Source organism: Cibotium barometz, chromosome 14 (assembly GCF_041138505.1).
Source record: "Cibotium barometz isolate CiBa-2024 chromosome 14, ASM4113850v1, whole genome shotgun sequence".
In the NCBI taxonomy this organism is placed as follows: Eukaryota; Viridiplantae; Streptophyta; class Polypodiopsida; order Cyatheales; family Cibotiaceae; genus Cibotium; species Cibotium barometz.
In genome coordinates this window covers 20,752,542-20,824,630 of record NC_141059.1, presented here as the reverse complement: position 1 = coordinate 20,824,630, position 72,089 = coordinate 20,752,542, and the positions used below count along the sequence as shown (strand labels likewise).

Below are 72,089 nucleotides of genomic sequence, written 5' to 3'. Positions count from 1 at the left end.
AGGTGTATAAGATGTGATAAGAGGTGATAAGATGCTTATGAAATAAGTTAGGAGGTGATAAGATGAATTAAGATGTGTATGGGATGAGGTAAGAAGTGTATGTGATAGGATAAGATGTATATGGGTTGTGATAGGGCGAGAATGGATGTGATGTAAAAGATTAGATGTGAAGGCATATGGGATTATATGAATGGGAATGTGGAAATGGATGTATGCATGTAGATGTAGATGTATGAATGTGGATGTGGATGTATGCATGTAGATGTGAATGTACGCATATAGATGTGGATGTATGGATGTGAATGTGCATGTAGATGTGGATGTATGGATGAGGATGCATGAATGTGCATGTAGATGTGGATGTGAAAATAGATGCATGGATGTAGATGTGGATATATGGATGTAGATGTGAAAATAGATGCATGGATGTAGATGTGGATGTGAAAATAGATGCATGGATGTAGATGTGGATGTATGGATGTGGATGTGGCTATATGTATGGATGTGAATATGAAGTGATGAGATGGAAAATGATGTGAATATGAAGTGATGAGATGGAAAATGATGTGATGGGATGAGTACACATATAAATGGAATGTGGAATAAGTAATGTGGATTGATAAGGGATAATGTGGAAAAATGAGAGTTAATATAGAAACTGTATTTGTAAACTGTTTGTAAATGACTGTTTTATGTCAAGAATGCTGGGGAAGCATTTTGACCGTCTTGTGATTAGAGTCCTGGAGACCTAACTGATAAAGTTGCACAACTGCTAAGACGGAGAGTCAATGGAGGAGGACGTCTCGCGTAGCAAAGTTGGCCGAGGTCTTGACCAGCCTCGGTTTGATTAAAATGGTGAGCTTCCGGTACGGTGAATGAGGGACCAAGGAAGCGGCCTATCAGTGAAGCGGTAGGTCACCTGTGAGGATCCTAGAGGGTGCTGACCATACGGTGCTCGGGCTCTGGGTCGCCTAGGATACCCACGCGTGCGTCGAGGAAGATATTGGAACAAGGAGTAAGAGTTGTTTTTCTGAAATCGGGTGCTGACCATACGGTGCTCGGGCTCTGTCGCCTAGGATACCCACGCGTGCGTCGAGGAAGATATTGGAACAAGGAGTAAGAGTTGTTTTTTTGAAATCGGGCATGGATCTGGTTGATTGACCTTGTTGGTCTTCAATGGATGAGTCCATGGCTCTTTTTATGGATCTGTTGGTTGATCTTGCTGATCTTCAACGAGAGTCCATCTTGATTTTTATAAGTGATTATATTGCCGAGTATTATGGGCTAGGAACTATTGAAAAGGCCCCTGAGTGGACAGGTGGTGAGCGTTCTAGTTGCCAATGATGCCATAGATACTCTGATGAAGGAATGATGGGAAATTTGAGAATCAACCGGATAATTTAGAAGACTGTGATCAGTGGTACTATGGGTTCATTAAAAGATTGTTTTAAAGTTAGCTGATGTTAAGAAAAAGGCAATTTCATTAAAAGATTGTTTTAAAGTTAGCTGATGTTAAGAAAAAGGCAATTTCATATTGGGTGTGTAAGTGGTGTGCCTAATTTTATGTTTGCATGAACTTCCGGCTAGGGGGCCTTGGAACTCTTTTCCTTGGTACCCGGGACAAAACCTAACCAAATTCCAAATTGGATCCCATCACTACAGTGGTTGGGCGGCTGGCTAACCCATGGGATCGCGGATGGGGTTAGGCTGGACTGATGGATCCGTAAATTGAGACTCAATTTTTGTTATTACGATAGATAAAGTAAATCCCGGACAGTAATTGTTATATGGATAGGAATCAACGGCTCTGCCTCTTGAATGGGAAAAAAGCGTTGATCCCAATGATCCAAGTGCAAGTTTCTTCCTCGATCTGACTGAATATCTTTATAGATGCAGTCGGATTAGTTTGATCAGTAAGTAAGGGTCTTGACTACGTTAGAGTAAAAAGTTATCCTAGTGGAATCGCCCATGCTTTCCAGATAAAGGAAGTTTTTTGGGATTCGATTTTGAAAAAATCGATGGATTAGTCTCTTGTCTGGATATCCGTGGTGGACGAGGCCCCGAATGTGGGACCCCTGTCCCGCGCGAGAAGTGCTACTTCCGCTGCTAGCACCCGAATCCGTTGCGCTCGGTGGGAACAGGGATCTTACAGTTGGTATCAGAGCAAATTTGGTTAATAAAGATCAACTGAGAAGACAAATATGTCAAAAATTTATCAAGAAACACATAAAGGTTATAATTGTGTGATATAATTCATACAATTTGATATTCAAACTGAAATTCGTAATTTGGTAATTGGGTCTTCAGATGGAAGTACCGCAATTATATAGAATCCTTGACTTGCTTGAGGCCTAGACATGATGGTATTTACCTTATAATTCCAAGGGCTGTGACTACCGTATATACCGAGAGTATAACTGCAGCTCTTTACTGATAGTATATACAAGTAAATCTAAGACTTGAAATTATAAGCGTTAATGCTATCCAGATGATGATTTCGAATGTGGTTGATATGATTTTTAATTCTGTTTGAGAATTGATAAATTGATTTGGATTCTGATTGAAAAATGATGATTTCTGAAATTAGATGAAATATAATAATCTGAACTAAACCACAATGAGGAGGAATGGGACGAGTCCCTGTGATGATATTCATAACTAGAATGATGATAATGAATTCAACAAATCACTATGAAATTAGTGGGTTGTGCTGTCAAATTGTTACTGTTAACACTTGATCGGTAGATCAAGTTAAGGGATGACAAATTGAGAACTTGCTTGACTGAAATTCGCGTGGAGGAATGTTCAAAAGGAAATTTTTCGGTCTAATGGAGCATTATCATGTTAAAGATATGAATGATAAGATCTGAATGAATTGTTATTTAATTATGAGTTCTATATAAGGGATATTTATCCCAGTATTCTGTTGGGTTGACCAGAATATAAGGAACCTCAGAATAAAATTGGATCTTAAGAAAAAGAGTTGTCCTCTACCTTGCGAGATGAGGACATCTCGCACTTTTTTAAGTGGGATAGAATGTAAGATTCCTCCCCAGCCTTCGAGGTATACAGGAGTAAGAATCTCCCTTTTTGATCTTATAATTATTCCCTCTCTAAAATAAAAGAAAGATTCTATTTAAAAAAGGAAGACTCTTTCCCTAGAATACTTCTCAGGAGTTCCACCTGTTTTAAGGATTCAGAACAATGAGTTCAGAAGTAAAAATCGGTGTTTTGGATACCAAGGTTTTGGTCTTCATTCGAGTACGGCCCAAAAGAAGTTCTTTATCTATTGGGGAGTTTAAGAAGTTATCCCCCAGATATTGTGAGCCTTATCTGAATTCAAAGAAAGTAAGTGACTTAGCTTACGAGCTTCTTTTATCTCCTCATCTCAAAGTTCTTAATACCTTCTATAGAAAATTGTGCCAAACCCAAATCATGGAAAGACGGTAAAACTTCAATGGCAAGTTATCGTTGGCTTCTAAGTTATGCTAGCTTCTTCCTTTATATAAGTTGTAACTTTTACTTGTCGCTCACAGTAATCTTACTTCCATCGATCTCCTTTCTTTCTTAATCTCCTTCATGGCTTGGCAATAGGAATTAGTTTTATCCATGATGATTTCTCACCTACAAGACGCAAGAGAGTCTATGAAGAAAGATTTTATAGAATAGTATGAGCTCTCACTTTTTCCTCACCTAGGAACTTCTGTAGCTCAGACCAAATGGCGGACCTATCAAGACATAACTAGGGTAACACCCTGGGGTCAGCAGCACTTTCGTAACAATGTCCGCTTGGCCATGGTTATTGAAGCTTTGGGTTTGGGTCCCCGATACTACTGCGTCATGAGATCAAGACATCTTGGGTTTTCTGAGCGGGTCTTCTTACTGGCGTGTTTTCTTCCTCATCAGAAGATATGCCTTTACCCCGTTTTTAGCTTGCCTCTCAGAGATCCTTTTGTTAGATCACCTCATACCACTGAGATAGGTGCGGCAATAACCAACAGAATTATTCCCATAGATGAGTTACCTTATACGTGCGCAGCTTGTAAGTGCTGCTTTTGTGACCATATGAGATGGACGGGCTTATGGAAGTGTAAAGAATTCTTCTATCTTTACTGTATAAGTTCCGAGAATGAATAAAGTTTAAATCTTGTTTTTATTTTGAATCTTGCTCTCCTTAAGACTTTTCTTGGTGGTTAATCTTGATTAAAATTTTTCTCTAAGTCTCATATTCGTGCATCTTGCGAAATTATCCCAGTTTGCGAGATGAGGACATCTCGCATTTTTTAAGTGGGGTAGAATGTAAGATTCCTCCCCCACCCCTTTTTGATGTCTAGTATCTTCCCCTATAATCAATCCCTCTTCAGAAATATAAAGACCTTATTTTTTACTGTTTTAACTTAGAGAGAGAAAATATTCTAGAGAGAGAATATTCAGATTTTTAATATTTTTTTGATAAAAAATTATCTCATCTTATTAAAATAAGTTCCCCTGAAACAGAAATTCAAAAAGAACTTTCCAATGTGCAATTGGAATTAATTGGAAATAAGTATAAAGGACCTTAGCCTAAGGGTCTAGATTTTCAGAAATTTTTGGATTATGGTCCAATTAAGGTTCCTATGGGCCAATAGCATCAATCCATGTGTAGGAAGGAGATAAATCCAATTTGTAAAAGAAGATACCCAAAAATGAGTAAATGCTCACATAAGATGAAGAGTTGAAAATGTACAAGGTTTATTAGTAAAAAACTATGAGCAATATTAAAAATATGAGATATTTTGGGTATCCAAAAATGAGTAAATGCTCACATAAGATGAAGAGTTGAAAATGTACAAGGTTTATTAGTAAAAAACTATGAGCAATATTAAAAATATGAGATATTTTGGGTATAATGATTCCATTTTGACACATACGTAATAAAGGAAGGGGAGTTGTTTAAAGGAGGTGCATATTTCACATAAGATGAAGAGTTGAAAATGTACAAGGTTTATTAGTAAAAAACTATGAGCAATATTAAAAATATGAGATATTTTGGGTATAATGATTCCATTTTGACACATATGTAAGGAAGGAGAGTTCTTTAAAGGAGGTGCATATTTCACATGCTTGAATGAGTTTTAAACTCATAAAAATTGAGATATTTCATCTCTCCTCTCTCCTCATTCAAGTCTAGTTCCAAAAAGTTAGCTTAACTGACCTAAAAATGGTCAAATATTGACCAAACTGATTTAGAAAATTCTAGAATCAGTTTGTTTGGTTAGGAGCTCAATTTTTCCTATAAATAGAAGCCTCTCCCTTGTTGAAAAATATATAGTGTTTATGCATCGTTACTCTACTCCACCTAAGCCAAGAACTGTGAATTCATTAATAATTCACTAGTTTTTGGAGCTTCCCTCTTTCTTCAATCCCCATTGGTAGCTCCATCAACATACTTAACCAATTGATTGGTTGTTGGGGGGCCTCTACCGTGAACAAAGAATCAAGCAATTTGTAAGGTAATTAGTAAATTTTGATCATTTTCTATAATTTCTCAATGTTTCTCTCTTCTCAACCCCTCTCAAGCTTGAGAAGCTTAATTGGAATGGTTTTTGAATGTTATTGAAGTTAATGAATGGTCGTGAAGAGTTACATAATTTGATAAATGCTATTAAAGTTAATTGATTAATGATAGTTAAGAATTACATAAATTTCCATTTATGCTAAATTCAAATGGTTTTTATGAAATTTCTCTCTCTCACTCAAGAAATGGTCATACTCATGACCCATTCTCAATCCAAATGAAGCTTTTCATAAAGCTTTTCCTTAATCCAAGGTTAAGCTATGCTTGAGGCCAAATTAATGGCTTTTTTCTATGCTTTTAGTTTATGTATATTGATGATTCAATCCATTATGGATTGATGATCCAATTCGAGACTATCCTAATTATTTCCTTAATGATAAGCTTTATCCCTTAGAACAATTGAGATTTATCAGTCATAGCAGCGGAGGTATGGCAAAAGTTTTATAAAAATTACGCATAAAATAATTTCATTCAAAGTATAAAAAGAGGACTTCCTACCATATTCTAGGAATTATCATCCTAGATTAATTGGAAGATATTCATTGTAATCCTAGAGAAAATTATTTTTATATTATGCATAATTGAATTTCATGCATAGAGGTATGCATAAGAGATGAATATTTTATTATAAAAGAGTTACTTTTAGCTTAATTGAAATTCATGCATAGAGGTATGCATAAGAGATTTATATTTTATTATAAAAGTGTTACTTTTAGCATAATTGAAATTCATGCATAGAGGTATTCATAAGAGATGAATATTTTATTATAAAAGTGTTACTTTTAGCATAATTGAATTTCATGCATAGAGGTATGCATAAGAGATGAATATTTTATTATAAAAGTGTTACTTTTAGCATAATTGAATTTCATGCATAGAGGCATGCATAAGAGATGAATATTTTATTATAAAAGTGTTACTTTTATCATAATTGAATTTCATGCAGAGGTATGCATAAAAGTTGATTATTTTATTATAAAAGTGTGACTTTTATCATATTTGAATTACATGCATAGAGGTATGCATAAAAGTTGATTATTTTATTGTAAAAGTGTTACTTTTATCATATTGGATTTCATGCATAGAGGTATGCATAAAAGATATTCTTTTTATACTAAAAGTGTGATTTTTCATCATAAATAGATTTTCTGCATAACTTAGATGCATAAGAGATATTCTTTTATTCTAAAAGTGTAATTCCTACCAAATTAAATTTATGCATAAGAAGATGCATAAAAGATTGAATTTTAATTCAAAAGTGTCATTCTCATCTAAATTGAATTTATGCATAAGAAGATGTATAAAAGATTGAAATTTAATTTAAAAGTATCATTTTTATTTAAAATAAATTTATGCATAGGAAGATGCATAAAAGATTGATTTTTACTTCGAAAGTATTAATCTCCTTAAATAGAATTGATGCATAAATAAATGTGTAAAGAAATCTTATATCAAATATAAGAAATCTCTTGTATTCTATAAATAGATATGAGATGTGATAGGATGTGATAAGAGGTGTATAAGATGTGATAAGAGGTGATAAGATGCTTATGAAATAAGTTAGGAGGTGATAAGATGAATTAAGATGTGTATGGGATGAGGTAAGAAGTGTATGTGATAGGATAAGATGTATATGGGTTGTGATAGGATAAGATGTATATGGGATGTGATAGGGCGAGAATGGATGTGATGTAAAAGATTAGATGTGAAGGCATATGGGATTATATGAATGGGAATGTGGAAATGGATGTATGCATGTAGATGTAGATGTATGAATGTGGATGTGGATGTATGCATGTAGATGTGAATGTACGCATATAGATGTGGATGTATGGATGTGAATGTGCATGTAGATGTGGATGTATGGATGAGGATGCATGAATGTGCATGTAGATGTGGATGTGAAAATAGATGCATGGATGTAGATGTGGATATATGGATGTAGATGTGGATATATGGATGTAGATGTGAAAATAGATGCATGGATGTAGATGTGGATGTGAAAATAGATGCATGGATGTAGATGTGGATGTATGGATGTGAATGTGGATGTGGATGTGGATATATGTATGGATGTGAATATGAAGTGATGAGATGGAAAATGATGTGATGGGATGAGTACACATATAAATGGAATGTGGAATAAGTAATGTGGATTGATAAGGGATAATGTGGAAAAATGAGAGTTAATATAGAAACTGTATTTGTAAACTGTTTGTAAATGACTGTTTTATGAAAAGAATGCTGGGGAAGCATTTTGACCGTCTTGTGATTAAGGTCGTGGAGACCTAACTGATAAAGTTGCACAACTGCTGAGACGGAGAGTCAATGGAGGACGTCTCGCGTAGCAAAGTCGGCCGAGGTCTTGACCAGCCTCGGTTCGATTAAAATGGTGAGCTTCCGGTACGGTGGATGAGGGACCAAGGAAGCGGCCTATCACACTGACGCGCTAGGTCACCTGCGAGACGAGCGACGAAGGATCCTAGAGGGTGCTGACCATACGGTGCTCGGGCTCTGGGTCGCCTAGGATACCCACGCGTGCGTCGAGGAAGATATTGGAACAAGGAGTAAGAGTTGTTTTTCTGAAATCGGGCATGGATCTAGTTGATTGACCCTGCTGGTCTTCAATGGATGAGTCCATGGCTCTTTTTATGGATCTGTTGGTTGATCTTGCTGATCTTCAACGAGAGTCCATCTTGATTTTTATAAGTGATTATATTGCCAAGTATTATGGGCTAGGAACTATTGAAAAGGCCCCTGAGTGGACAGGTGGTGAGCGTTCTAGTGGCCAATGATGCCATAGATACTCTGATGAAGGAATGATGGGAAATTTGAGAATCAACCGGATAATTTGGAAGACTGTGATCAGTGGTACTATGGGTTCATTAAAAGATTGTTTTAAAGTTAGCTGATGTTAAGAAAAAGGCAATTTCATATTGGGTGTGTAAGTGGTGTGCCTAATTTTATGTTTGCATGAACTTTCGGCTAGGGGGCCTTGGAACTCTTTTCCTTGGTACCCGGGACAAAACCTAACCAAATTCCATATTAGATCCCATCACTACAGCGGGGCTGGCTAACCCATGGGATCGGATGGGGTTAGGCTGGACTGATGGATCCGTAAATTGAGACTCAATTTTTGTTATTACGATAGATAAAGTAAATCCCGGACAGTAATTGTTCTATGGATGGCTGTGCCTCTTGAATGGGGAAAAAAGCGTTGATCCCAATGATCCAAGTACAAGTTTCTTCCTCGATCTGACTGAATATCTTTATAGATGCAGTCGGATCAGTTTGATCAGTAAGGGTCTTGACTACGTTAGAGTAAAAAGTTATCCTAGTGGAATCGCCCGTGCTTTCTAGATAAAGGAAGTTTTTTCGGATTCGGTTTTGGAGAAATCGACGGATTAGTCTCTTGTCTGGATATCCGTGGACGAGGCCCCGAATGTGGGACCCCTGTCCCGCGCGAGAAGTGCTACTTCCGCTGCTAGCACCCGAATCCGTTGCTCGGTGGGAACAGGGATCTTACAGTTGGTATCAGAGCAAATTTGGTTAATAAAGTTCAACTGAGAAGAAATTTATGTCAAAAATTTATCAAGAAACACAAAAAGGTTATAATTGTGTGATATAATTCATACAATTTGATATTCAAACTGAAATTTGTAATTTGGTAATTGGGTCTTCAGATGGAAGTACCACAATTATATAGAATCCCTGACTTGCTTAAGGCCTAGACATGATGGTATTTACCTTATAATTCCAAGGGCCGTGACTATTGTATATACCAAGAGTATAACTGCAGCTCTTTACTGACAATATATACGAGTAAATCTAAGACTTGAAATTATAAGCGTTAATGCTATCCAGATGATGATTTTGAATGTGGTTGATATGATTTTTAATTCTGTTTAAGAATTGATTTGGATTTTGATTAAAAATTCTGATTGAAAAATGATGATTTTTGAAATTAGATGAAATATAATAATCTGAACGAAACCACAATGAGGAGGAATGGGACGAGTCCCTGTGATGATATTCATAACTAGAATGATGATAATGAATTCAGCAAATCACTCTATGAAATTAGTGGGTTGTGCTGTCAAATTGTTACTGTTAACACTTGATCGGTAGATCAAGTTAAGGGATGACAAATTGAGAACTTGCTTGATTGAAATTCCCGTGGAGGAATGTTAAGAAGGAAATTTTTCGGTCTAATGGACCATTATCATGTTAAAGATATGAATGATAAGATTTGAATGAATTGTTATTATGAGTTCTATATAAGGGATATTTATCCCAGTATTCTGTTGTGGGTTGACCAAAATATAAGGAACCCCAGAATAAAATTGGATCTTAAGAAAAAGAGTTGTCCTCTACCTTGCCAGATGAGGACATCTCGCACTTTTTTAAGTGGGGTAGAATGTAAGATTCTTCCCTAGCCTTTGAGGTATACAAGAGTAAGAATCTCCCTTTTTGATCTTATAATTATTCCCTCTCTAAAATAAAAGAAAGATTCTATTTAAAAAAGGAAGACTCTTTCCCTAGAATACTTCTCAGGAGTTCCACCTGTTTTAAGGATTCAGGCAAATGAGTTCAGAAGTAAAAATCGGTGTTTTGGATACCAAGGTTTTGGTCTTCATTCGAGTATGGCCCAAAAGAAGTTCTTTATCTATTGGGGAGTTTAAGAAGTTATCCCCCAGATATTGTGAGCCTTATCTGAATTCAAAGAAAGTAAGTGACTTAGCTTACGAGCTTCTTTTATCTCCTCATCTTAAAGTTCTTAATGCCTTCTATAGAAAATTGTGCCAAACCCAAATCATGGAAAGACGGTAAAACTTCAGTGGTGGCAAGTTATCGTTGGCTTCTAAGTTACGCTAGCTCCTTCCTTTATATAAGTCATAACTTTTACCTGTCGCTCACAGTAATCTTACTTCCATCGATCTCCTTTCTTTCTTAATCTCCTTCATGGCTTGGCAACATGAATTAGTTTTATCCATGATGATTTCTCACCTTCAAGACGCAAGAGAGTCTGTGAAGAAAGATTTTATAGAACAGTATGAGCGCTCACTTTTTCCTCACCTAGGAACTTCTGTAGCTCAGACCAAATGGCGGACCTATCAAGACATAACTAGGGTAACACCCTGGGGTCAGCAGCACTTTCGTAACAATGTCGGCTTGGCCATGGTTATTGAAGCTTTGGGTTTGGGTCCCCGATACTACTGCGTCATGAGATCAAAACATCTTGGGTTTTCTGAGCGGGTCTTCTTACTGGCGTGTTTTCTTCCTTATCAGAAGATATGCCTTTACCCCGTTTTTGGCTTGCCTCTCAGAGGTCCTTTTGTTAGATCACCTCATACCACTGAGATAGGTGCGGCAATAACCAACAGAATTATTCCCATAGATGAGTTACCTTATACGTGCGCAGCTTGTGAGTGCTGCTTTTGTGACCATATGATGGAGGGGCTTATGGAAGTGTAAAGAATTCTTCTATCTTTACTGTATAAGTTCCGAGAATGAATAAAGTTTAAATCTTGTTTTTATTTTGAATCTTGCTCTCCTTAAGACTTTTCTTGGTGGTTAATCTTGATTAAAATTTTTCTCTAAGTCTCATATTCGTGCATCTTGCAAAATTATCCCAGTTTGCGAGATTATCCCAGTTTGCGAGATGAGGACATCTCGCATTTTTTAAGTGGGGTAGAATGTAAGATTCCTCTCCCACCCCTTTTTGATGTCTAGTATCTTCCCCTGTAATCAATCCCTCTTCAGAAATATAAAGACCTTGTTTCTAACTGTTTTAACTTAGAGAGAGAAAATATTCTAGAGAGAGAATATTCAGATTTTTAATATTTTTTTTTATAGAAAATTATCTCATCTTATTAAAATAAGTTCCCCTGAAACAGAAATTCAAAAAGAACTTTCCAATGTGCAATTGGAATTAATTGGAAATAAGTGTAAAGGACCTTAGCCTAAGGGTCTAGATTTTCAAAAAAATTTGGATTATGGTCCAATTAAGGTTCCTATGGGCCAATAGCATCAATCCATGTGTAGGGAGGAGATAAATCCAATTTGTAAAAGAAGATACCCAAAAATGAGTAAATGCTCACATAAGATGAAGAGTTGAAAATGTACAAGGTTTATTAGTAAAAAACTATGAGCAATATTAAAAATATGAGATATTTTGGGTATCCAAAAATGAGTAAATGCTCACATAAGATGAAGAGTTGAAAATGTACAAGGTTTATTAGTAAAAAACTATGAGCAATATTAAAAATATGAGATATTTTGGGTATAATGATTCCATTTTGACACATATGTAATAAGGAAGGGGAGTTCTTTAAAGAAGGTGCATATTTCACATAAGATGAAGAGTTGAAAATGTACAAGGTTCATTAGTAAAAAACTATGAGCAATATTAAAAATATGAGATATTTTGGATATAATGATTCCATTTTTGACACATATGTAAGGAAGGAGAGTTCTTTAAAGGAGGTGCATATTTCACATGCTTGAATGAGTTTTAAACTCATAAAAATTGAGATATTTCATCTCTCCTCTCTCCTCATTCAAGTCTAGTTCCAAAAAGTTAGCTTAACTGACCTAAAAATGGTCAAATATTGACCAAACTGATTTAGAAAATTCTAGAATCAGTTTGTTTGGTTAGGAGCTCAATTTTTCCTATAAATAGAAGCCTCTCCCTTGTTGAAAAATATATAGTGTTTATGTATCGTTACTCTACTCCACCTAAGCCAAGAACTGTGAATTCATTAATAATTCACTAGTTTTTGGAGCTTCCCTCTTTCTTCAATCCCCATTGGTAGCTCCATCAACATACTTAACCAATTGATTGGTTGTTGGGGGGCCTCTACCGTGAACAAAGAATCAAGCAATTTGTAAGGTAATTAGTGAATTTTGATCATTTTCTATAATTTCTCAATGTTTCTCTCTTCTCAACCCCTCTCAAGCTTGAGAAGCTTAATTGGAATGGTTTTTGAATGTTATTGAAGTTAATTGATGAATGGTAGTGAAGAGTTACATAATTTGATAAATGCTATTGAAGTTAATTGATTAATGATAGTTAAGAATTACATAAATTTCCATTTATGCTAAATTCAAATGGTTTTTATGAAATTTCTCTCTCTCACTCAAGAAATGGTCATACTCATGACCCATTCTCAATCCAAATGAAGCTTTTCATAAAGCTTTTCCTTAATCCAAGATTAAGCTATGCTTGAGGCCAAATTAATGGCTTTTTTCTATGCTTTTAGTTTATGTATATTGATGATTCAATCCATTATGGATTGATGATCCAATTAGATTCTTTTATTCTAAAAGTGTAATTCCTACCAAATTGAATTTATGCATAAGAAGATGCATAAAAGATTGAATTTTAATTCAAAAGTGTCATTCTCATCTAAATTGAATTTATGCATAAGAAGATGTATAAAAGATTGAAATTTAATTTAAAAGTGTCATTTTCATTTAAAATAAATTTATGCATAGGAAGATGCATAAAAGATTGATTTTTACTTCGAAAGTATTAATCTCCTTAAATAGAATTGATGCATAAATAAATGTGTAAAGAAATCTTATATCAAATATAAGAAATCTCTTGTATTCTATAAATAGATATGAGATGTGATAGGATGTGATAAGAGGTGTATAAGATGTGATAAGAGGTGATAAGATGCTTATGAAATAAGTTAGAAGGTGATAAGATGAATTAAGATGTGTATGGGATGAGGTAAGAAGTGTATGTGATAGGATAAGATGTATATGGGTTGTGATAGGATAAGATGTATATGGGATGTGATAGGGCGAGAATGGATGTGATGTAAAAGATTAGATGTGAAGGCATATGGGATTATATGAATGGGAATGTGGAAATGGATGTATGCATGTAGATGTAGATGTATGAATGTGGATGTGGATGTATGCATGTAGATGTGAATGTACGCATATAGATGTGGATGTATGGATGTGAATGTGCATGTAGATGTGGATGTATGGATGAGGATGCATGAATGTGCATGTAGATGTGGATGTGAAAATAGATGCATGGATGTAGATGTGGATATATGGATGTAGATGTGGATATATGGATGTAGATGTGAAAATAAATAGATACATGGATGTAGATGTGGATGTGAAAATAGATGCATGGATGTAGATGTGGATGTATGGATATGGATGTATGGATGTGAATGTGGATGTGGATGTGGATATATGTATGGATGTGATTTGATAAATGCTATTGAAGTTAATTGATTAATGATAGTTAAGAATTACATAAATTTCCATTTATGCTAAATTCAAATGGTTTTTATGAAATTTCTCTCTCTCACTCAAGAAATGGTCATACTCATGACCCATTCTCAATCCAAATGAAGCTTTTCCTTAATCCAAGGTTAAGCTATGCTTGAGGCCAAATTAATGGCTTTTTTCTATGCTTTTAGTTTATGTATATTGATGATTCAATCCATTATGGATTGATGATCCAATTAGAGACCATTCTAATTATTTCCTTAATGATAAGCTTTATCCCTTAGAAAAATTGAGATTTATCAGTCATAGCAGCGGAGGTATGGCAAAAGTTTTATAAAAATTACGCATAAAATAATTTCATTCAAAGCATAAAAAGAGGACTTCCTACCATATTCTAGGAATTATCATCCTAGATTAATTGGAAGATATTCATTGTAATCCTAGAGAAATTGATTTTTATATTATGCATAATTGAATTTCATGCATAGAGGTATGCATAAGAGATGAATATTTTATTATAAAAGAGTTACTTTTAGCTTAATTGAAATTCATGCATAGAGGTATGCATAAGAGATTTATATTTTATTATAAAAGTGTTACTTTTAGCATAACTGAAATTCATGCATAGAGGTATTCATAAGAGATGAATATTTTATTATAAAAGTGTTACTTTTAGCATAATTGAATTTCATGCATAGAGGTATGCATAAGAGATGAATATTTTATTATAAAAGTGTTACTTTTAGCATAATTGAATTTCATGCATAGAGGCATGCATAAAAGATGAATATTTTATTATAAAAGTGTTACTTTTATCATAATTGAATTTCATGCAGAGGTATGCATAAAAGTTGATTATTTTATTATAAAAGTGTGACTTTTATCATATTTGAATTACATGCATAGAGGTATGCATAAAAGTTGATTATTTTATTGTAAAAGTGTTACTTTTATCATATTGGATTTCATGCATAGAGGTATGCATAAAAGATATTCTTTTTATACTAAAAGTGTGATTTTTCATCATAAATGGATTTTATGCATAACTTAGATGCATAAGAGATATTCTTTTATTCTAAAAGTGTAATTCCTACCAAATTGAATTTATGCATAAGAAGATGCATAAAAGATTGAATTTTAATTCAAAAGTGTCATTCTCATCTAAATTGAATTTATGCATAAGAAGATGCATAAAAGATTGAAATTTAATTTAAAAGTGTCATTTTCATTTAAAATAAATTTATGCATAGGAAGATGCATAAAAGATTGATTTTTACTTCGAAAGTATTAATCTCCTTAAATAGAATTGATGCATAAATAAATGTGTAAAGAAATCTTATATCAAATATAAGAAATCTCTTGTATTCTATAAATAGATATGAGATGTGATAGGATGTGATAAGAGGTGTATAAGATGTGATAAGAGGTGATAAGATGCTTATGAAATAAGTTAGGAGGTGATAAGATGAATTAAGATATGTATGGGATGAGGTAAGAAGTGTATGTGATAGGATAAGATGTATATGGGTTGTGATAGGGCGAGAATGGATGTGATGTAAAAGATTAGATGTGAAGGCATATGGGATTATATGAATGGGAATGTGGAAATGGATGTATGCATGTAGATGTAGATGTGGATGTGGAAATGGATGTATGCATGGATGTGATGTAAAAGATTAGATGTGAAGGCATATGGGATTATATGAATGGGAATGTGGAAATGGATGTATGCATGTAGATGTATGAATGTGGATGTGGATGTATGCATGTAGATGTGAATGTACGCATATAGATGTGGATGTATGGATGTGAATGTGCATGTAGATGTGGATGTATGGATGAGGATGCATGAATGTGCATGTAGATGTGGATGTGAAAATAGATGCATGGATGTAGATGTGGATATATGGATGTAGATGTGAAAATAGATGCATGGATGTAGATGTGGATGTATGGATGTGAATGGGATGTGGATGTGGATATATGTATGGATGTGAATATATGATATGTGATGTGAAGGAATCTGAAGTGATGAGATGGAAAATGATGTGATGGGATGAGTACACATATAAATGGAATGTGGAATAAGTAATGTGGATTGATAAGGGATAATGTGGAAAAATGAGAGTTAATATAGAAACTGTATTTGTAACCTGTTTGTAAATGGCTGTTTTATGTCAAGAATGCTGCGGAAGCATTTTGACCGTCTTGTGATTAAGGTCGTGGAGACCTAACTGATAAAGTTGCACAACTGCTGAGACGGAGAGTCCATGGAGGACGTCTCGCGTAGCAAAGTTGACCAGCCTCGGTTCGATTAAAATGGTGAGCTTCCGGTACGGTGGATGAGGGACCAAGGAAGCGGCCTATGAGTGAAGCGCCAGGTCACCTGCGAAGGATCCTAGAGGGTGCTGACCATACGGTGCTCGGGCTCTGGGTCGCCTAGGATACCCACGCGTGCTTCGAGGAAGATATTGGAACAAGGAGTAAGAGTTGTTTTTCTGAAATCGGGCATGGATCTGGTTGATTGACCTTGCTGGTCTTCAATGGATGAGTCCATGGCTCTTTTTATGGATCTGTTGGTTGATCTTGCTGATCTTCAACGAGAGTCCATCTTGATTTTTATGAGTGATTATATTGCCGAGTATTATGGGCTAGGAACTATTGAAAAGGCCCTTGAGTGGACAGGTGGTGAGCGTTCTAGTTGTCAATGATGCCATAGATACTCTGATGAAGGAATGATGGGAAATTTGAGAATCAACCGGATAATTTGGAAGAGTGTGATCAGTGGTACTATGGGTTCATTAAAAGATTGTTTTAAAGTTAGCTGATGTTAAGAAAAAGGCAATTTCATATTGGGTGTGTAAGTGGTGTGCCTAATTTTATGTTTGCATGAACTTTCGGCTAGGGGGCCTTGGAACTCTTTTCCTTGGTACCCGGGACAAAACCTAACCAAATTCCAAATTGGATCCCATCACTACAGTGGTTGGGCGGCTGGCTAACCCATGGGCTAGGAACTATTGAAAAGGCCCTTGAGTGGACAGGTGGTGAGCGTTCTAGTTGTCAATGATGCCATAGATACTCTGATGAAGGAATGATGGGAAATTTGAGAATCAACCGGATAATTTGGAAGAGTGTGATCAGTGGTACTATGGGTTCATTAAAAGATTGTTTTAAAGTTAGCTGATGTTAAGAAAAAGGCAATTTCATATTGGGTGTGTAAGTGGTGTGCCTAATTTTATGTTTGCATGAACTTTCGGCTAGGGGGCCTTGGAACTCTTTTCCTTGGTACCCGGGACAAAACCTAACCAAATTCCAAATTGGATCCCATCACTACAGTGGTTGGGCGGCTGGCTAACCCATGGGATCGAGGCTGGACTGATGGATCCGTAAATTGAGACTCAATTTTTGTTATTACGATAGATAAAGTAAATCTCGGACAGTAATTGTTCTATGGATAGGAATCAACGGCTGTGCCTCTTGAATGGGGAAAAAAGCGTTGATCCCAATGATCCAAGTGCAAGTTTCTTCCTCGATCTGACTGAATATCTTTATAGATGCAGTCAGATCAGTTTGATCAGTAAGAGTCTTGACTACGTTAGAGTAAAAAGTTATCCTAGTGGAATCGCCCGTGCTTTTCGGATAAAGGAAGTTTTTTCGGATTCGGTTTTGGAAAAATCGACGGATTAGTCTCTTGTTCGGATATCCGTGGACGAGGCCCCGAATGTGGGACCCCTGTCCCGCGCGAGAAGTGCTACTTCCGCTGCTAGCACCCGAATCCGTTGCTCGGTGGGAACAGGGATCTTACATCTTCTAACTAATATTTTATAGTCCAACCTAAGTAAGTTTATCCAATTTCTATAAGTTTTATCTCATCAGCCAATTAAAATGTCACATATGCTTGTGATATTTGTGTCCTTTTAATGTTATGTTTTGTAGCAAAGCTATCCGATACTTGCAAGTAAGTTGCTACCCTTTGTAACTTAGTAAATAATTCCTCTAATATTTCTATGTAAGCTTTATCTTTCAAATAGTGATTCGAGCACTTTCCAAGTAAGCTTTTCATTATTATCCTTACAATAGTGAGCATGCTTAAAATATAATCTTATTGTATTTAACAAGTATACTATTTTTAATTCAATTGTAAAAAAAAAGAAGTTCATAGTTATAGCTATTAATTTTTGAGGTAAACCAACTTCTTATAATATTGTTGGAAAGTTTCTTTTATGGCCGTGAATACAGATAACCAGTTTCATATGAATTTTATCATTTGAAAAATTCGTATCCTTTTTCATATCCGATTCTTGAGGTAAAATATTTATTTCATTTGACTATTTAACACTTTTTTTGGTAAATTTCAAGGAGAGTTTTTATGCATCAAAAGTAGAACTTCTTGAAGGAACTGGCCCTTCCATCTTGAACTATACTTTATGAAATTTTCACTATGTATTAGTCTTGTGGTATGAGACACGAGATTAATCTTGTGTGAAGGATTCCAACACATACTTATGTCTAGATCTGTGTGGGATAATTTCTGGTGGTATGAGACACTAGAATTTATTACACATAGAAGTCCTATATACAATGTCTTTTGTTATTATTAGAAAAGATACTTGAATTTATATAGTATATGACAATTGATATCCTTTGCTCATAATAAGCAAACACACATCTGAGGTTAGTTGCTTATCCAAGCAAGAGGAATGTTACATAATGTCCATCCTTTAGTTGTACGGGGATGCCTGGATGCTAGTGTGCCATCCTAGTGAATTGGTATTATGGGTGACTCCACATTAAATATTGGTTACCTAGTGGTATTGGCATAGCTTGAGACCATGCTTTATGGGTGTATGTTGTTGAGGTGTAACAAGTAGTGCCATGCTTAACAACTGTATTGTGGCTTAAGTGAAACAAGTGGAATATACTAAACAATTGCACACGATCGTAGTGAAACAAGTGGTTTATGCAACTGATTTATGGTTAAAGTGAAACAAAAGGTGTCAGGACTATGGTCCTACGGAAGTCAAACCCTAGCATAAGTTAATAGCTTTCGGAGTCTCAAGAGTATTATTAGTGCTAGCGGGGTTCAGGGGTTAATGGGCGTTAGGGTTTGGTCAATGTGTGTACACATCTAAGTTAGCACAGCTCTTAAGTAAGATGGGCGGTCGGGCTAGGAGGTGTGGACACAGGCCAGGGTTTTGGTATAAAACCCAACGAGAAACCCTAACTCGTCATTATATGGTTGGGAGGTGAAACAAAAGGTGTCAGGACTATGGTCCTACGGAAGTCGAACCCTAGCATAAGTTAATAGCTTTCGGAGTCTCGAGAGTATTATTAGTGCTAGCGGGGTTCTTAATGGGCGTTAGGGTTTGGTCGATGTGTGTACACATCTAAGTTAGCACGGCTCTTAAGTAAGATGGGCGGTCAGGCTAGGAGGTGTGGACACAGGCTAGGGTTTTGGTATAAAACCCAACGAGAAACCCTAACTCGTCATTATATGGTTGGGAGGTGAACCGACTTCCACCCTCTCTTCTTCTCCACGCCTAGGCTATGGCGGCTTGAGGAAGACACAGCCGTAAGCGGAGGCGTCACACTGGTATCAGAGCCAGCGCGACGGCAGGCGTGACCTGCACGAGAAAGAGCTCGACGCTGCAGCAAAAGAAACGAGTGCAGCCGCCGTCGCCCGTACGGTGACCTCCACGAGTGCAGCTGTGCAGCCTACGCGCGCCATTAGTGCTAGCGGGGTTCAGGGGTTAATGGGCGTTAGGGTTTGGTCGATGTGTGTACACATCTAAGTTAGCACGGCTCTTAAGTAAGATGGGCGGTCGGGCTAGGAGGTGTGGACACAGGCCAGGGTTTTGGTATAAAACCCAACGAGAAACCCTAACTCGTCATTATATGGTTGGGAGGTGAAACAAAAGGTGTCAGGACTATGGTTCTACGGAAGTCGAACCCTAGCATAAGTTAATAGCTTTCGGAGTCTCGAGAGTATTATTAGTGCTAGCGGGGTTCAGGGGTTAATGGGCGTTAGGGTTTGGTCGATGTGTGTACACATCTAACTTAGCACGGCTCTTAAGTAAGATGGGCGGTCGGGCTAGGAGGTGTGGACACAGGCCAGGGTTTTGGTATAAAACCCAACGAGAAACCCTAACTCGTCATTATATGGTTGGGAGGTGAACCGACTTCCACCCTCTCTTCTTCTCCACGCCTAGGCTATGGCGGCTTGAGGAAGACGCAGCCGTAAGCGGAGGCGTCACACTGGTATCAGAGCCAGCGCGACGGCAGGCGTGACCTGCACGAGAAAGAGCTCGACGCTGCAGCAAAAGAAACGAGTGCAGCCGTCGCCCGTACGGTGACCTCCACGAGTGCAGCTGTGCAGCTTACGCGCACCATTAGTGCTAGCGAGGTTCAGGGGTTAATGGGCGTTAGGGTTTGGTCGATGTGTGTACACATCTAAGTTAGCACGGCTCTTAAGTAAGATGGGCGGTCGGGCTAGGAGGTGTGGACACAGGCCAGGGTTTTGGTATAAAACCCAACGAGAAACCCTAACTCGTCATTATATGGTTGGGAGGTGAAACAAAAGGTGTCAGGACTATGGTCCTACGGAAGTCGAACCCTAGCATAAGTTAATAGCTTTCGGAGTCTCGAGAGTATTATTAGTGCTAGCGGGGTTCAGGGGTTAATGGGCGTTAGGGTTTGGTCGATGTGTGTACACATCTAAGTTAGCACGGCTCTTAAGTAAGATGGGCGGTCGGGCTAGGAGGTGTGGACACAGGCCAGGGTTTTGGTATAAAAGCCAACGAGAAACCCTAACTCGTCATTATATGGTTGGGAGGTGAACCGACTTCCACCCTCTCTTCTTCTCCACGCCTAGGCTATGGCGGCTTGAGGAAGACGCAGCCGTAAGCGGAGGCGTCACACTGGTATCAGAGCCAGCGCGACGGCAGGCGTGACCTGCACGAGAAAGAGCTCGACACTGCAGACAGCAAAAGAAACGAGTGCAGCCGTCGCCCGTACGGTGACCTCCACGAGTGCAGCTGTGTAGCCTACGCGCGCCATTAGTGCTAGCGGGGTTCAGGGGTTAATGGGCGTTAGGGTTTGGTCGATGTGTGTACACATCTAAGTTAGCACGGCTCTTAAGTAAGATGGGCCGTCGGGCTAGGAGGTGTGGACACATGCCATGGTTTTGGTATAAAACCCAACGAGAAACCCTATTTTGTCATTATATGGTTGGGAGGTGAAACAAAAGGTGTCAGGACTATGGTCCTACGGAAGTCGAACCCTAGCATAAGTTAATAGCTTTCGGAGTCTCGAGAGTATTATTAGTGCTAGCGAGGTTCAGGGGTTAATGGGCGTTAGGGTTTAGTCGATGTGTGTACACATCTAAGTTAGCACGGCTCTTAAGTAAGATGGGCGGTCGGGCTAGGAGGTGTGGACACAGGCCAGGGTTTTGGTATAAAACCCAATGAGAAACCCTAACTCGTCATTATATGGTTGGGAGGTGAACCGACTTCCACCCTCTCTTCTTCTCCACGCCTAGGCTATGGCGGCTTGAGGAAGACGCAGCCGTAAGCGGAGGCGTCACACTGGTATCAGAGCCAGCGCAACGGCAGGTGTGACCCAACGAGAAACCCTAACTTGTCATTATATGGTTGGGAGGTGAAACAAAAGGTGTCAGGACTATGGTCCTACGGAAGTACCCTAGCATAAGTTAATAGCTTTCGGAGTCTCGAGAGTATTATTAGTGCTAGCGGGGTTCAGGGGTTAATGGGCGTTAGGGTTTGGTCGATGTGTGTACACATTTAAGTTAACACGGCTCTTAAGTAAGATGGGCGGTCGGGCTAGGAGGTGTGGACACACGCCAGGGTTTTGGTATAAAACCCAACGAGAAACCCTAACTCGTCATTATATGGTTGGGAGGTGAACCGACTTCCACCCTCTCTTCTTCTCCACGCCTAGGCTATGGCGGCTTGAGGAAGACGCAGCCGTAAGCGGAGGCGTCACACTGGTATCAGAGCCAGCGCGACGGCAGGTGTGACCTGCACGAGAAAGAGCTCGACGCTGCAGCAAAAGAAACGAGTGCAGCCGTTGCCCGTACGGTGACCTCCACGAGTGCAGCTGTGCAGCCTACGCGCGCCTGCGTGAACAGCCCACAGCGAGCGTCTCCGCCGCCTACCCGTCGTCCGTACGGCCACCACAACGGACGCCTAAGGCGGCGACCAAGGCAGACCGGCAGTCCTAGAAGGCGATCGGTAAGCGATCGTTGGCGCGCCGTTGAGCGCGCGAGAATTCTCCCTTACTTGAGTGGCACAAGGGGGAGGCTTCACCATCCAAGGAGTGGGGTTTTGAACCCACCACCTCAAGCTCCAAGGCAAGTGTGCTAGCCACTTCACCTTTTCACTTGTGTTGTTCTTCTCTTCAAAAGAGCTCTACTTATTCTTTCAAGGGAGGACACAAACTACAAGGAAAGTGACACAAACTACAAGGAAAGTGACCTTTTCACCTTCAACTTTCCTTCTTTCAATTTGTGAGAGGAGTTTTCTATGCTCCAAGTTTGGAAGTTTTTGGTGGATGGATCTTCAACGACATGCTATATGCAACACACTTTTTTGCATGCATGTGTTAATTGACGACTCGTGGTGATTTCTTCTCGATTTTCGTGCATGCAAGAGGAATTCTTCTACGACGCTTCAATTGGAGTTCGCTTTTGAAGGTAATCCGTTCTCTATTTGTAAGCATGTGCATACCATGGCCTCAGCGGAACCGTCTCATGTTCACTTCGATTTTGAGAATGATATGCATGATGTTAGTGAGGCACACCCTTTGGGTGGTGGTGTGGGTGATTCGCGACAGGCAGTTGCACCTGATCGGGATGACAACATGACCGATGCCGAAGGGGGTGCGAGTCCCATAGATGATTATGGTTTGGTAGACACGTTAGAGTTTGGGCGTCTCACTTCAAGGGTAGTTGCACTTGAGCGCACTATAACAAATGTCAATACCAATCTCACAAACATGAGCACACTTTTTACTGAATTTATGGCACGTTTTGCAAGTGGATCGGCGGGCAAGTGGAGGGCCTATTCCGATAGTTATGCCTCCTCTTGTTCCAAATCCTATAGTAGAATCTATTGCACCATCTACAACGCAGGAAGGGGCTATGTTGAAAAACGTGAAGCCGCTTGTGTTTAAGGGAGAGGAGCGCGATCGTAACAAGGATGCGGTCCATACATTTTTACACAAGTGGACGGACTTGCATCGCTTACGTCGCACTCCCGCTGTTATGGTCACTGAGACGAGTCTCACACTTGAAGGTAAAGCCTACAAGTGGTGGATGAGTCTACCTATTGAAACTCGCCCTAAGACTTGGGAGGAGTTTGCGGCAGCTTTTAAAAAGGAGTTCTTATCGCAAAACGAGAAAGATCGGAGTTGGACAGCCTGGGACAAGTGCAAGATGGAAGGTCTTACACTTAATCAGTATGTGTCCAAATACCGTGAAGTCATTCTCAAGCTAGACGGTTTGGACGACTTTCAAAAGGTTCGTGGGTTTGTTAGAGGCCTTGATAAAGAATATCAGGCAAAGGTTAAAACCCAGTATCCTAAAACTTTGGAAGCGGCTATCCAAAGTGCCATTATCTTTGATGACACCATGGATAAGAAGGGCATGGATAGACCGGCCAAATTCAATGGCTCGCAATTTAATGCTAATAAGCGTAAACTTGCCAGCAATTCTGCTGAAAACACAAAGAAGTCTAAAGGTCAAGTGGTCCGTTGTCTCCACAAGACTATGAACGGGCTAAGAAGGAGAAACTATGTTATCATTGCTTAGGTAGTGATCATGAGAAGAAAAATTGTCCACAGTTGCCTCGCAAGAATAAGGATAAGGTCAAGGAGAAGGCTGTACACATGGTGCAAACGCTTCCCTTGGATGCTGATCCTAAGTATTCTGCGGTAGAGGTTTCGCACACTACCGAGATGCATGAGTGTAATCTCACTGCATCTATGTGGCAAGAGACAGTTGGACCACATGATTTGGTGGCTCCATTTATGGTCATCGAGTACGTATTCTCATTGATGATGGTGCCACACACAATTTCTTGAACTATGCATTAGTTAAGAAATTAAAGTTGCCGGAGACAAAGAGTTCTCATCGTTATGTGGTGTCCACCATTCAGGGGGATGATCACGATGTGTGGGATACTCTCGTACGGCAAGTGCCTGTGTTTGTGCAAGAACACACTATGGTTCTTGACTTCCAAGTGATGAACATGTCTTGTGCGGATGTCATCTTAGGACGGGAGTGGTTGTATGGGTTAGGGTCATCCCTCAAAAGGAGTTATGAACATAATACGTTTACGTTTGAGGCCAATGGTAAGCATGTTTTACTTATTGGGGAATGATCACGATGTGTGGGATACTCTCGTACGGCAAGTGCCTGTGTTTGTGCAAGAACACACTATGGTTCTTGACTTCCAAGTGATGAACATGTCTTGTGCGGATGTCATCTTAGGACGGGAGTGGTTGTATGGGTTAGGGTCATCCCTCAAAAGGAGTTATGAACATAATACGTTTACGTTTACGTTTGAGGCCAATGGTAAGCATGTTTTACTTATTGGGGAACGTGATGTACCCCCACCAACACCACTCATATGTAATGCCGAACTCTCTTTTTTGGAGCATAGTAATCAAATAGAAGAAGTCTATTTTTGTTATTGTGTGTCTCAAACTAGTGGGTTTGATGTGCATGATGTTTCTTCTTCAAATGAATCTTCCTCAGCGATGCCTTCTTTCTCTTTACCTTCTTCTAAAATCTCTTTAAATAATCTTACGCAACCAGTTAATGCTTTGTCTTTGCAACAACTGTTACAAGAATTTAAAGATATTTTTCCTAATGAATTACCAGAGGGTTTGCCACCCGAACGAGCTTTGCCTCATCGCATTGATGTCGTTCCGGGCACCAAACCAATTAGTAAGCCGTCGTACAGGCTTAGTGCGACTGAAGCAGCTGAGGTGGAACGTCAGCTTGCTGATTACCTTAGTAAGGGCTTCATTCGCCATAGTGCTTCACCATGGGCATCGCCCATTCTTTTGGTGAAGAAAAAGGATGGATCCATACGCATGTGTGTGGATTATCGCTCCTTGAATGCGGTAACCATTAAGAACAAATACCCGCTACCTAAGATAGATGAGTTGTTTGATCAACTCAAAGGTGCGAAGTATTTTTCTAAAATTGATTTACGTTCAGGATATCATCAAGTGCGTATTAACGCTGATGATATAACCAAGACTGCGTTCCGGACTCGCTTTGGACACTATGAGTTTTTGGTTATGCCGTTTGGGCTTACTAATGCCCCGGCAACGTTTATGACGCTTATGGATAGCGTACTAAGGCCGTACTTAGGCAAATTTGTCATTGTCTTTCTTGATGACATTTTGGTCTATAGTTCGACTTTAGAAGAGCATTTGGAACACTTACGAAAAGTTTTTCAGTTACTACGCGAGAATGCACTTTACGCGAAAGAAAGTAAGTGCGAATTTCTCAAGGATAGCATACAATACCTAGGTCATGTAATTTCTGCAGACGGAATTGCTATGGATGCTAGTAAGGTTGATGCTATTATGCGATGGCCAACACCTCGAAGTAAGGAAGAACTTCAAATCTTCTTGGGAATGGCAAGATTTTATCGCAAATATGTGAACGGTTATGCAAAGATTGCCACTCCCATGACTGATCAATTGAAAGGTGCGGCAATTACCTTTCAATGGCGTGAGGAGCAACAACGTAGCTTTGATAAGCTTAAAGTTGCTTTGGCTACAGCTCCCATCTTGGCAATTGTGGATCCTCAAAAACCATTTGTGATTGAAACGGATGCCAGTGCTAAGGCAGTGGGTGCGGTTCTCATTCAAGATGGTCATCCTGTTGCCTATGAGAGCAAGAAGCTCAATCGTGCTCAACAAAACTACTCAGCTTACGAGCGTGAGCTCTTTGCCATCATATATGCCTTACGAAAATGGCGACATTACTTATATGGTGCGCAATTCGAGCTTGTTTTTTATCACGAAAGCATAAAGTGGTTTATGAACCAAACAGATTTGCAGGGTCGAAAGGCCAGATGGGCTGAGATCCTTCAGGAGTATGATTGCAAGCTACGCTATCGCAAAGGACGTTACAATATTGTAGCTGATGCTTTGAGTCGTATGCCGGAGATTAATTCGCTGCTATTCACAAAGTTGAAAAGCGAATTGTTAGAATCTTTACGAGGCAAATGCAAGCAGGATTCAACATACTCAAAGGTGTGGAATCATGTTCAAATGAGGGGTCCCTCTCACTCAAACGGTAGTGTTCCCAGCTCTTCCACACATGGTTCTTCTTTATCACAAGATGAACTACAGCGATGGAAAAACTTTTCCATCGATGATGGATACTTACTCCACAAGGGGAGAGTTTGTGTTCCATTGGACTTAGACACTAGGCGCCAAATTCTTTTTGAGTGTCATGATAGTCCAAGTGCAGGTCATGCGGGCATTCGTAAAACGTATGCTCTCGTAAGAAAGCATTTCTATTGGCCTGGACTTCACAAGGATGTTACTGACTATGTTCTGCAGTGTCAGAAGTGTCAAGTGAACAAAGCAGAACGTCTTAAAGCTGGCGGGTTACTGCATCCATTAGAGATTCCCGACGGAAAGTGGGAAAGTATCTCTATGGATTTTATAACGGGCTTGCCCACAATGAATCGTGGACATGATGCTATTTGGGTAATCGTGGATCGATTAACCAAGCTTTGTCGGTTTGTGCCTACTAAGAAAATAGTTACAACTCCAGAATTGGGACGCCTTTTCGTGGAGAATGTTTACCGACTTTATGGCTTACCGTCCAATATTGTCAGTGATCGCGATCGCAAGTTTAACAGCCATTTTTGGCGAGCAGTATTCAGTAAGTTGGGTACTATGTTGAACCTTAGTACAGCTGATCATCCGCAGACAGATGGTCAGACTGAACGGGTTAATCAAGTGCTGGAAGATATGCTTCGGGCATATGTCAGCAAAAAACAATCTGATTGGGAGTCTTATTTGCCTATTCTTGAGTTTTCTTACAATAGTGTAAAGCATGTCTCGACAGGCTTTAGCCCTTTCATGTTGATGTATGGTTTTCAGCCACGTTCACCAGTGTCGGTGGGACTGGCGAATGAGAAAATCAGTCAGGTTAAGGATTTTATCCAAGACCATATGGATATGTTGCGCCTTGCACGATTAAATGTTCGTCAAGCGCAAGATCGTTACAAGAAGTTTGCGGACCAGAAACGTAGGCCACTTCACTTTCAAGAAGGTGATTGGGTGTTTCTGAAGGTACCAGAAAACTCCACCAGTTTAAAAACAGGTCCCGTACCAAAATTGTCGCCCCGATTTTGTGGACCGTTTAAGATACTCAAGAAGGTGGGCCCAGTAGCCTATAAACTTAAGTTACCAGCACATTCCAAGGTTCATCCCATCTTTCACGTAAGCCGTTTGAGGAAACGCCTTATGGGTCATGAAAGGCCGGTGGATGATTCTTTCTTGGTAGAATATGTGGAACCCCCAATACTGCCTCATGAACCAGAAAGAGTATTGGATTACCACATGTTACGTACTCGCCACCAAGTTCGGAAACAAGCTCTTATCAAGCTCTTATCAAGTGGAAGGACCGTCCAGAGGAAGGCTCCACTTGGGAAAACATTAGTGTGATGAGGAAACGTTTTCCCACTTTTGTTTTCGAGGACGAAAACTCTTTTCGAAGGGGGGAGTAATGTCAGGACTATGGTCCTACGGAAGTCGAACCCTAGCATAAGTTAATAGCTTTCGGAGTCTCGAGAGTATTATTAGTGCTAGCGGGGTTCAGGGGTTAATGGGCGTTAGGGTTTGGTCGATGTGTGTACACATCTAAGTTAGCACGGCTCTTAAGTAAGATGGGCGGTCGGGCTAGGAGGTGTGGACACAGGCCAGGGTTTTGGTATAAAACCCAACGAGAAACCCTAACTCGTCATTATATGGTTGGGAGGTGAACCGACTTCCACCCTCTCTTCTTCTCCATGCCTAGGCTATGGCGGCTTGAGGAAGACGCAGCCGTAAGCGGAGGCGTCACAAAAGGACTATGCTAAACAACTGCACACACGATCATAGTGAAACAAGTGGTTTATGCAACTAATTTGTGGTTAAAGTGAAACAAAAGGACTATGCTAAACAACTGCACACATGATCATAGTGAAACAAGTGGTTTATACAACTGATGCGCCAAATGGTAACTCACACCATGCTAGATGATGTGTATATAATGATACTCATCATAGTGAAACAAGTGGTGAATATATGTTGTGTTTGTGCATATCAATGTTTCATATTGGGATTAATTGTCAATTAAGTGGGATATGTTTACAAAAATAGGTGATGAGCAATACGTGTGTCGCACATAAGGGATCATGTCTATATCATATTATTTCTTATTATTATTTGGACGAGTGCGAGGGTCACTAATTTAGGTGTCGCACGAGTTTTATTATTGCAATCCATGTTCACTTAAGCCTCTGAGCCATGCCTAATTAACCTCTGAGCCATGTTCGGACCTCTGAGTTTACCTTGTAGGTTATGATGTCGATAGCTACGAGCATAATATTGTTGTTGTAGCATTTTCTTCTACATAACTGAGGACAATTGCTTCCTCAGACGAGAGGACTGTTACATGTATATATTTTATCATATTTTTTATGCTTAATAATCATACAAAAATATGCTTGATTTAATGTGTGCAGAAATCAACTTAATGGAATGCACGAATGAGCACAAGTTTATTTTTTGAGTTATTTTTGTTGGCCACATGCCAAATATTTTTACAAATTATTTATGCACGCTTGTGTATGGCGTTGCTATATTCCTAGCACATATGCTAGAAGAGTTTTGATTATTTACACTTAGTGTGTGAACAAGCTCTAGTGCTTGAGCTATTTTTGTAAAAAGTGGAAAAGCAAAGCCCAATTTTGTATTCACAACTATTAATAGCTCCTTGGGCTATTTATTGAACACAATTCTCAGAATACTCATGTCATGGAAGTGGAGCTACACGCATGAGGGGGTAGATTGCACCATCTTATTATAGTAGCTGCTATACAAGTTACATAACAAAATCTATACTATATTATAATATAATAATATAATATATATATGAATATATTACATAAGTATAAATAAGAAAATTAAAGTTATATATACATAATAAATATATAATAATATGATAATTTAATATAATTATATATAAATAGTATAATGTAATATATAAATAATAAATATATAATAATATGATAATTTAATATAATTATATATAAATAGTATAATGTAATATATAAATATAAATATATAAATTAAAATTAAAATTAAAATTAAAAATAAGAAAATTTTAAAGATATATAGTAAATATAATATAATATTATATTATGTTATTATAATAATCAATATATATATAGTAAATATATAATAATATTATAATAATACTATTATATAACACACGTATACGTACATGTACACAATCACACACGTGCATGTGGAGGGTGTGTCGTGTGTGTGTGTGTGTGTGTGTGTGTGTGTGTGAGAGAGAGAGAGAGAGAGAGAGAGAGAGAGAGAGAGAGAGAGAAAGAAAGAAAGAAAGAAAGATTTTATTAACGTCTTCCACCCAAAAGACTGAACTCGGCCTATGAGACAAATCAGTGTACCTGTGTGGGGTATCCTCTGTCATCCCAACAAAATGAAAAAGTACTGAACTAAAAAGCTGAATCTGGGTGTGGAATAAGTACAATGAGTGGGGGAGGAGATGGAGCTTTTTACTACTAGGAGAATGCAAAGCTATATGCATGGAGTATACAATCATGATATGCAACCTAGCTAGCTCCATCCTGTACCATACTGGGGGGGTATAAAATGGTATACATCAATGAAGGGGGTGTCCATAGCTCCCTGAAGAACATGCCTGGGTCTGCTCTGAAGTGAGCCAGTCGCTCCGCACCCTCTCTGTGAAACTGAGCTCTGATCTCTATCATCTCTCTGGTATAGGTGTGGTGTCCGAAAGCCAGGTATCCTCTGTCTCCTGCAGACTCTGAGTGTCTTTGCTCTCTGGAGAGTAATTCCCTGCTGTGTAAGGGTTGGAAGTGGGGTGGATCTCTGAAAAAATGTAGTAATCTATGTCTGTCCTCCCCCCTCTAGAGCTGTCTGAGCCTGTAATGATGTCTCTCTGTGATGTTGTATGTCTAGAATGAATCTCCCTAGTATGCGCTGGTCTGCTGCCTCAAAGAGCTGGCGTAGGCAATGTGGCTCTCTGAATAAAATGAGATATCTCTCTCTGATGGCTATATATGCTCTGCATCTGCATACATAATGCTCCTCACTCTCCACCTCCTCTCTACACAATCTGCATACCCTCTCCTCTCAGGGGATCCGTGCTGCTTTGCCAGTCTCGATCTCCAATATCGATGTGATGAGACTCTAAGCTGACCAATAGCTACTTGGGAGCCATGTGGTAAAAAGCCCTCCATGTATATAGGCCTCTCTATAAATCCATCAGTGATACTCATGAAGTGATCTCTGTAGTACAGCATCTTCGGTGGAAGAGGCTATGTAGGCGATATCCATGTCTCTCGTGTATAGAGCTGCCATAGGTCCTATCTCAATACTCTGTTCCTCTCACTATGAGAGAGACGGATATGTGGTGCATCCCTATCATACTGGAATGGTGGTAGATGATCCATGTCTAGGCCATGCTATGAGAACCAATGTGTGACCTGTGCATACCATGATCCTCTGTCTCTTGCCTCAGCCAGCTGTCTAGATGCCTCAAAAGCTCTATATGACAATCTGTCCTATGGCATCTCTCTGAATCTGTCTAGCAGGCATATAGTTTGGAATATGGCCTCTACCATCATAGGAGGCGCAGCAAAACTCTGCTCGGATAATTTCATGAGGTACTGACGGTTTGCTGCGTATCATGCGTGCCATCATGAGGGCCTGTGGTCTCTCTATCTGTGTCCACCAATGGGTAGCAAGGCCTGGCGCCCATACCGCTGCTCCATACATCAGTGCCGGTGTGACTAATGTGTCAAATAGCCACCCCTTCATCCGGGGCTCCTGAAAATGCGCCTGGTGGCACTATCTAGCTCATAGCCAATGCTGCATGCATATCCCCGTGTCAATCTAGCTCTGGGGCTGCTAAACCCATGGTGAAGCTTGTGGCTGAACCCATGGTGAAGCGCGTGGCTGAACCCATGGTGAAGCGCGTGGCTGCTTGCAGAGAAGGTAACCCCTATGTACATGTATGATGTCACCACCTCCACCTGGCATCCTGTGAGAGTGAATGTCAGCTCACTCCTGCCCCTGTCTCGATGTATGAAAGACCATAACCGTGGTTTTCCCAAGGTTCACAGTAAGACCCCTTTGTGTGCAGAAATCATTGAGTGCATGTAGATGCTGCTGCTGTAGACCTTATGGAGACTCAGACACTAATACAATATCATCAGCATAAAATATAATATGTACTGAGGGACCTACTAGATCAACTCCATCTCTGCCTCCTCGTGTAATGAAGTCAGCCACCTCATCAATGTATAACCCAAATAGCATGGGGGAAAGTGGGCATCCTTGCTTCACACCAATGGTGCTAGCAATAGTCTTGGACATACCTCCTGGGCATCTGACTCGCCCAAAAACCTACTCATATAATGCATAGATGCCCCATGTCATATCTGCTTATATGCTAAGAGACTGCAGGCACGCTGAAAGAGCCTCTCTTGTGGTACTGTGTCAAATGCCTTGCGGAAATCCACAAAGCAGCAATAGAGCTTTCTCTTCCTCACTCTGGCCTGATCAATCACACATCTCAAAGTGAATACATGGTTAGTGGTAGAGAAAGCTCTCCTGAAGCCTGCTTGCCTTGATGAGCGTAAACCTGCTCGCTCAGCATATAAGCTAAGCTCTTGCTCCAACACTGCACCATAGAGTTTGGCCACACGTGGCCATAACCGTCCTGTAGTTGCTCGGATCGAGCATATCCCCTGTTTTGTGGATCGGCACAATGGTGTGCATCGTCCACTCCGCAGGCAAACCCTCTGCTAGTGCCCTGTTAAACAGGTGTGCAAGAAAAGGAGCCAAAGAATCTACTGCATATATGAGATGCTCACCTTGTAGGCCCATATGGTCAGCGGCCCATCCATGCTGTAGTAGGCGGCTCCTCATGAAGATGGTGCGTGCCTCCACATCCCGAAACTGTATGATGAAGCTCTCTTCTTTGTCATGTCTTTCCCGACCCTCCAAGCTTTGAGGAAGGGGGGGTCCCTCATGTGAGTATCCAAGCCGTGTGCATAGTGTCCGCCCATCCCCCTCAGGGGTAGAGTTGGCTACCTCGGGAATCCCCGTGACTCTCACATTGAGTCTACGAGCATGTCACATCCGCTCCTCCTCAATGGTGATGTTGACGATTTGGAGCCCTTCTTTTTGGGCATCCTCTTTCACTTCCTTTTTGATGTTCCTCTTCACCACTTCTACCCAACCCTCCCTTGTTGCCTCTATCTTACCTTCTAGGCTCTTGGTGATTGCCTTGGTGAGTTCCTCTTTGATGGCCTCTTTGTCAACTTCCACAATCTCCCCCTCCTCCTGTGGTGGTCGGTCCCGTAGAGAGATCACCTCTGCTTTGAGGATGTCGATTTCCTCCTTCATAGTGTCCCGTTCCTTCTTCCATCCCTCTTTCTCCTCTTTCCATGCTTCTTTCTCCTTCTTCCCTCCTTCCTTCTCTTTCTCCCTTTCATTCTCCCAAGTCTCCTTCTCCCTTTTCCAAGCTTCCTTCTCTTTTTGTAAAGCTTCGATCTCCTTAACTTTGGAAAGTCGGTTGTTGATGATGTTGTTGATGGCGGAGTCCGCCGTCTTCTTGTTTTCTGTGATGGAGATGTTCAGCTTATCCTCCATTTTGACTATCTCCTCTTTGCTTGCACCCTTGGCCATGTCGATGTACATAGGAGAGATAGAACCCTGACACTTATGTTACTGCCTTGGAGGCCTGAGCAAGGGTAGGTGTGGGAAAAGGGAGGCGAAGGGGCTGGCAGACGGGCCAGCATAGCGAGCTAGTCCAGGCGGGAGAGTTGCGGGCGGCGAACAATAGCAAAGCGAGCAGGGGCGCGGACAGTAGCGCAGCAAAGCGAAGCAAACAGAAGGCGGCGAACAGCGAAGCAAATAGAAGGCGGCGAACAAGGAAGCGAAGAGAGAGAGAGAGAGAGAGAGAGAGAGAGAGAGAGAGAGAGAGAGAGAGAGAGAGAGAGAGAGAGAGAGAGAGAGAGAGAGAGAGAGAGAGAGAGTGGCGGGAGGGGGCTACAAGGAGAGAGAAAGAGATGGCAGGAGGCTGAAAATGCAGGGGCGAGGAGGGATGGTGGGGATCTAAAAATGCAGAGGGGGAGCTCTAGAGAGAGAGATGGCGAGACTGAAAACGCAGAGAGAGAGAGAGAGAGAGAGAGAGAGAGAGAGAGAGAGAGAGAGAGAGAGAGAGAGAGAGAGAGAGAGAGAGTTATTTATGTGAGGTGAATCTCAAGCCCACTCCAAATCTGATGTATAGACTGATATAATGTATGTATGATGGCGTGTAGCGAATCCAAGGTGTCAAGAGACGCATGGTAGCCAAAGGGTGTGTGAAATTGAAATAGAAAGAGTGCGGACAATCAAAGGAAACGGGCGGCGTAAGTTTTTGGAAGAGATGAAGGCGACGACGGAGTTCAAGTATGAGGATTTTGTTTTTGGTGAGGGACTCTCCCAGGAGAGGTGTGGCTAGAGTTCCCACCAGAGAGAGGAGAGCATAGACTACAGTGGAGAGAGTCTCCTGCAGGTTTATTTTCATTGTGAAGCATGCAGGCTAGAGTTACTACAGTTCTTTTCAGTTTGCATTGAAGGCCAGCGCAGTGTGAGAGGGGTTGTTTGTGGATCAAAGCAGAGAGAGGCCTGGATACTGGAGAATTGGCCACCAGGAGGTGTGACCCCGGGTTCTTAGTGTAGCCTCTGTGTTAGACACTTGACCCAATTCAATTCCTTCTTAGACTGTATAGCTGAGATGGAAATTTGAAGTTGTTTGTTCGTTGGGATCTATCTGCTGTTGGAGGATCCATGAGCTTTATGATGTTTTCTTCTTTTATTTGAACCCAGGTCTCAGGGTTGTTGAACCCAGGTCTCAGGATCTATCTGTTGGAGGATCCATGAGCTTTATGATGTTTTCTTCTTTTATTTGAACCCAGGTCTCAGGGTTGTTGAGACATTGAAGTTTATTTAGTCTATCTGAAGTAGACATAGTTTATTTAGTCTATCTGAAGTAGACATAGTTTGGATTTGATCTGTTGTCTTGATGTTTTTATGGTTATGTTTGTGATTTTCATTGAGTTTATGGAGATGGAGCTTCTGAGTGTGTGAGTTTGAAGTATGGGGACTTCATTCTGAGTTGGTTCTGACTCACTTAGAATCTATTCGGAAGGTACAATGTCAGTTGAGTGTCTGAACATCAGAACAATTAGCTGATGGTGGTGTAGACTACTTGGTTAGGCTTGTCTAAGTTTAAAGGAAGAGTTTTTGACTTAGGTTTGACAATCAAGAATCAGACGGGTAAGGGGTTTGATGGTGTTTCTATGGCAACTGTGGGGGGTCAGTTGCCTGCTAGGTTGTGTGGTATCTTGTTGAGTTTAGAGCTACATGAGAGCCTGTGTGTGTCAAAGGACATGTGAGGGAAGTTTCTGTCTTAGTTAAGGCTTAGGAGAGAGTCAGTTCTGTTGAGGCAGAATTCAGTCTACTTTAGCCAGTAGGCACGAGGTTAGAAGAAGGTCAGTAAGGGATCCAATGAGGTCCTGGAGTTATGGCTTTGTCAGTTGATGATGCTGGAGGACATTCTGGGAGCCTGGAGGACATGTTTCTGATTGGGGACCAGTGGAGGATTTCGGAGGCAGAATCAACCATTTTTGTGTCAACTGGGGTGGAATTTGGTTAACTAGATGTTCGCTGAAGTTAGCTAAGCTATTTAGGTGGAAGATTCGAGGTATTGGAGGTTAGAGCTGACTTGGGAGGCTGGAGGTGTCAGTTGGATTAGATAAGGAGGTTAGGAGGGTGTTGAAGTGTCTAATTCAGTCCAGCTGGAGGGTTGCAGATAATTGCCAGGTTGGTTGGTGCCCTTGGAGCTGGGATTTTAGTGTCCCCCAGTTCTGATCCCACTGTGTCTTCTTCTCTTGTGCCTGTAAGGTGGTGTAGTAGAGGCCATCACCCAACTACCACACAATGTCTTCAAAAGACCACTAGGGTCTATGAGACAAAAAGGTGTTACAAAGTATCCAAGTGTTACACTTATCCTAGTAAAACAAAAAAATAAAACACTGGAAAAAGACTACTAGCTAAAAATACAAGTAGCATCCTCAAGAATACATCATTAGGAATATAATAGGACGATGATCGAAGGTCCAATGAACATCAAGCTAGGGTGGTTGGTGGAGAGGCCTCATCATCATCCTCAGGGGAGAGAGAGAGAGAGAGAGAGAGAGAGAGAGAGTTTCTATGTGTGTGAGAAAGTATGTCTGTGAGACAGGTGTGAAAGAGAGAGTGCATGTGCACATGTATGTGTGTGTGAGAGGGTTGTGTCTATGCACGTGACAGACATAGAGAGAATGCATATGAGATAGACACACATAGATATGTGTCTATATGAGAGAGTCACACGAACATATGCACAGATGTATACACACACGTGCACACAAATACACACAGATATATATAAACACACACACACACACACACACACACACACATAGTAGCACTAGACATATTTACTCCTCTAGACATATTCATTAATTAATCAAGCCGTATCGGGCTTGATTAATTAATGAATACCTTAGTCTATTCTAAGGTATTATCGTCCATACACAAGCAACATCCCCCTCGATGGGTGTCTCTCTCTCCCTCTCCTTCCCTCCCTCTCTCTCACGTGGACACACTGCGCCTTAGCCTGCACGGAAAAAAAAAATCACACATCGTTTGTCTCTTTGGCAACCTCTCCATCGACCATTCAACTCTGTCATGTCCATACACAAGTAGACATCCATCTACCTCTCTCTCTCTCTCTCTCTCTCTCTTCCTTGCACTACCTTTCTGCCACCCACAAGTGGGGCAGATTGGCTAGTGCGAGGGTCCTTATAAAGCCCATGATCCACCTGAGTTCAAGTCCCACTGTTGGTCGTATATGCCCTCGTGTTGCATTCTACCGACGTATGAACTCCACATTTCGGATTTATAATCCTCTTCGAAAGCCGTGGAACCTTCGATCCCCCTCCAAATATTGCAAATTTTAAAGCTTCAAATGTTACCTTAATATAACCAAATCTCCTAAGGTTCTCCTCACCTCAAATAATAAATGAATGAAAAAATTGTTTGGGACACAATATAATATAATATATATATTTCACATGCATACACTAGCCTACTTGATTGTGAACTGCTTTAATTCAAGGAACCTTAAACCATGTAGCCAAGACATGCAGGATGTTGCCAGCATGGGCGTTCGGGAGCAAATGAAACGAGAGGTAACATCCTGCAGATGAGCATCTTTAATCTTGTTTCAATGTTTCTTGCGCAGTGCGAGTGATATAGGAAGCTCATGTACTTAATTATGGGTTGTAGCCGTAAAGCTCTTGTGTTGAGCGTGCAAACTCATTCTGTGTCAAAAGAAAAAGGTTTGCAGAGCTTCTGCCATAGAATCTTTCGGGAGCCTACACGGTGAACCCTCCGTGTGTCCAGCCATGATCTTCATGTAGACTCTCGGCAGGCATGTCCTCTAGGTTATGGGATGTGACCCTCAAGTGAGTGTGTTTGGAGAGAGAGAGGGAGGGAGGGGTTGGGGGTGTCTTTTTTGGATGAATGTGTAATTGTTTCAAAGTTTTCTTTCGCTGCGTAAGAGCCTGTTTTAACGACCTCAACCCACCAGTGATGAAAAGAGTGAATAAATAGGGGATCCCCCCCCCCCCCCCCCCCCCTCCCTTCTCTCCAAAAGCTGCATTGAGCTACTTAGAGTGTGGTCACATCAGAAGATTTCCAAATCCCATGGGTGTTATTTTGAATCAATAGAGTGTGCCACATCAGAAGATTTCTAAATCCCATAGGCGTTATTTTAAACCAGCCCTTGCAACAACTGGTTCAGTCTTGAGCCAGCCTTCATATTATTATTCTCATTCTTAGATCAATAAAGCGATGGGTCAGTGCGGGGTGCATCAGAGAGTTTAGCAGAAATGGTTGATTGAATGCGCTTCCTAATGAAAATGGGCATCAAAACAGTAATTAATATGCACACATGACATAGTACAGGGCCCTTTTGAGGAGTATATGCTTTAGTTGATATGAGAAGGAAAAGTACAAGTTTGAAATGTACAATTTACTGTTAACTCTCCGTGTTCTCACACATTCCCGCCAAAGGTGTAGGTTTTTGCAACTTTTGTGGGAAAATGAGTTCTACATCAATGAGAAGAAGAGTGCATTTGGCCTATTAGAGGTCCCTTATCTAGGATACACTATCAATGCTTCCCGTATTCGTCTTGACCTTGAAAAGGTGCAGGCTACAATGGATTGTTGTGGGATGTTTCCAAGATTGCCCAAGAGAGCATATCATTTGTGGGTCTTTGCCAGGTCTATAGTACATGTATAGACAAGTTTTTCGACCTTGCAACACCTGTCATAGATCAGGTCAAGGATGTAAAGACACGTCATCAAAGTGTTCGTTTATGGACAAGGCTCTTGGAGGCCTTCCATGCATTGAAGAAAGTGGCCTTAGGAGCAAAAGTTGTTAAGCTGGCATCGTGGGATGACCCATTTGAGCTTATTATTGACGCTAGCATACTCGACGTTGTTTTACAACAAGAGGGCATACTAGTGGCTTATTACAACCACAAGCTCAGAGTGACACCGAAAAGAATTATTCGGTGCATGACAAGGAGCTATTTAGGAGGATCACAACTCTCAAGCATTGGAAAACTTTCCTTTATGGGAGGGAATTCATAGTGAAGATTGATCACCAGGCACTTAAATGGTTGTAAACTATGTCTCGTGCCCAATGGAGTGATAGGCAAGCCAAGTAGAGTTAAATCTTCCAACAGTTTGAAGGCATGATTGAATATGTGTCTAAAATCTACCATTTAGACATTGTATGGATCCATTGTGTTGGAAATTCAAGGTAAAGATTTAGATAGTATAAAGGCACAGTAAGTGGATTCTATAGAATTCGAGACTTCATACAATTTGGCCTGCAGTTTAGAAGCGGGTCATTATACCGTTCAATGATGGTTGGTTATTCTATAAAAATTGGTTGTGTGTACTAAGAGAGAAAAGACAAGCACTTCTTCATGATGTCCATGATTCTCTTTTTGGGGGTAATCGTGGTATCAACGAGAAGTTGAAGTGGCTATTCTATTGGCCAAAGATGAGAAGGGACGTCTATGAGTATGTCCAGGCATGCCAGATTCGCCACCAAAAAGTGAAGGTTCCACACATGAAGTAAGTTTGGTTGCTTCAACCTTTACTTGTTTCTGAGGAACCTTTTCAAGATATTAGCATGGACTTTGTAGGCCCTCTTCGAGTAGCTATGGCAACCAGGAATACAGAGTGTATGACCATTGTTGACCGGTTCAATAAGTTTGCATGCTTATTCCGTGCAAGCAGACGGCCACAACAGAAGATATTGCTGGTTTGTTTATCCGACTTTGGTATCCGGCTTGTGGTTTACCACGGACAATTACTTTAGATAGAGATTCCAAGTTTACTTCACATTTTTTAAGAGCATTATTCGTTAACTTTGGGACTAAGTTGCAGTTGCCTAGTGCATTTTATCCACAGACATATGGTCAGACGTAAATTTATAATCAGCTGACCTTTGATGTTCTCAAATCCTATTGCCTATAATAAGGAGTTGAAATGGGAACAATATCTTTCTTTGGTGCAAGCCATTCTTAAACGACACTCATTTATCCAGTTTTGGCACGACTCCATATGAGGGAGCATTTGGTTGCTGTTTCTCGTCTCTTCTTATACGAGGATGGTGTCGCCATCCTTGGAGACCAACAAGACAACATAAATATTTTTAAAGATTATTGAATCCGTGAATGAGCGCCTAGCCAAAGCTCTACATCAATGAGAAGAAGAGTGCATCTGGCCTATTAGAGGTCCATTATTAGTGCTTTCGGTATTCGTCTTGACCTTGAAAAGGTGTAGGCTACGAGGATGGTGTCGCCATCCTTGGAGGCCAACAAGACAACATAAATATTTTCAGAGATTATTGAATCCGTGAATGAGCGCCTAGCCAAAGCTCTACATCAATGAGAAGAAGAGTGCATCTGGCCTATTAGAGGTCCATTATTAGTGCTTCCGGTATTCGTCTTGACCTTGAAAAGGTGCAGGCTACGATGGATTGTTGTGGGATATTTCCAAGACTACTTAAGAGAGCAGATCATTTGTGGGTCTTTGCCAGGACTCTAGTACCTATATAGACAAGATTTTCGACCTTGCAGTACATGTCATAGATCAGGTCAAGGATGTGAAGACGTGCCATTAAAGTGTCTGTTTATGGACAAGGCTCTTAAGGCCTTCCATGCATTGAAGAAAGTGCACTCAGGAGCACCAGCTGTTAAACTGGCATCATGGGATGATCCATTTGAGCGCTAGCATACTCGGCGTTGTTTTACAACAAGAGGGCAAACAAGTGGCTTATTACAGGTGCAAGCTGAATGACACGTAAAAAAGAACTATTCGGTGCATGACAAGGAGCTATTAGGGGTGATCACAACTCTCAAGCATTGGAAAACTCTCCTTTATGGGAGGGAATTCATAGTGAAGACTGATCACCAGGCACTTAAATGGTTGCAGACCATGTCTCGTGCCCAATGGAGTGATAGGCAAGCCAAGTGGAGTCAAATCTTCCAACGGTTTAGAGGCATGATTGAATATGTCCCTGGCAAGAATAACCTTGTTGCTGATGCTCTTAGTAAAAAATCTACCATTCAGTGAAACAGATCCCGTCAAGTGGGAAGACTCCGTTGGACACCTACACGTTTAATAGCACAACTTTAAAACCACAAATTTGAAATGGACAACTTAATACAACTTGAAATTGAAATGAAATGAAATGGAAAGATGGACACCAGCACTGGGGCCGGAACGGGCCGACCCCCCCCTCAATATATGATATATTTATTGGGAGTATTTAATGAATACAATGCTCCATGGGTTCCAAGAACCAGATGATGTTCATGTACATATGAAAACAGTACCAAACAAATAGGCTCGAAGTCGAAATTCGATGTAGATGCTCGAAGCAGAATGACCACTAGTGTGGTCCAGTCTCTACGGTCCTGTGCTTTCACTGGACTCCGCGGAGAGCGCCTCACTGGTGTTTCGAGACCACGTACAAACAGGCGCTCTCGTACTAACGCCTGGCTCTCCCGATCTCAGCACCTTTGGACCGAGGTTCTCCAATAAAGCTTGGACAACCCGGCATCGAACGGGTGTTGGCCGTACAGGGAGTCGGGAATCCCTTACCAGATTTAAACACAAAATACTTTACTTAAATCTGAAATTCACTTACTTGTGGATAGCTGATAGAGAACCAATACCCGTGGTATGATGAAGCCACCGAGGAGATGCGAAGTCCTCTTGTAGACGCCAGTGGAGAAGATGTGCCACCTCTTTCAAAGTAGAAAACAGAGAGGTAGCCTTAGAAGATATAACACCTTGTTGAAGACACAGTCACCTCGTGGAGAACCATCAAGACAAGTACCACCGCAAAAGTCCACAGCCGCCTGCTTTGAGAGGAGTACCCACTTGCAAGGGAGAAGATACCCGACTGCAGCGTGGGAAGAAGATGGTGTGGAGGAGCAGCCGCCTATGGGGAGTAGAAGCAGCCGCCTGCAGAATAGGTGCAGTCGCCTGTATGGGAGGTGAAACAGCCGCCTGCAGGGGAGCTCACGCAGCCTGCTGAGAAAGAGAACGGGTAGAGAGTACAGCTGCCACAGATGGTACAGAAGCGCAGCCTGGACAGCATACAGGCGGAGCCGCCAGTAGATGGTGGGCAGCCTGAAGCGTGTGCAGTCGTAGAGCAGCCAGCCGCCTGGGAAAAGCAAGCGCAAGGAAGATGGTCGCCGGTTTCTCAACGTAAGAAGGTGATCGCCGGGTGATCTTACGTAAAAGGGTGGAAGCGAATCATGTCCACGCTGAAGGGGGAAGCCTCTTTTTTTTATAAAAATTAGAGTGAAGTTTCTCTACGCTTGCATGTGGGTGAGGAGTGTGGGTGGGTGACCATGCCCACCCCCACACTCACTTAAGTGGGGCTCCCCACCTTGGCCCCTAAGTGGGTGCCCAAAGGGGGTGCCCACTTTTAAATGAATGTGAACACTTAACCTTATAAAACAAAAGGTTAGGAATAAAATATTAAAAACAACATGTGCGACATACTTACCACCTGTTCACATGCACCAAAACTCGTCAGAATACAGAGTAGACTTCACGACTCACTGGCAGGCGTCCCCGCTCAGTAAGTAACACGTCAAGCAAGCAAACACAAAAATACAAGTCATGCGAAAACAGTTTCAAACATGCAAAATATGTGTGCATGTGCAAATAGTAACATGGACATATCTCCCGTTCATGGAACAAGTACAAAATATCTGTCGGCACTGGCACGACGTAAAACATAAAAACCTGGTCTTCCTATGGAGTGACAGTCCCATAGGTAAGACACAGTTCCAGGCACGAGTCTCCCTATGGTGTGACAGTCCCATAGGCAAAACACGGCACGAATACTGGCTCTTCCATGGTGTGACAATCCCATGGGTCGAACACAGTCCAGGTCATACACGGGTGGCACCAATCTGGCTCCCGTCCATATGACACCATCCTGCTAACACACGGGTGGCACCAGTCTGGCTCCCGTCCATGTCAACAAAATACTGGCCTCTTCACATGAGACACCGGCCTGACCTCAAGTGAAAATCAACAATCTCAGTTCTGAATTTCATTTACTTCTCTATCTTGTATGGGATTAGACACTGCCCTTGCATTACAGCAAGTGGTAAGACCTTCCCTTCATCTATCTGTCTCTCATGTACGGGATTAGACACTGCCAAATATGGTAAGACCTTCCCATCTCTCTCATATTTGTCTATGCTTTCATGCTATCTACCACCATTGATCACCAATGATGTAGATCATGGGGGTAATGTCATGTCTATTTGTCTACATGGACTTATCTTTGTCCCTATCCAAGAGGCACCCCTGCATTACTCACTCTAGCAGGAGGATTGCCCTTGAGGAGGGATTATCTATCAAGGTCCATCTCTCTGTCTATCTACAATCAGTCAGTCTCTCTGTCTATGTGTCTATCCTGTGTGTCTATCCTGTCACATGTCTTTGACACTCTGTCTATCAGTCTATATGCCTCTCTTTTGTGGATTAGCTACCCACATTCTCTTTGGCATTTTGTCTATGTTCCCATTTATCTTCTATTTGTCAGTCTCTCTCTCTCTGGGACCACTCTACTGGCTGATTGTCTCTCTCTCTCTCTCTCTATGATCCACTCTTGTCCCTACCCTTGTGGACCCATATGAGGATATCACTTGAGGAGGGGTGTCTCAGGATTTTTTTGTCTCTCATGTCTTGTCTCTCAGTCTATCAGTCTTTATGTCTGTCTTCTAGTCTTGTCCATCTTGTCTTCTAGCTTGTCTCTCAATCCTTGTCTAGTCTCTCTGTCTTGGTCTTATCTTTTGTCATGTCATAGTCTTGCCTTTTGTCTTCCTCCTAGTGTCCACTTAAGGAGGGTGTTGGAAATAAGTGTACACTAGGTGTACTATTTCTCTAGTCTAGTTTCAGTCTTTGTGTCTTGAGTCTAGTGCCATGTGGCACCTCTACATTTATCCCATAAGTGAGTCTACTCAATCTTGTACTTCTCACCTATAAATTGTAGGTGTCACATCAATAATCAATCAATCTTGTGTCTTGTCTACAGTCATCTCAAGGTATGTCTATGGTTTGTGTTTCCTTCTAGTTATGCTCTCATTTCAGTTTCAGTTTTGTCTTGTCTCTTCCCCATTTTTCATAACACAAGCATGTACAAGCATTTAAGCCACCTTTTTGTACAATATTAAATACAAGGAAAAACACGGACACTAGCGATCTCTCTCTCTTCTCTCTCCTCTGTCTTAATCGTGTTTAATCAGCATCTTGTTCTTAATCAAGCTTAGGGCTGTGGATCAGTACAGCAAGGTTTCCGCGCATGTAAGAGCCTATGAAGCTTTTGTCCACCACTAAGGAGACGCAAGCGGCGGCAGTGAGACTAGTGGTATACATTTTTATTTTGGGATCCAAATACAACAGTTACCCTAGTAGTAGCCTTGAGCTTCCAATAAGCATTTACATATCCATTTTGGGGTAACGTATAGTTTGGACTTTTTGTGCCAATTATTTCGTTGAGGTCTACTTCGCTTGGTTGGTTGAGGTGGGAAGGACGGAGAAATATTAGGAACCCATTTTAAGGTAGATTTGGGTTGCCATTTTTTATCGGTTGGTCCTTTTGACATGGAGGTGCTAGCCGTGTGGAGGGAAATGAATCAAGAGTCCCTTGAATAGTAGACGATGAGGTAGAGGGGGTTTCTTTAGATTTGGTTGATGTTGAATCTTTCTCCTTGTTGCGACTTCCGACAAGAGTGAGAGGTGGCAGGGGGTTATGAGTAGAATGTTCAACCGTGGGGGTTAAGGCTTCACCCACAGAGACACGTCCCGTTGACCAGTCACTCATACATCTTTCTCCTTGTTGCGACTTCCGACAAGAGTGAGAGGTGGCAGGGGGTTATGAGTAGAATGTTCAACCGTGGGGGTTAAGGCTTCACCCACAGAGACACGTCCCGTTGACCAGTCACTCATACATCTTGCAACCTTCATCCATGTGCGACCAAGGAAGTCTCCCACCTCTCCCACCAGGTAATGTTCTTGTAGGCATGACCAGGAAGTCTCCCACCAGGTGCTTGTTATCAAAATATGTTTCAATTTGTAGTAGCCCAAGAACCTTGGTGTTCCTAACCATTGATACCTTTCACCTTCAAAGAGATTTCTACGAGTTGAGGTTTTCTCAACTGGTTTCATGCATTGAAGGAAATTAAATTGTGAGTCGTGACTAGCCCTCGTGTCAAGCAATGCATTATAGAGCACTTTACCAGAAGGGCTAGGCAATTGCATGTATGTTCGCAGAGATTCTACGTGTTCATTTGTGTCTCTTTCAACTTCTCCAACAAAGGCTTGTGCAGATCCAAGGATAGCTTCTCATCGTTGTGTTGCTATCATATTTGCCTTTCTTTAGCTTCTTGTCAAGCTTGAGCTTTCTTTAATTTTGCTTTTTCCTTGGATGCCTTCTTATCGTGTGCAGTCCGCAAGGCTTTCAACAACCACCTAGTGATTCTTCCTGTGGAGCAAGGTTTATTGACAAGGTATAGCAAGACTTGATTGATTAACATAGAAAACAAATTTATTAACTAAAAGTTAATGTTGGAATTTCTTCACAGCATATACCATTCCTAAACCTTCACACTTCGTGGTGGTATAATTTATTTCAGCCTCATCCAACGGCTAGCAAAACTTATAGGATAGTCTAGCTTATGTTCAGCTAGCTGAGCTAGAACGCATCTAATGGCAAAGTTGGAAGCATCAATGTGCACATGGAAGATAATCTCCGAGTTTGGCACTCGTAAGATTGGAGTGTTAGGCAAAGCTTGCTTTAACGTATCATAGGCTTATTGACATTCGTTTGTTCACTCAAATATGATGAGAAGCTTGTACAAGGGATGTGCAATCTTGGCATAGAAGAGGATAAATCACATGTAGAGTAGTCTACATGTCCCATAAACCTTTGAACTCCCTTATAGTGTGTAGGTGGCGGTAAGTCCAAGATAATTTTGGTTTTACTCTTATTTGCGAAAATTCCATTTTTGGACACTAAATGTCCTAAGATGACTCTCTGTTTAACCTAGAATTGGCATTTGAACGGGTTTAGAGATATGTGATAAAGTTTGCATCTTTCAAATACCTTTCGTAAGCAGGATAAATGCTCCTTTCATGATAAATGAACGCATAAATCATCTAAGAAAGTTCCAAGAAATGTCCTTAGAAAATATTTAAAGGTAGTATTCATAAGCCATTGGAATGTGGCTCGTGCATTTGTCAAGCCAAATGGCATAACTCTATAAGCGTAAACTCCATGTTTTGTAACAAAAGCAGTTTTCACTTGATCCTCCGGAGCAATGGAAATTTGGTTATATCTTGATTGCCCGTCTTAGAAGTTGTATGCTTCTTGCCAGCCTTTCGTTTGAGTATATTATCTGAAAACGGCAAGAGGTAATGATCTTATCTTGTTATTGTATTGATCTTCTTGAAATCAACACATACTCGCAATTTTCCATTCTTTTTAGGCACGACCACAATGGGTGACACCTAGTCCGAATGTTCAATCTCATAGATGAATCCAGATTCCACATTTGATGAGCTTGTCTATCTCTTCTTTAACAATTTTAGCATACTTTGGATTCATGAATAAGGTTGCTGATGGAGAGGTTTAACATTTGGTACCATGGGGATTGTGTGCTGCACAAACCCCATGGATACCCTCTTCATATCATGGTAAGTCCATGCAAAGTAATCCTTGTATTTCTTGAGGAGGTCATTGAGTTCAGCTTCTTGACTCTGAGTGAGGTGTTTTGCTATTAAGGCTTGGTTAGGGTCTTCCCCAGGTTAGCCAAGTCTACTTCCTTTACTTCAGCCGGACCATCATAGACTCCTTCTGTCTCACTTGTTGGTTTTCGTATGGCATTGTCAAACACTAACTTGCGATCCCTAATCATAAAAGATTTATAGTGCTTTGGGATAGGAGGACGTAAATTAGGTGTTGACTCCTGATTATTTTCGACTGCTTTAGCTACAGCTTCCGTTTCTTTCAACTATCGATTGTAGCCATCATATGTAACCAGTTTAGATCATCTTTAGGCTCAATAGCTTGTTTTTCAGCATCCTTATAGGGTGGGTCTTTCCTACATCGGTCTCTTCTCTACAAGTATAGCAGGATTGTAACGGGGCTGAATGAGTGGTGGTGTCTGAACGATTTTCAAAAAGTCCTCCACTACCCAGAGGATGTACGCGGCCAGTCATAAGATTAAGCTTGATGATGGAATCATTGAATTGAAGGTAGACATGGTTCTTAGACCAGTCATGTACCATCTTTGCCTCTCATGAAGGGGCATCCTAAGATCATCTCATATGATTCAAGCTATTTGGAAAAGTCCATAACAATGAAAATATGTTTAACTCAATGTTTAAGAACCTTGATCTTTAAATCTCGTAACATCCTGATAGGTTTGGCAACAGTCTCGTCAGCCATCTTGACAATGATATCTGAGACTTCCAAATGCGACTTGGCCATCTTTTCCCAGCATTTCTTGGTGATTATGCTCACACTACCATCTTGGACTCCCATTACTGTGATGCCCTTGGTGGTGACTAGTAGTAATGCATTAGACTTCACAGTATTTTCCCAGTTTATTATCATTTTCTCTTGGAGAGCTTTTGAGAAGTCAGTCCAAGTCATTTCCGCGAAGGTATGATCTTTAGCTATAGGTTTCGCAATGGTGGTGCTACGACTGCTGGTTGTTGACGCAATAGACTTAGAATTTGAAGCTCTGACTCCCCTTATCATCAGGTTATCCTCAAGTTGGATGGCATTAGCTGCGACGTTCTCTTAGGTGGTGATACCTCTAATGACCAAACCATTATTGATATCGTCATGTTTAAGCCCGTGGATAAATTGATCAAGCAGTTGATTGTTGGAGAAGCGCTCATGTAGAGCACATTGAGAGTTCAAATGCTTGAGATGACTAATAAAATCACACTGACTCATCTTCTTCTCTCTCAGCTTTGTGTTATTGTGAAGCCATGCTCCACGAAGCTCCCTCATGCACAAACTGCTTTAGGAATAACCGTCGAGAATCGGTAAAGTTTAGACGTTCTTCAACTCTCAAGGTCTGATACCAATCACCAGCCTTGTCATCGAGTGTAAGGCTAAAGGCGTTGGGCTTTGCTAGCTCTTTCCTCTCACCTAAGTCCTCAGAAACTTGATCGGAGACCTCGAGATGTCTTCTAGGATCGCCCTCTCCATTGAGCTTGTGCGTGAGCTTCGCAATTTGTGTAATCTTTTCAGAGCTACTTCGTCTGTTCTCTCTCATGATTGGCCCTGTACTTTCGGCCACCACTGCTCTCTCCAATGCGTGTGCAATGGCTACTGGATCAGTTGGGGGGGTTGCTGCTTGGAAGTATTGATACAGCGGGGGCAACATGTGGTACGAAGGGCGCTTTGTTGTAGGGACTATTGCAACTGTGGTTGTCATAATTGTGACCGAGGGCATGAAACTAACGGGCTATGTTGTGTGGTTGGTCACGAGTGGTGCTGTTATGAGTGCTGTAGTACCCAATACCACAAAGTAGTCTGGAATTGTGTTAACAGCATGAGTGGATACCTCTCTACGATCTAGGAATGTGAAGTCCATGCTAGCAGATTCTTGGAATCTTGCATAACCTTGAGGAACAATAGTAGCAGCGAGGGGTTGGTCCACGTGTAGCTAGGCGTCATCACATATGCGGGATCAATAGGGCTTATTAATGGTGTCTTCATCTCAGTCAAGATAGGACCTTGTGCATTGCTTGTTCCAACCTGTGTCACAGGAAGTCACATGGGCATGGTGATTCCCTGTCTAAGCCTCTCTTGCTCTACAATAGCTTGAATACATTCCACGACCATCCGAAGTCACTCTTCTTCGTCCGTGGAAGTAGAGACGACTTGCTTAATTTTTTCCCAGCAGCCAACACTATAAATAAGGCCCGTAGCCAAGTTCGTCAAGGTTTCCTGGGTTGCATCGAATTTTAAGCTCTCGGTTCACAGTAATGTGTTTGAAAATCTTACACCTAGATCCACCTTGGATATGAATTCATGTGGTATGATGCTCTCTAGGCTGTTAGTCACATGGACAATAATTGATGGAGTTTGGGTGGCTGCACAATTGGTGTTGTTTGGGCTGTTAATCGTTGTTCGGCTCGATGTAAGGTCTCTTTCTCTTTCGCCCTAGTAGCTTGGATTAGGGCTTCTACTTCTTGAACTTCCCTCTTCGGTCTTGCCATCTGGTAGTAAGGCTTGGGCATGGTTTTGGTCTATAGGCATTGGGTTGCCGGTTAAGATTGGTCCCATGTGAATAGGGATTTTCACATGCATGGGGCTTATGTGTAAGGCGACACTAGGTGTGGCCTTGGAGCTAATCTCAACTCCCTCATCCCCAAAGTGGTATGTTGGTTGGTAGCAATTGGTCATGTGGTCTATCAAGCTAGTGGTGGGTCCAGTGTTTATTGTTTGAGTGGGGTTTTCTCCTCCTTGGTTCGGTATCCCTTCCATTGATTCAAGATGAGAGGAAGTGTCGCTACTTGTTGAGAGTCTTAGACCCTGTACCACACTGAATCTCGTTCCTGAAGAGGGTTTGGAGACAAAGTGGGTTGATAAGAGCTTAATTGGGTCGATGCAGTTTCCTCTGAAGTTGTCTCTAAAACGTGCGTAGATCACCAACTGCATATCATTGTAGGCTGATCTAGGAATAGGAAGATGTTTCAGATTGTGTTTGTTTTTTGGGATATTTAATTAATTATATCTAATTCGTTTTTAGGGTTTACACCCTTGGGCGGCCAAAGCTTAGAAATCAGGTGCTCGGGCATCCTAGGCCTCCTAAACTAGTGCAAACACTTAGCCATTGATAGTAACCTCAACATAAAGTCCCGTGGTGTGCCTTTAATATACAATCGGGAATACACATGTAAAATAATACATTACAATGCTCAACAATGAAAACTAGGCTTCCAAGCACGTATAGGTGTGTCCCACATCGATGCCAAGAAAGTCTCCGGCAATCAATGCAAAAAAGAGCAAATTTAGAGTAGAAGAAATCCATTATTTGGGATATGTTATCAGTGTAGACGGGATTAGCCTTGACTCTGGAAAGGTAAGGGCAATTCTTGAATGGAATGTTCCCAAAAATGCTCAAGAGATTCGCTTTTTTGTAGGTCTCTGCCAAGCATACAGTTCCTATATGGATAAGTTTTCGATCTTACAGCACCTCTTATAGATCTGCTCAAGGGCGTGAAGATACGTTGACAGAAGGTGTCCGTCACTCACGGGCAAAGTACTTGAGGCATTTCATGCAATGAAGAAAGGTGTCTCTGGAAAGCGACATGCACTTCTTCATGATGCCCATTGGAGGTCACAAAGGTATCAACAATACATTGGAGAAGTTGGAGTGATCATTCTATTGGCCTAAAATGAGACGGGATGTCTATCAGTATGTCCAAGCATGCCAGATATGCTAGAAAGTGAAGGTTTTTCATATGAAACAGGCAGGGTTGCTTTAACTTTTGCGAGTTCTTGAAGGTCCTTTCCAAGGTATCAGTATGGACTTTGCTGGACCACTTCCCACTGCATTCGGATCTCGGAACACAGTGCATGACCATTGTGGATGGATTCAGTAAATTTTGCATGTTGATCTGTCACTATTTGGTCCACGCTTATGATTTGGACAGTGTCTGGTTAGCTTGGACTTATTTTACAAAAGATGTGAACGGGGAATTTTCCAAGGTATTATGGGTTGCCAGACGATTTGGAACTCTATGAATTGTGATTTCACACATATATGCTATGGTGTGCACAAGTAATATTTATGAGATATGGACATTTCACATGACAGAAGACACTTGTGGAGGTTAGGATTTGATGTGGAGTCTTTACAATTCCTTGGGATGTTATTCATTTATATGGTTTATAAGGTTTATAAGAAGTGTGTGTGTGTGTACACACTCATTGAAGTTGGGCGGCCAACAATTAATAACTTATAAGTGAATACACACCAGAGGTGGACTATTTTAATGTACTATGGACAAAACACAAGTTTGGGGCGCCTGAAAGCTACAAATAGCTCCTCGAGTTGCTAAAAAGGGCTAGGGGAGTTATTTTGAACTGGTTGACTTGCAAAGGAAGGCAAGGGAGGTCTGGCTGACTTGCATATGAGCATATAGCTGGCTTGGGCATGTGCTTTTCAAGCTCTCCTTCTCTCTTGCGCTGATATATCCTTCTCTCTTGCGCTGATATATAAGTGGTGGTTTGCTGCTTTTTCCATTCTGGACAGCCCCATAACAGCCCCTACAATAGTCTCTGACTGTCATGTGCATAAGTAGGGCTTCCCTGGCTCATATCATATAGGCACAAGCTCTTGTGTGAAGTGTTTATGGGTTGAAAATAAAACGTAAGAAATGGACAGCTTGTTTCTTTGCGATAGATTAGTGTTTTATGTTTGCTCTTGGGTGCTAGAGGTGTTTTCATGGTGACCCGAGCATAGAATATACCTCTGGGAGCAATTCTGGAGAGTTTCATTGTGAAAAGCTGCTTGCTTTTCGGAAATCTCGAAGACTTTGGCCTTGAGTTACAAGTGCAGAATTTTGCAAATTTGTGGGCCAATGTTCTCGCAAAATTCAATCTCTCTCTTTGATTGGAAATCATATGTACTTGGAAAATTCTGGTGCAGACACCCGCATCTTTCATTGTACAAATATACTCCTGAGGAATAGAGAATTCTGTTGAAGGGAGGCTGGCTGTTCCGGTCCCAGTGTGGTGTTCTGTGCATATGATATTATTTTTCAGCATGCATGATGATGTTTAATGGTTGTGGCCAGCGTTTAAATGCTCAAGTACAAATTGATGGTCATGCAAACTGTGTTGAAGACCTTAGTCCCTGTCACGTGCACGCCCGTGCCATGGCTAATCCCTAGCATGAACATGAGTAATCCCTGATTAAGTATCAGTTAAGACAGCATAAGCATTACCATCAGTAGCATAAGGATCAACATCATCATCAGCGTAGCAGCATGTGTCTACATCATCAAGCACCATCATCAGCTACATCCTCAGCATCAAGCAATGTAGTCATTTTCAGCATATGACAAGTTAGTTCATCATCGTTTTCATCATGAAAAGTAGTGAGCATAAACAGAAGGGCTAAGGGTCAACCCATAGGCTGACCACAAGCCCTAAATCATGTACAAGCATCAGTAACCTTTTTGTACCATAGTAATACAAGAAAACCCTGAACACTAATCTCTCTCCTCTATGTCTTATCTCATGTTAATTAGCATCAATGTTCTTAAGTATGCTTAGGGATGTGGATCAGTATAGCAAGGCTTCCGTGCATGCAACATTGGTATCAAAGCATTCAGGCTCAGCCCACTAAGCTATGTCCCAAGGAAGGTGCATAGTTCCAGCAGGAAGGATACAATAGGGTAGCAAATGGAGTGGTTTGCAATAGGCGAAGCTAGAGGATGCAATCCCTGAGGGTAGGTACGCAGACCCAGTACATTAGTAAGCTCTTAGATCAGTTCCAAAGGCATAGCAACAGGCATGATCAGTTCCGGCAGGTGACCTACCGTTGTGTCAGGGTTAAGGGAAAAAAGGCATGGGGACAACAGTGAACAGATGCTCGGTTCTTTATCAAAGACTTGGAAGTGGAGATCAGGAGTGAAGGTGTTCAGACCAAAAATATCAGTAAGCAGTAGAAGTCAAAGTCAGAAAGCAGTAGCAGTTCAGTAGAAGTCCAGGGAGAAAGGACGACAGGGTCTCCACCCCGTCATCAAGTTTAGCAGAAGGGAATGTCACGTGCATGCCCGTGCCGTGGCTAATCCCTAGCATGAACATCAGTAATCCCTGATTAAGTACTAGTTAAGACATGAGAAGCATTACCATCAATAGCATAAGGATCAACAACACTCATTCATCTAGCATTGGTTAGACTTGGTACGAGACAACATTTGGTCGCCGTTTCTCGTCACTTCTTACGAGAATGTCACCTTCCTTAGAGCCCAATAAGACCACCAAAACTTTTTCAAAGACATTGAGTTTGTCAAGGAGCGCCTTGCCAAAGCACAGGAAGCATACACCAAGCAAGCCAACAAATCAAGACGAGATGTCAACTTTAAAGAAAGGGATTGGGTATATCTCCGGATAATGAAGCAAAGATTGAAGCAAGTGGGCAAACATTGTTCCAAACTCTCCTTTCACAGTTTCAGACTCTTTCCTATCATTAAAAAGATCAATGTTGTCCTTATTGAAGCTTAAGCTTCGAGATAGTTTAACTATGCATAATGTTTTCCTTGTTTCTTGGTTGAAGCGCTACATTGGTCCAACTTTGCAGGATATTGTAGATTAGCAACAACGAGATGTGGTAGACGAAGCCGAATTATATGAGGCTGAACATATTCTCATCCACAGATGGAAGCATGGATCCGGTCGAAGACAAAGAAAATTTTACACAAAGTTCAAGGACCAAGGTACCCATAAGGCAGTCTGGCTTGACAAAGAGTTTTTTCTAGAGTATCCCCAACTCCTGGCAGACTACTTGAAAGCGATGAACCTACTGCCAAGCTAAGTAGGAGGGAATGTCATATGCACCCTGCAATAGAGTGCTATGTGGCACACTGGCTCTACATCAGTGCAATATGTATACAATAGGATTACCTTTTTTAGGAATATTTGTTGCATGTTGTGACCCCATTGTGAGCCCCAATCCGGGACATGTCAGGCACAAGCTACGTAGGTCAATCTCCACAACCATAAAGAGTCTGCATGTGTCAATCCTTGTATCCACTTGGAGAATTCATTAGATAAAGTCAGAGCATGTGGAGGCTAGTTGCATGCCTATGGGCCAGCCAAAGGCCAGCTCATGGCCATAGCCTCAGTAGGTAGCCTGTTGGGGGACTGTTTAGGGCCCTAGACAGCACCTAGAACCAGCCGACATCGTAAAATCTCCTTATTGATGGTGTGCCTGATTTCTATGTTTGTTGAAGTGCTGGCTAGGGGGTTTGGGTCAGAAACCCCTTGTACTCGGGTACAACTCACGTTTAAATTGAATTAGATCTCATGTCTATGTGGTCGGGTGGTGGCTAACCCATGGGCTGGATGGGGTTAGGCATGGCCACTCGATCTGATAAATGTTTTTTGCAAGGGAATTAAAGGTTTGACTAGATTAGTTAAGTTAAGAAATGTCTTAGACTTCAGTTTGATAACAAGTCCTGGAGACTTCCTCCCCAATTTTTATGTTGGTGGTTGCTCGCTTGCTGAGCCTCTAGGAGCCGCTGGGCGCTGAGTAACCAACCTTCATAGAGGTTGTAGAGGGAAACCCTAGGATTGGTGACAATCCGGAGGATTCCCCCTCTTTTTTAGATAAGGGTGTTTCCTAGTCAAGCATGTGGAGCTACTAGGATAATCTTTGCCTAGGATATCGTAGGGAGAGGTCCCCAATGAGTTACTCTACCTGAATAAGAATAGCTTCTGCTGAATTTTATAGTATATTTTAGGGGGTGAGGTCCTCACATAAAGCTTTCTCTTAAGTGTTGGTGCACAGATATTTCATGGCCTATTGGGGACTCAATCAAAATTCCAAGTATTGGTGTAATGGGGCAGTCCAGCTTGTGAAGTCCGCACAACGAGGGAATTATGTATCAATGGATCTGCTTCTCTCAGCGTTGGAGGATTGTGCTTCAAAGAAATGTATAAGAGCTAGCAGGCAAACACACTCTTTACTGGTTGCTTTTGGATTAGATTCACATGCCTTGATAGGAGATGGTCTCATCCGCTTGTTTGCTTCATGTGGGAGCTTGCTCGAAGCAACCCAAGTGTTTTTCCATATTTTGAAGCAGACTGTATACACATGGAATGTATTCATTATTGCACACGTCAAGCTGGAAAAAGGGGGTACAGCTCTTAAACTGTATGGCGAGATGCAGCAGGCAGGAATACATCCCAACAAAGTCACAGTTTCCAGTGTATTGAAAGCTTGTAGTAGCATTGCAGCTTTAGATCTGGGAAGGCTACTACATGATCAAATAATCCGAAATGGCTTCCAATCAGACCTTGTCATTGGGAGTGGCCTTACTGACATGTATGCCACTTGTGGAAGGTTAGAGGAGGCACTCAATGTGTTTGACAACCTCCCCAGTCGGAATGTAGTAACATGGGGTGCAATAATCGCAGGATATGTTCAGCATGGGCAGGGGCAAGCTGCCCTTAAGCTTTTTGAGAGAATGCAGGAGGATAATATTGAGCCAAATGACTTCATTTTTGCATGCATCTTGAAAGCATGTGGGACTCTTGGGGCCATAGGACATGGTAGGGTGATGCATGGATGGGTCATTGATAGCAGATTGGAATCGAATGTGGTTGTTGGAAGCACCCTTGTTGACTTGTATGCGAAATGCAGTAGCTTAGAGGAAGCTCAGAAAGTCTTCAATGATCTACCGAATCGTAATGCTGTGACTTGGGGCACAATGATCACAGGCTTTGTCCAGCATGGGCACAATCATGTCGCACTTCACTTGTTTGAAAGGATGGAACAGAAGGGTGTACAGCCAGATAAGTTCACATTCTCTTGCATTTTGAAGGCTTGTGGGTATGTAGGAGCTGTAGGGCAGGGCCGGGTGATACACAACCAGATGATTGTGTCTGGGATTCAATCAGATGAGGCCATAGGAAACGCCCTTGTTGACATGTATGCTAGATGTGGCAGCCTAGAGGAGGCGTGTTTAGTGTTACACAGACCAGCAACTCCAAGTCTTGTGTCGTTCTCGGCCATGATTGCTGGATATGTGCAGCATGGCCATGGTTTTCTCGCACTTCAGCTTTTCAAAAAGATGCAAGAAGATGGCATAGAGCCAGAAAAGTCGGTTTTCTTGTGTGTTTTGAAAGCCTGTGGCATTACGGGAGCCGTAAGACATGGCTGGCTAATACACAACCAGACGATTCACACTGGCCTTGAAACAGATGAGGCGGTGGGGAGTGCCCTTGTTGAGATGTATGCTGACTGTGGTAAAGTTGAGGAGGCACGCAAAGTGTTTAATGGTTTGCAGAGTCAAAATATGGTACTATGGGGTTCAATGATTGCAGGATATGCCAAACATGGGAACTACAAGCTAGTGAGGGAGTGCCTTATGGACATGCAGAACAGAGGCCTGGAGGTAAATGATATAATCTTTAGTAGTATTCTTACTGCTTGCACTCATGCGGGTCTACTTGAGGAAGGCTATTTGTGCTTTAAATCTATAAGAGATCATGGTATTTTGCCAAAAACGGAACACTATAGCTGCATGGCAGACCTTTTAGGCCGAGCCGGGTGCTTCAAGACTGCTGGTGATTTACTTCAAACAATGCCTTTGTCCCCTAATTTTACTGTATGGATGTCGTTGCTAACTTGTTCTACCATGCATGGAAACACAGAGCTAGGCAGAAAGTGCTTTGAAGAGCTTGTGCAGTTGAACCCCAGTGATGCCTCTGGCTATGTGCAGATGAGCAAAATGTATGCAGATGGTCACATGTGGGAGCATGTTGACATTATACAAGATTGGAGAAGATGTGCTGGTGCATGGAAGAAACCGGGAATGGCGTGGGTTGAGATCGACAAGTTGCTGCACGAGTTCATAGTTGGGAGCCAGAATGATCCAAAAAGTGATCAAATTACCATCAAATTGGAAAGATTGAATAGAGTTGGTAAGCAGGATGGGTATGTGCCACAAGTGGGCTTGAGCGATGATGGTGCTGATCCTTGAGAAACAAGAAGCTGCTGCTTCAAATTATTAGTCATTTGATACACGCACAAGCATGGCTTCATGCGTGCATTTGGAGCATCATAATTCTGCATCAATGCTACACATTACTACAGTATTTGGTCTTTACTTGTTTAGCTGTGGACAGATTACATAACTTGAATCCTGCTGCTCCTGATTATGCACACGGATGCATAGAAGTTTCATAAATCAGATGCTATAACAAGGATACAATGTACACCATCACCATGTGGCTTAAATATGTAGCTCATATGTCATCATCTTGCTCGTGTCCTGAGTGGCACCTCATGATCTACCTTATGTCCTGTGCATGATGAGCATGGTGTACACTAAGGCTGGATGCACACATTGTCACCTGCCAGTCATGGTGTTTTGTGACTGGACATGGGACGGGCAGATGTGGGTGTGCCAATGAAATTTTTTGTTGGAGATATATCTGCGCCAAAATGATGACCTGCGAGTGCGAGGTGAAACCTTCACCGGTCTACATTATCCTACGTTCCACATGTGGCCCAACTTGAATGGGTGGAGGCTTGACTGCCCCCACCGATCCATTCCAGTTAAGCATGCCTGTGGTGGGCATGCAGGGATGAACCGTCCTTGGTTATGTATCTAACCCAAAATTGGTGTCTTGTCTAGGCGAGAACATGTAGCGTAAGTGAAAAGATCTGCCTGGCTGTGTAATGTGCTGCATATGAAGAATGTGGAATTGTACTACGAACACACTGGTGAGCAACATTTATGCCAGTGAAAACATGTGAGAAGATGTATTAGAACATGCAAAAGCTTCAATAGGCCCTACGGTGGGGTTCACTATCCACCAGCCTGTCCAGGAGGATGATGTGACAACTGGATGCTGAGCATGTAGGAACAAGCCTAGGCACAATGAGACTGAGGTACATAACTGTTTTTGGCTGGTGGAATTGTGCTTAGGCTGATACTCTCAGAATCGAGGTATTGTTAAGGTTTCAAATGTTTTTTTTTTCTGATCTTTTTTACCTTGAGTACCACGGCATACAGGTTGCTTCAATGTGCCAGTTAGCTGCTTGAGCCACATGGATATGTAGCTGAACATGCATATGCGTCAGGTGCCGATGATGCTTTGTGTGATGAGCTTCTGTCATCTGTGCATACTAAGCATATTTGTTCTTTTGTCATTTCTAGGATTAGGGTATTTTAATACATAAATTTATGAAGTCATTTGTTTTCTTCACTTCAGGCATGGACGAGATGAGATGAATCTTTAAGCATCATAGCCAAACTAGTGGAAGACATGATGGCACTGAAGTTTTCAGGTATGTGATCTCCGGTTAGAATGGGGTTCGAACCAGAGATCTCTTGACAAGAAGCCCAGTGCGCAAACTGCTATGCCAACACTTGAGAACCCATGATCTTGGATAATTCTTCTGGCAATGTGCTTATGTTGAAGGCTACAGGTGCTTTTTACTGATTCAGTAGAATGCTGAATCCATGTTTTTTTTTGGATTGAGCCCTCTATCTCTGGGCACATATGATGTATTTTTCATGAACTGCGGATGGCTATCATCTCCCCACGGGTTTTATTTTGTTTTCTTCGCTTGTGATTAATAAGCTTTCAGTCCAGTGCTTCTATGAGTTGAAGTCTTATGCTAAGTTGTGATTGGAGCAGCAAGGAGAGAAACAAACAGCATCAATAGCTAGAGTATCAGGTACCATTTGTGGGCACATTTTCTTTTTCTAGGGGGTTTAACATGGGTTGTATAGTTTATCGTGTAAACTATACAATGTTTATGAACACCCTTCCTAGTGGAGCTAGCTAGTGGGAGGAACGGTGTATCCTCAATGAGAATCAATAATTTCTCATGCTTATTAAGCATACCCATAGTATAGGTCTTGAAAGAAGTCAAGTCTGATGTAATACTTAATCTTATAAAACATAAGTAAAAGGAACTTTAATATAGCAAAATATGGCAAATGAGTGTGACTTGAGTTGTTACATCAGATACCAACTTTAATGCCACCCCAGGGTAGGTACTAACTCAATTGCCACCCAAGAGAGAGGTACACCATGAGAAATTAAAATAATAGTTATGCACCTTTTAGTTTGGGAGTCCTTGAAGCTATAGGCTTGAAGGTTGAGATAAGACTTGTTTTTTCCTAGAGAAAAGGAGTGAGGAATGGGGGGATGGGCTTAAAAGGGGTGAGGGTCACAATCTTTGACTATAGATTCCATGAGAGGGTCACTGACGAGAGGTGTTACATGGGCTTGGTATAGGGTCTAGGTTTGCTAGGAGTATTCACTTGAGGGGAGGTGTCTTTGGTGGAGGCTCGTAGCAATACTGATGTGCAAATCGTTGATATTCCAATGCAAGGAAGTGATGTTGATGATTCCCAAAGCACAACCTTGTGTTAAAAAACTTTCCATCTATTCAAGTATCTGCTTGCACTCTTATAGGGGATCTCTTCCAGCACCACCTTTGTCAATGTTATGGCTTGTAAATGGGTTTTGGTGACCTAATTGCTGAGGTTGACATTCCCTCAACAAAAGGTACACGTTGTTATGATTTTGACTTGGGTCTCCTCCATAGTTTGTAAGCCTTGGGATTCGGATTACTGACGTATTTATCCACTTCTTTATATGAATCTCGGGCCCCTCTGTTCTATAAAAACTCGTATATCATGTACATGTGGCGCATGCCCAAAAATAGCTTTGTATACATGAAAAAAAGTTCATGTATGTGAATGATATCATTACACTTTTTAGAGGAAATCTAAATCATTAAAGACTCAATTTGCACAATGAGGATTCTCCGTTCTCATAATTGCAAAATGTCTCATATACATGGCCTTGGTCTTCACGTTTGGTTATCCATGGGATGTTTAAGTACACGTGGCCTTGGTTTTCACATTTAATCACCCATCGATGCTTAATGTGTCTTGTTTTCACTAGAAGACTTATCGAGGCTACTTAAATTGGTGGCTTTCATTATACGAGATTGCTAAAGCAAGGCTTGTCATTGTTACACTAACATGAAGTGCATTTGTGTATTAGGAATAAGATTAGAGCTTTGGGCACATCTTAGTGTCTTGAGAGTAATGTTAACCATAGGAGTTAAACATATGTCCCTACCTAATCCAATCCCATATTCAAGCTTGTCTTTGCTAAAGGACATTGTTGGACATGCCAAGAGAAAATTGTAGGTGGTCCTCTTGAATTATTGTAATGGCTCCCAAAAGTCTTATCTTAAACATGCCCACAAAGGTGACGAAACCATGACCTTGAAGAAGTTGGAGTTTGTTGTATTAGGACAATTGTGAGGTCTTCATTGATGTCAAAGGTAAAGCCCATGGGTGCCATGGTTGCTATGTTTAGGACTATGGAGTATGCATCAAAGGACTTCTTCATCATGATCCTCTCCATATGGACTTTAGGGGGAAAGAAGTAGGGAAAGTTAAAGCCTCCCAAATGACCCTTGTGTAACAAGGTTGAAGAGAATTTGAGTAGAGGTAGATAACCTTTCTTTGGTGACAAGGGTTAATGTAGTCTTCTTGTAACCTTCTACCCTCTTCTATTTTCAAAAAGTCTTTGATCTCGTTATGTACTCATTAATGACTTAGACTTTTACTATAGTTTATGATGTCTAGGGAAGGGATGGAAAATTGGTAAGATGGCAATCAAAACTCAATAAATATTTTCATGAAAGGATTCAAAGATCTAAAGAACTATGCAAGGTGAGACATATTCTGTTATAATTGTTGAGCTCCGTTGATGCTCATGTCTGGATTTCAGTCAGAGAGATTTCAAAAAGGGATTCTATATGCCAAGCAAACACATTTACTTTTTGTTCATTGCCGTCCTAGGTTTGAGTGACAAGGTACATGCGTTTATGCACCAAGCAGCTCTGACAAAGCTGGAGTTGTTCCAAGCTTTGAGTTGTAGGAGGAACCATACTATGGTGGATTAGGGAAAAATTTACAACTTTCATGCTGGGTGCCACAATTTTGTTTGCCATTAAGATATGTACGGTAACTTCATTTTGGGTAACTATTGATATCTGTCGAGATGCTTCATTTTGAGGAGCTACTTTTGTAAGAAATTCTTGGCTTACCAGAAGAACCGATGTTATTGTGGTTAGAAGTGATCCCATCTATGTATGTGTTATTTTTCTATGGTTTATCAATAATTTCATTGAATGAGAGAATACTAATAATGAAGTTGAACCATCATAACAAATGTTAAATTAAGACGTGTTTGGTGCGTAGATTTCATAGCTTGAATAGTGCTACCTTCTTACACAGGCTCACATGTTTTTTGTAAAAAAAATAATTATAAAGATATTATATATTTTTAAAAATTAAATTATAAAGTATTGAAATATTAATATAATAGTGGTATATTAACATTCAATTTTATATTTATAGGGTTATCAAAGGCACATGTAGAGAAAGAGTTGCTTGGTTCAAAAATTACATTTTCAATGGGAGTTGCGCTCGGTCTTTGGTTTTCTTTGTGATCATCCATCTCTCCTTGAATAAACTACTTATTTTTCCATTCATATAGAATGCTCTTTGTTAGACTTACAAAGATTTGGAAGATGTTCTTGTAGATGATGGTGTGCATGAAGGAATCCGCCCTATAAATGACTAGGTCTACAATCTCAACCCAAATAAGCAAAAGTAGTCAATGTGGATTGGAAAAGATGAAAGTGACATTTTTTTCCTTTGTAGAACATTTGGGAGTGGCTTTCTCCCATTATGATAACCTCCAAGAAGGAGACTATCAAGAAGAAGAAGAACACTTAAGTGGTTCTTTTCTCCATGCCCCCATCACCCTGAAGAAGAAGACCAACAAGATTGAGGTATGTGTGGACTTTTTCTCACTAAACAGGATGAGTTTCACTACCACTAACCACATTCCAAAGGCCTTTAGCAACCAGTACATGCCTCATCATATAGGACCACAATGGGTAGTTAGTCCCATCATCAAGTTTGTCCTCAGCAGGACAACATGTTGAATACATCACTACTGTGCCAGCCATAACTTTCTACCAAATGTAAAATCTTTCAACCACTGCAAGTACTTAGTATTCACTGAATGCAACCCTAGATGGCTGCCAACTGATTGAATGACCTGCAAACCCCCTAAGTGTTCCAACCACTCCAAATCCCACGCCCAACCCCAACTTAATTCCTTACAGAAGCACATGTTATAAATGCAGATTCGACCATACTCATAAGAATTATCCCAATAGAATGACAATGGCCCTCGTGGTAGAAGCATCTATTACCGCTTCAATGAGCCTTAGATTGTTAAGTGTACAAGGAGGACTTGCTCAGAATACAGTCCCCCAATGCCATCACAAGGTTCCAAGACAAGACGAGGGCATCAATCAAAGGAACATCCAAGGCTACTAACATAAAGCTCAAGATTCAACTTTAAAAGTAAGCAACAAAAGTGCTTATTAAGAGAGACACAAGCCCTAAAGATTGCAACAGCTCCTAAAAGGTAGTCCCAAAGGATAAGTAGCCCTTAAAAAGGGCTACTCATGGAAACATAATGCACAAACAATTTTCAAAGATGATGCCATTTGAAAGTGGTCTGGAGGACGAGAGATCTAAAGCTACCTTCCTTGTGGAGACAAGGAGCGATCTCGTGCTCAAACCAACTCTTCCCCCAAAGAGAAGAAACCCATTGACTATGCAAACCTTTCAAAGAAAACTCAAAGAGTACCCTAACCTTATGTGAAGAGAGAGAAAATGAAACAAGAACAAGAGCTTGTAAGGAAGCTGAAGACTGAACTAAAGCGAGTACTTGAGCAAGTGGTCGAGCCCCATCTAACCATATCTTAGACCCAATTTTAGAGCCACTTATAGAACTAATGTGGGAACCTCAGAGCATGCAAAATCTTTTCTGAAATCATAATCATTCTTAAGAGGGAACAAAAAGATCCAGTTTTTGAGTCTCTGCCTCTGGAACCAATCCAAAACATAAGATCTTATATTGCTAGATGTAGTGAATGAGGACTCAGTGGGAGGTGAAAGTTGGTCTTCCATGAGTCATTATAGCCACAATAATTTCTCAGAGAGGTGATTGGTGACAACTTCATTATGACCCCATCTGAGGCATTGTCTCCTAGGGAAGGATCAATGCACATTACTTGTGTTGGCAAGTCCAAGCCAACCTTCGAGTGAGTGCAAACCAAGTGAGCACAAATATCACCCACGCGATGGAACATGGCATGCCTCACAGCCTCTGAGCCTCGATAATTTCTCTTTTATAAGAAAATTCTCAACTTTGGAAAGACTTATCCAATTAGATGGTTGGGAAAACCTAAAAGCCCACACACCTAAACCTGAAGAGGAGGAGGATGAGCTGTGCGCCACATTGAATCCCTCCTTCCATAACCAAGACAAAAGGACATCCACAAGTGTCCCCATGAACAAGCTAGGACACTATTTTGAAAGAAATGAAATGAATTTTGTGTTACCTATTATTTATAAAAGAACGACGATCTCCACAATCTTAGATAGTGGTGCTGGTGTCACCATAATCACCAAGGAGTATTGGTAGACCTAAGGAAGTCCACCACTCATAGGCATAAGTCTCCTCGTCAAGCTTGCTAATAGGGATATAGGTAAACCTTTGGGCGTCCTTTAGGAGATGCAAACATTAATTCCTTCGAGCTAAGATTCCACCACACATTCATGATGACGGACTTTTAGAGAATAGAATCATACACCATAATCCTCGGAAGGCTTTACGAGAGACACAAGGTAGGTTTACAATTAGGAAACCAATCACATTTTTATATGCAAAGGTAGCCAATCCTTAAAAATAAACTTGAAAACATGAAGACTCATCCCATGGGTTAAGGCATTCTCACCAATGAGCCCGACACAATCGTTTAACGGCTTTAGTCTCGATAGCACACAACAAAGAAGCTCACACCACGTCAATTGATATGTGTAGAGATTGTAACAAGATGTTGAATGGTGATGATGAGGACTGAGAATATGGGCCCCTCCTGAAGCCTACTAACTTTGAGGATTGGATTCATGTTTTAGTGACCACAGACACTCTTCTCCACAGAAGCTTGGGATAAGATTTTCATGATTGGACGTTGCCAAAATCACATCCCGGTTTGTTCTTTTAACACAATTGAAATAGAATCAATGGTAGAAGTGGCTCGCCTTGAGCTAGAGTTCCCCCGAAAAGACCACCTAGCTATGTGGCCCACCTTGGTTTTGTGACACCGGGGGTAGCCACAACATTGTATCTTGGGAGACTTGGCCCTTATTAGGCCACCTACCCCTCGCACCATCCACAACTACCATCACTTTCTGTAAATAATTCCCAATCCATAAGGAACTCTTATTTTGAAGCTTCTTGGAGATGGAGTGTAGAGATGTTAAGCTCATCAACACAAGCTGACACTTATGATGTGCCTGGGTGACCATTCCACCTTTATAGCACTATTGCGTTTGTTGGTAGCTGACATGACGAAGCTTTGCCAATGATTTTACAACGTGACTACACCTACCTAGTCTAACCAAGTTATGGTATACTTATCTTGCCAGCTCACCTACATATAGCATGTTCACATATGGACCGCTTGTACATATAGTACTTTAGTATTTATGTTGGTTTTCACTTAATATCTTTTGTAAACCTCTTTTGAGAGCAATAGGGAGAAGAAGATTTCAGCCTTCCATCTTTGTGTTTGTCTTATCCATTATTTTGTGAGTGAGTGTGTGTGTGTGTGTGTGTGTGTGTGTGTGAGTGAGTGTGTGTGTGTGTGTGTGTGTGTGTGTGTGTGTGTGCGTGTGTGTGCTTGCAAGAGGTCAAGCTCTCTCTCCTCCCCTAATCTTTTTAACCTCCTAGTCTTCTCTATAATTTTGAGTTTACAAATCCTATAGGGAGGTTTGCAAAATGGCTTTGAGAACTTTAGAAGTTCCTTTTTTACTTTTTTAATAGAAAAAATAACTAGAGCTACTCTTGCAAATCTTCTCACAAGAAAGGAGGAAGAGGAAAGAGAGAAAGGAAGAAATGTGTGAAAATATAGAGATAACACCAATTTCTTCCATCCTTCATTTTGATGGAGCCTTTAGCCTCTCTAAGAAACTAGAAAAAATGGCTTTGAGAGCTTTTACTTTTAAGAAACTAGAAAAAATGGCTTTGAGAGCTTTTACTTTTGTTATAGAAAAAAAACTAAAGCTACTCTTGTAGATCTTCTCATAAGAAAAGGAGAAAGAGAAAGGAGACAAAGGAAGAAATGTGTCAACATATAGAAACACCACCAAAACAACTACTTCTATCCTTCATTTTGATGGAGCCTTTATCCTCTATAAGCAATGTGGAGCTGGGGTGATAGATTTGTTTGATAAGGAAATGAGGTAAAGGCCAAGGGTAACGAGTTTCCTAATGCTCGATGAAACAATGTGGTTGAGTACAATCCATTGATTTGTGGATTAGAGGATTATTAGAAGGATGAAGTGAAAGAGATAGAGGTCAGAGGTGATTCCCAAGTGGACACATTAGACATATGAAAAGGAAATACATGGCAAGGATTCACAACTTGCAAGAAATTCATCAAATGGAAATGGAGGGAGTTAAAAGAGTCTTTCATCTTTTGTAATTTTATCCAAGCTATTAGGAAGGTTAATCAAAGGGGTGATGGAGAACTTGTTCTCAAGAAGTCTATGGCACCCATAATGGAATGGTGGCACGTGGTGGGAGGCTACCCCAATAATGGCTTTTGCATTTTAATAGTTTATATTTCCTAAGGTTTTATTTTGTGCCAACGTGCACACTGTAAGCGGTAGTAGTAATGATGAGCATGTGGAAAGACTTTGGGGACCATGAGTAGACCTTCACTTATTCACTAAGCAATGTTAACTCTTACTCTTTAGTTTGTATCATCAACGAGATGAAGGGCAATTAAAATGAAGTATTATGTAAAGAGAGAGGAGTACAATTTTGGCAATTCAAAACCCTAAAACTGGTAATTAATCTTTTCTTGGGTATCCTTTTCTTAAAGTATTTATGTAGCCAATAATCACTTTTAGTTCTCTTTTCATTCATGCCATTAACGGCCTAGAGCAGTAAAAGCATCTCGAAAAAGGAAGTGGAAAAGGATCTGGAGCGAGCCTATGTAAAAGAATTGACAGGGGAAGGTCATGATGAGAAGGAAAAAGATAACAATAAGGAAGAAGGAAGGATGAGTAGAAGCTAAATTATGCCAAGTCAGGAAAGGGATAAGTTGGTTGTAGAATGTAGAAATGTGGAAATAGCTCAAGATTGCAACACAAGTATTCTGGAAGTGACTATAAAATAAGAGGACAATGGTGTCACGAGTTATCCTAGATGGAGGATCTGGAGTCAACATAATATCAAGTAGCCTAGCCACGATGCTAGGAATCACAAAAATGCAGCATGCTCTGTTTCAGATAAGGATGGCTGATCAATGTGGAGGGTTTGGTGAGTTGGAATCATCATAGGAGAACAAATTGAAGTAGCAGGATGTATGCTCACTATTGTATTCATAGTTCTGAAGATGACTAAGATCACAGGAGCACATCTTATGTTGTTGGGAAGACCGTGGCTTAGGAGAGAAAAAATCAAACACAATTGGGAAACTCACAAGATTGCAATCAAGGAAAGAAGAAGGTATGCATCTCAATCGAGCACAGGAAAGGACAAGATCAGGTTGGCTAGTCGACCATTGCATGCAGATGAACTAAACTACTTGGAAGGAGTGGAAGATGCTGAAGAAGAGTAAATCCTAAGAGAGAATCCTAACCTGTTGTCACTCTTCGAAGTAGACATAGAGTGGTTTGGCCAAAGATACGACCCAGAAGTCTTGGTCACTCAAACTGAGGTGATAAGAATCCAGACGGAGGGTCAGGATGTCCGAATCCCAGCTCCTTCAACGGGATGACCTAATGAATTTAGAATGGTGATTAATTGGCTAATTGTAAATACATTAATTGTTGTATATTAACTTAAAATATTGTATGAATAAAAACATTAAAAAGAATGCAGCATGAGGGTTGGAGAGGAGAGGCCCAGAGAGGTCCCTACCGTGTCACCTGTAAGTCCAGAAATAAGGCATGAGGGCCAGAGGAGAGTGTTGTAATTCATGGATCAAGCTCCCTACTAACAATCAACTATCTAATTAGATCATAATCCTAATCTAATTAACATGTGATTAGTGCTAAGCTAAGCTAGGGTGGGTGATATCTAATAACAAACATAATGAATGAACTAAGCTAATTAGATCATAATCCTAATCTAATTAACATGTGATTAGTGCTAAGCTAAGCTAGGGTGGGTGATATCTAATAACAAACATAATGAATGAACTAAGCTAATTTAGCTTAAGACTCAAGCTCAATTAGGTTACAAGATTGAGACTTATACTCATAGAGAGGCTTGAGAGCTTGCTACATTTTGCATTACTTGAAATGGTCCTCTTTATATGAGGAGAGTACAACAAAGCTATGATAGCTCATGTGGGATAACTTGGCTAGGTGACTTGGCACTCTAGCATCACTCATTTCAACACCCCCCCTTGATGCTAGATTGGGTACAATTTTTAGGCTTTCACTTTTCCTCTCTCTCCCCTTGTGCTAGGCTACTTTGGCCTTTATGCTACTTTGGCTATGAATTTCAGCTTGAGTGTATCATATGGCCTCAAAGGCTGATTACATCACACTTTTTGTAGAGACAAGAGGGGTGAAAAGTACAATGGTTCTTTCTCTAGAAGAGCACGTCTTCAGCTGGGGACAGCTTTGGCCTCAATGTAGTTTGCCTGCTTCTTTTTTTGATACCAATCTTCGTCTAGGTGACCAATTTTTCCACAATAGTCACAAACAAGCTTTGGTTTATTTTTATTGCGACATTCATTCTTGGTATGACCAAGTTTTCCACAGTGATAGCATCTTGGAAGTTGAGATGTTGATTGATTTATCCTTGGAAATCTCCCACCCTTTATATCTAGTGCTTGCTCACTTGAATGTGATTTGAATGATTATTTATCTTTGAATTTGGATTCTTGTTCAAGTAGATATGATTCTACATCTTGAAGTTTAGTGTTGGGCACATTTTTAAGTGTAGCCACAATTGATTCATAAGGTTCTTTGTCAACACTTTTTAGCAATACAACAATATATTCACCTTCCTCAATGACTTTCTTCAATGCACTAAGTTATTGTTTGATACCTTTGAATTTATTGATGTGTTATGCCATGGTCTCGGTCTCCTTCTTGTCGAGCATGTAGAACTGCATGAGAAGGTTGATCTTTGAGCTCTTTGAGTCGGTGCCCAAAAATCTTGTTGAGTTCCTGCCATGCCAGCAATGTGACTAATAACATCATCATCAAGATTTTGAGCGATGAGGCCCAATGCTTTGTTGTTTTGAAGTGGCTCAACCTCCACTTCTTCATCCTCAATAAGGTGCCAAAGCTCCTTATGCATAAGCAAGTACATGGTCTTGCTTTGCCATGTGTAAAACCCATCACCATTAAACCTTGAAACAACTTCAACACATTTCATACTGAGAAGGTCTTATTAACAAGCTTTTATTTTGCTTTGTTAGCATTGTCTAATCTCATACAAATTTGTACTGTGAAGGTCGGGAAGGTCTTTGCACGTGATAATGATTCACGGCCAATGTTTGGTCCCAGTACAAGGATGATAAAACAATCTCTTCAATTTTAGTAATGCAAGAGAATGCAATGACTTTTGATGTAAAAGAGAACTTCCCACACTAAGTTTACACCCCAATTTTCCAATTTTGGACTTTAATTAGCCCAATTTCTGTTAACACAGTACTAATGATAGTGATTATGCTTAATTAATATGATTATGGGCAACAGATTTTGGTGGCCAAAATTAGGCTTGTACAATGCAACATTGAGAGGGTTTTTTGTATAGACTTCTTGCACTAGATGAGGAGAAGTGAATTGTGCAAAGAACTAGCTCAAAAACTCATAAATTAACCCAAATATTCCTAGAATTAGGCGACCACGTTTCTGCCTGCTGTGGTCGCGTCCGTGGATGAAATGGGCCAAGACTTCATTTGTAGAGTCCTTGTACCATTGCTAATTTAGTCCTAAAGGGGCTTGGACCAATTTTGAGCAGTTAGGGAGCTTTCATCATCAAAAGACTAGTCAGAATTCCAGTGTCATTTTTGGACTATGTAGCGAAGATGCGCCTAATTCCTATGAGGTATAGAAGCACCTAGGGTTGGGTAATGTGCTCCTAAAATTTTAAGAGAAATGGTGGCTTCATAGAGGAGAACAAGCACTTGCAATTTCGGACCACAAGTAGAAGAGAAGGATAAGCTTGAGCTTAGTGAATAATTAGTTGATTAGTGAATAATTAGTTGATTAGTGAAGTAATTAGACTAGTGTGAGCTAAGGCTAAGCTAATGGAGAGCTTAAACCAAGCTCTGATACCATGTTGTAATTCATAAACGTGTTCACAAATTCGTGATCACGTTAACAAAATGTGTTATTAACATTCTAAAACATGTGATCACAACATATATTCACAAGACTCGATCTCTTACTGGCCAAAACTTACTATTCCTATAAACCCGCCAGGATTCTTTGTTTCTCGACGGGCCCCATCGAGAAACAAAGAATCTCGACGGGCATATTTCTTATTAATAAAAGGCGCCCGACACCCTTCAGCCGGCTTTTTGGGAAGATTGTCCTTGTTTTGGGAAGATTGTCCTTGTTTTGGGGGCATCACATCTTTCCTTGAAGTGCTTATAGAGCTCCCGGTTGGCTAGGAGCATCCTCTAGGGAAGAACGTCCTTATCTTAGGGGCTATTATCTTTCCTTGTTGGCACTCCTAAGGCTACTGAGCCAATAGTCCTCAATTCTTTGAATTCTGGGCAGAGTGTAGTTCGTAGCTAATACTCACGGAGATTTAGGGACAAAGTTGGAGTCACTTCAACTTTGCGTTCGAGCAGCACAGGTAGTTTACCTTATTTTGCTCTATAAATGGTTTGATGGAGCCAAGAGTCCTCCTTAGGGGCTTGTATTGGTTCTTGATATTTGATATAGTCTTTATTAGGCAAGGGTCTATTGTCCTATACTAGAGTGTTGGGCAAACATAGATCTTTGATTTGCTTTGTCAATGTTAGAGTCTTAGAGAAGGTCTTTTGTCCTATACTAGAGTATTGGGCAATCATAGATCTTTGATATGTTTAAAGTATCCTTAATTGGGTACGAAAGACATCCTTCATCGGGGGTACAATGTGCATTGTATGCATGCTGTCAATTACATGTATCTTAATCTTAGAATACACATTTATGCATTCGTCTTGTCTTGTCGTGACGCTAAAAGTCTAGCAAAAATTAATATCTACGGTTTTGTAAGTTGAAAAATAAAATTCCTATAGGCAAAAAACTTTCAGCCATCCTTTGCAGTTAGCATGAATCGTCATGGATGTCTTTCTCTTTTAAAATAAAAACAATAAACAACATATATGACGATCAACCTATATGACGATCTTTTATTTTTGTCAAAATAGATTCAAACTAGTTTCAGATTTTTGCTTGGCTACATTTTAGCTTTTCAGTAATCACTTGGTTTTTTAAGGCTTCTATGTTTATGTGGTGATATATGTTTTGTAATATGTGAGTGGCTTTGTTGTTACTTCGATTGTGTATTCATTATTGTATGCTTGCTTGAATAGGTTATTTGAGGGTTCTAGGCCAGTGTTCTTCGAACTCAGGCTCAGAAAGAAACTGGAGCATGTACAAATATATTCACAGCACTATTCGCAAACAATCGACTTCTTACAGACCGAGCTGATAAACTTGTTTACATGTATTGCAATGAAAAAATCATGCGACACATTGAAAGCGAAGAATATGAAGAAGATATGCCCAGATGGATTTACGATTGTGATGATGTAGAAGACGAGCACTTTGACGTTGGACCTACGTTGTGCACTAGCCTTAAGATAGAAGATAATCTGAGCATTGACTCGGATGAGCTCAATCAAGCAGATGGGAGAGTAGACAGTGAAAGGATTTTAGAGCACGATGTTGACATAGGGGAAGAAGGAACTTGAAGTTCCTTAAAATTAAGTTCATTATATGAATTATCAACTCAAATGAAAGATTTCAATTTGTCATTACAATTTGTCAGTATAATTTGTCATTACAAAAAGATTGCCATTACGCAAGAAGTGTTTGTACATTTAGCTTTCGTCTTGAAAGAGATTGCGAAGTACACTAGGAGTAGGAGAGGGTGACCCCGGTGGTTTGTATTCATTAGCCATACCGAACATAGCATAAATACCACGGTTAATTGCTATGCTGCACAATGCACATGTGGACACATTCTGCATCTGTGTCTCACCAAGCATATCAAGTGATAGGAGTGGCCACATGGTAGAACATAGTGGCCGCTCCAATCGTCGAATGGTTTGTAGCGCACGGGACATTGCGAGAGGTGGAGGAACTAGTAGCACCGCTAGCAGCCCCCACAAGCTAAGGATGCATAAAAAAATGTGAAATATGATTTCCTTGACACATAGGATTTAAACGTGCAGATAGTCCTTGCACATCTTGGCTAAGCCGGGTGAGCTGCTCTTGAACCTCTCTGTTGGCCGGGGGGGAGTTTGGGCCTGTGACAATCTCACTGCTTCTTGCTCCTTCTCTGCGAGCTTTGCCCCTAGGTTGTCTTTGACCGCGTTCCAGCCCCTTCCACCATGAGAGCAAGCTCCTCTCTTGTGAAGGTCACTGTCTCCTCTCTTGTGAAGGTCACTGTCTCTTCACGCAAATCGTGGGTGTTGACAGTGACCTCTCTAGAAGCGAAGTCCACAGGCGTTTGCAGGACAAACTGGGCATACCGCATCTTGGCAAAATACAGTGAAGCATCTGCATTGTGGAGAGGACGACCGTACACTTCTAAGAATATTCGTTCGGCATTATTTCTGATGTCGTCTTGATTGCACCACGACACCTTCCACCTTCCCTTCTTGATCTCGCCATCTGGGCATGGCCATATCTGTTTAATCATATCTATGGTTATTTGTTTGTTGATGTCTTTCCATTGGGCATAAGAAGGGTTTGCCCATTTTGACAACCGGCACGCCGTTCTAGTTGCTTCACGAGTAGTCAATCCATGTGCAAGGGATTTCATGCGCTCGTACGACTTCTAAGCCAACTCGTGGCGCTCGTTCGCTTGTGCGTCTCCCATGTCTGCATGAATAGAGGACAAATAAAGATGACTTTAGGCTTTTATTGAACTATAAAATAAAACGTACGACAAATTCATCATTATCGTCAAAAACTTAATTTTAAACACCACGGGATGAAAGATGAAATGCAAAGACTCGGAAAGTATCCACTTAACATAAAAATACTTCAAAACATTGCACACACTAGAAAACATTGGTCATTCTTCAAAGTAAGGCAGACACCATGTTCAATTACATATAATAGGATTAAATGATACAGAAAGCTCCACCAGCGGGGACGTTGCGCCCTTGCTGGTTCAATCTTAAGTGATCTAAAAAATTCTGCTACTTGCAAGAGAGATTTTCTCTCATCTCACGATTAGGCAAGCACATCCAATTTCTGACTTTATATATAATTGCGTCCATGGGTGGCTTTGTCATGAGTGAGTACTGCCGCCCATCCACAACTCCTACACTTTCCTCCAAAAGTCATATAACACCTCTAATAAATATCCCAAGGTGAAAACATCGCTCGCAGGAGTGTATGCATCTTCCAAGAGAGGATCAAAATTCTCTGGAGCTATCCATGGTCGCTTGTTCCGCTCCTTGTCTCGCGGCATAAGCTTGAGCCTCTGCCACCTTTTTTGGATTTTTACTGGCTTCGAATACAAAATTGAGCGATACTCGCTTTTTGGGCGCTCTCAGCAGAAGGCCCCAGTCAATGATACCAATGCGTGCTCTTAAATCCTTTGTAAAATCTAGCACAACATTGAAGGGATGTAGGTCAGTGTGAATGATGCTAGCCATGTGTGCGGCTGCTAGGCCATCCACCCCAGGGCATGCATAATGTGAGGCATATTCAAAGCCACCTCCTTTATCTGAGCAAGCTGCACCTGGCTTAATTGTATGTCAGCCCAGGCGGGGGCTTTTTCCATCCCTGATCCAAGCGGTACATCGCTCTGGTAAACTCCTTGTATCTGAAAGAAACCTTCAAGAGCGTGTCACCCAGCGAGCCACCGTTATATAACGGAAAAATATTGATCCATGGTGATTCCTTGTTGGTGAAGGCTATGCATCGCACGATGGACGGGTGTAGAACCTGCATGCCCTGCTCTGCCTGAAAGCTCTCAAATCTTGAGCTGCCTTCTCCCTTGTAAAGCTTTCCGCAAAAAGTAACGTGCTCTGGAAGAAATGAGATGCCTTGGACCTTATACTCCTTCACTGTGCCAAAAGCTCCTGACCCTCGATCAAGTCCTCGTGCGGAACGCCGATAAGGTGTGTACATCGCTCGTTGAAAATGGTACGCATGA

At 41.0% G+C, this 72,089-nt stretch overlaps 1 protein-coding gene across 4 annotated transcripts; it reads left to right on the top strand.

Annotated features, from left to right (window-relative positions):
- Window positions 1–36,328: 36,328 nt before the first annotated feature.
- LOC147631775 (pentatricopeptide repeat-containing protein At5g27110-like) lies at window positions 36,329–57,122 on the top strand. 4 transcript variants are annotated; one of them, XR_015267350.1, is made up of 4 exons: window positions 36,329–36,414; window positions 53,370–56,493; window positions 56,618–56,685; window positions 56,817–57,122. XR_015267350.1 is itself a non-coding variant. In XM_086808311.1 (2 exons), exon 2 carries the CDS (start codon window positions 53,390–53,392, stop codon window positions 55,577–55,579), a length of 2,190 nt encoding a protein of 729 aa, XP_086664437.1. In that variant the 5' UTR covers window positions 36,329–36,414; window positions 53,370–53,389; the 3' UTR covers window positions 55,580–56,586. The 4 variants fall into 4 exon arrangements, 1 of the variants encoding a protein (XP_086664437.1); XR_015267351.1 differs by having other exon boundaries at window positions 36,335–36,414; window positions 53,383–56,493; XR_015267352.1 differs by lacking the exon at window positions 53,370–56,493 and having other exon boundaries at window positions 36,330–36,414.
- Window positions 57,123–72,089: the final 14,967 nt, after the last annotated feature.

Bases quoted from the DNA above. Each gene is read 5' to 3' on its own strand.
- LOC147631775 (XM_086808311.1), top strand. From the start codon at position 53,390: ATGGCCTATTGGGGACTCAATCAAAATTCCAAGTATTGGTGTAATGGG.